The sequence below is a fragment of the Neltuma alba genome, unplaced genomic scaffold (assembly GCF_004799145.2).
Source record: "Neltuma alba isolate B1F8T4 unplaced genomic scaffold, ASM479914v2 tig00010903_pilon, whole genome shotgun sequence".
NCBI classification, from domain to species: Eukaryota; Viridiplantae; Streptophyta; class Magnoliopsida; order Fabales; family Fabaceae; genus Neltuma; species Neltuma alba.
The window spans coordinates 1-54,274 of record NW_021635686.1 but is presented as its reverse complement, the minus strand read 5'-3'; the positions used below and the strand labels follow the sequence as shown (position 1 = coordinate 54,274).

General features: G+C 32.0%; 3 protein-coding genes across 3 annotated transcripts; all 3 read right to left on the bottom strand.

The window, feature by feature from the left end:
* Positions 1-7,663: 7,663 nt before the first annotated feature.
* On the bottom strand, positions 7,664-10,755 carry LOC114759844 (salutaridinol 7-O-acetyltransferase-like). The gene is made up of 4 exons (XM_028949080.1): positions 10,640-10,755; positions 8,984-9,032; positions 7,804-8,363; positions 7,664-7,712 (listed from the first exon to the last, which is right to left on the bottom strand). The coding sequence occupies exons 1-4, from the start codon at positions 10,753-10,755 to the stop codon at positions 7,664-7,666; spliced, it is 774 nt and encodes a 257-aa protein (XP_028804913.1).
* Positions 10,756-15,656: 4,901 nt separating this feature from the next.
* Positions 15,657-27,634, bottom strand: LOC114759843 (deacetylvindoline O-acetyltransferase-like). The gene is made up of 4 exons (XM_028949079.1): positions 27,006-27,634; positions 23,420-23,942; positions 16,284-16,350; positions 15,657-15,742 (listed from the first exon to the last, which is right to left on the bottom strand). The coding sequence occupies exons 1-4, from the start codon at positions 27,632-27,634 to the stop codon at positions 15,657-15,659; spliced, it is 1,305 nt and encodes a 434-aa protein (XP_028804912.1).
* A 25,209-nt stretch (positions 27,635-52,843) lies between these two features.
* On the bottom strand, positions 52,844-53,233 carry LOC114759842 (BAHD acyltransferase At5g47980-like). The gene has a single exon (XM_028949078.1). It carries the CDS (start codon positions 53,231-53,233, stop codon positions 52,844-52,846), a length of 390 nt encoding a protein of 129 aa, XP_028804911.1.
* Positions 53,234-54,274: the final 1,041 nt, after the last annotated feature.

Here is a 54,274-nt window from a genome sequence, read left to right as displayed (position 1 = left end):
TGTGATTATTACCTGGAAAGGTTCAGACACTCGGGGCATCTGAAATCCGGCCGTGCCCATCATCATCATAACCTGTTGAAATTTGGCATCGAACTCCTCACGTATCTTTTGCATCTTTGTCTTGTGTTGTTCATTGAGTTTAGCTCGAACTCTCTTTGTTTTTTTCATGTAATCGCTGGTAGAGCTCCTCTTTAGATACCATGTTAGCAGAGGATGATTCAGTGGTTCTTCATGAACAAAAGCTAAAAAATTGTTTAATACCAATCCCTTTAGGGGGCCCCTTTGACTTTGCTAGGATAGTCAGCCTTTCCAATGGCAGTGGCTAAGATATCCATCCGTCCTTAAGGGACGAATGTACCTTGGGATAATTGCTCCTCAAATGTATCCTGTAACATTAAAACAACAAATTCAATTTAAGATAATTGAAAAAAGCAATTTGAAGCATAATGTATAAATATTACTTACAATTCTCTCAGCAACAGCAACAGACTCTTGAGTAATGTATTGACCCTTTTTAATCTTCGCCGTCTTCCATTTTTCTTGGCGAGAAGGATGCTCAATGGGTGGAATATAGCTAGTAGGATTTGAAGCAGTAGCCATCTGTGCATTCTTCATCCGCTCCTCCATCATACTTCTTTCCAACCCACCATACCCTGCATTAGACATGGTATGTGGGTACATATTCTGCTCAGATACTTGCCTATTCTTCTGACTCAATACCTATGACAATGAAACAAATTCAACAAAGTCAGTTTAGTTAAATAAAATATGAACTGATTAGAAACTAAGTTTGAAGAATCCAAAACCTAAAATGTAGGGTCTTCACGTTGCTTCACAAAATTCTCTCATGCCTTGTCGCTAATAAACTGGTATCGTTCCTTAGGATGCTCACCCTTTCTTTTTCTACGAATATAGTGTTTTGTAAGCGTGGACTTAAAATCCCTCTACCGTTCATCAAGTTGCTTAAACAAATGGTCTCTCATTTGCTTAGTGGTGGGAATATCAAATGTCAGCTACAATATAATAACATAGAGTTATAAGTAAATAAGCAATTATAATTGAAACAAATAGAGAAAAAAATTCATAATGTACCAAAATATCCTCCTAAATGTTTTTCTTCAAATCTTTGTCCATCTTCTTCCAATTAGGAATGTCAATCGCAATCTTACTGCGTGCGACATAACCCACATAATTAGTAAATTGAGCCCCAGTCTTTTCTATAGGCTTCAAATCATCATCAAACTCCACTGTAATCCTCATGGGTTGTGTAGTTTCATCACGTAAAGCCAAATGGCTCATACGGGTTAGCCCTCTACCTTTCTTTGGCTAGTAGTAAAGGAGTTATCGTCGCCAGAACCCTATTGACCGATCCATCCATTTCCTATTCAAAGAATAACCAATTAATAAATGTAAGAATAAGAAATATCAAGTTAATATAAAACATTAAGTATATATAACAAAAAAAATCATATTATGAATAATAAGAAATATGAAATGAATTTAATAAGAAACATCAAATAATTTATTTAGGCCTTACAACGATTATCCTCCCAAATTCCTTCATAATGATCATCTCTAACAGCATAGTCATCATCTACCAAATCTAATTCAACTGTTTTAGGACGAGTAGCTATGAAAGGCGGGGTGTCATCAAGATTCAAATCTGAGTCACCATCATCTCCACCAACCCCTTGCCTCTTACATTGAAGCACGATAGACAATTTCTTTTTTGCTAGATCGGGAACATAAAACACTTGTTTCACTTGACTAGCTAAAATAAATGGCTCATCTACATATCCAAACCTCTCAAGATCGACCGAAACAAATCCAAATTCTTCATTTGCTTGCACAGCATTACTATTAACCCACTTACATTTGAAGACGGGAACTTTAAGCTTGGTATAACTAACCTCTCATATCTCTTCTATTATTTCATAATAGGACATTGCCGCCAATGTTGGGTTTCTATCTTTAGAACTAGCAAAATGCATAGCTTCGGCTAGTACTATCACCCCACTGTTTTGCATAGTACTTTCATCATCTTGGGTTTTGTGTAAAATGAATAACCATTTATGTCATATTCACCCCAACACAAAACCTCAAAACAAGGCCCTACAACTACTCTCTATATTGTCTTAGAAGGATTGCCATCTTTTAACACTTCTTGCTTGAACCACTCTGCAAATGACTAATTATGTTCATTAGCTAGTTGCATATTGTTCTTTCTTGGATTCAAGTTCTTTAGCATATTCTTGTGAGCATTCAAGTAAGGCAAAACTTTATCCGTGTTGTTTAAAATGTATAGATGTGCCTGTATTACAACTTCTCTTGACATAGACCTCACTATGACGCCCTGTGTTCCCTTGCTTCTCCTCTGATCATGTCGAGATTGAGGAAGTCCAACTCCTTTTACCCTAGCAAGATATGCGTTACAAAACTCAACAACCTCATCAGCTACATATCTCTTAACAATTGATGCCTCAAGCTGATAAGGATTCTTAGAGTACCCTTTTAGGATTTTCATGTATCTTTCAAACGGTACATCCACCTTAAACATACAGGGCCGCAAAGTCTTATCTCTCACACAAGATGAGCTATCAAGTTCACCATAATGTCAAAAAATGATAGAGAAAAATGCATTTCCAATTGGGAGAGGATCACATAACCTTTATTTTCTAATTCATCTAACTCAATAGGATCAATAATTTTGGTGCAAATAGCAATGAAAAACATACAAAGTCTTGTAATAGTACTTCTCACATCGGTTTTCATAATGCCTCGAATAGTAAGTGGGAGTAATTGTTGCATCAACATGTGACAATTATGAGACTTCATCCCTGTTATCTTCAAATCTTGCATTGAAACAAGTTTGCTCAAATTAGAAGAATAACCTTGTGGTTCTTTAATGCTATTAACAAAACTACAAAAACTTCTTTTCTCTTCTTTTGATAATATGTGTGCAAGTGGATGTAAATAAGCCCTCTTATCATCTCTTTCTTGTGGGTGGAGGAGTTTTCTTATTCCAATTTCGACCAAGTCTCGTCTTGCATTAATTCCATTCTTAGTCTTTCCACTTATATGTAAAAGTGTACCAACGAGGCTCTCACACATATTCTTCTCTACATGCATTACATCTAGACTATGTCTCATATCAAGACTTTGCCAATATAGAAGATCAAAAAAGATAGATCTTTTCTTCTATATATTCCTCTCACCGGCCGTCTTCTTCTTCTTTCTACCAAAGACCACATTAATTCCCTTCACCCGTTGATAAACTTCTTCTCCAATTAATGGTATTGGAGCCATTTAATATTCTTGTGAGCCATTAAATGCCTTCTTCAACCTACGGTAAGGGTGGTGCCGACTAAGAAACCTTCTGTGACCAACGTAGACCGTCTTCCTACCATGTTTAAGTTGCATGTAGTGGGTGCTTCTTCGCATATCGGACATGCTTTATGTCCCTTAACATTATATCCTGATAAATTTCTATATGCCGGAAAGTCTTTTATCGTGGTGAAGATCGTGGCATGTAAATTGAAGATCTCTTGTTTATATGCATCAAACATATCAACACCTTCCCCCTATAATTTCTTTGGATTCTCAATCAAAGGTGCTAAATACACATCAATATCGTTTCCCAGTTGTTTGGCCCCGAGATCATCAAAAATAGCATGATATACTTTCTTTTCATACATAACCAAGGTGGCAAGTTATAAAGTACGAGGAGCATCGGCCAAGCACTGTGTGTGTTATTAAGATTACCATATGCATTAATTATGTTTGTGCAAAGCCCTAGCCGAAGGTTTCTTGGTTCGCTACCGAATTGAGAAAAATTTTTATCTATTGTTTTCCATTGAGGAGAATCTGCTGGGTGACAAAGCTTTCCATCACATAATTTCTCATCGAAATACCATCTCAAGTTCTTTGCTTCTGTGACATTAACAAATAGACACTTAAATCGTGATATTATTGGAAGATACCACAAAACCTTCAAAGGAGAACCCTTGGTCATCTCATTATAATCACCATTATCTTTCTTAACTTTGTATCTTGAAGTCCCACATTTAGGACACTTATTCAACCCTTCATATTCATTTCTGAATAATATACAGTCATTAGGGCACGCATGTATCTTCTCATATTCCAAACCTATCGAACACAAAATTTTCTTTGCCTCATACATTCATTTTGGAAGTGAATTCCCCTTTGGAAGAATATCACTCAGCAATTTAAGTAATTCCGTGAAACTAGCATCGATCCAACCATTTTTTGCCTTCAAGTTCATCAATTTCAATACTGTTGTCAACCTCGTGTAATCATCTTTACACCCTGGGTATAAAGGCATCTCTGTATCACTACACAGAGTTTCAAAAGTGGGAGAGAACAATGTAGAGGATTCAGACCTTATGTCACGAAACATATCCAAAATTTTATCACCAAAGTCTTCATTTACAACCTTCTCCTTCCCGGACAGTAAGTCTCTCTAATTTCTCCATACCATATCCAATTTGTATACCTCAAATTTATCCCATTATATATAAGATGATCTTTTATCTCAGAAATACTTCTCCGACTATTGTTTAAGCATTTGACACAACGACAATAATACAATCCATCTCTTTGACTAGGATATTTCTTTGAGCAAACTAAAGAAACCTTTCAACCCTATCCTCATATTTTTTGCTAATTCTCTTAGCTTTCATCCAACTACGATCCATTATTTTACAAAGTCAATGAACATAGTTGTCAAGCTCAATTCTAACTCCTTAATTCAAATATTGAAATAATAAAATAATTAAATGTTAGTCAATAAATTAAATTTGACTAACACTTAATTTACAAATTAAAGGGAATGTCTCTTTTTTAAAAATAAAAAATTTGATAGAATTTCCCTTTAAATATATAACAAAAGGAAAATTAGAGTGAAGGACCAAGAAAAAGTTATATTTATTACAAAAAATCTTAAAAATTATAATTATTTAAAAGAACCATAAATATATTAAATATATTATAATAAAAAAAATGAAATATATAATTACTTTTAAAAATTAGATTAAGTTATTTCTTAAAAATTGATATTTATAGTGAATGAGCGAAAATGTTGATAAAAGTATAAAATCAAACAAACATATATAAGTTTTGTAAAATATTTAAACAAAAATTATTTTAATCAAAATTAAAACTATTCTTCATGACATATTTCAACATGCATAAAGTTTTATAAAAATATAAAATTAATTTAATATAATTTTTTTCAAACACTTGTTTCTAATTTACAGTTATAGAAATAAATAAAAATAGATTTGTATATAAAATTTAGTTTTTTGTAAAAATAAATTTAAACATATATATACTTAAAGAAGTAAATTTTTATAAAAATATTATTCCCTTTAGATCCTCCATTCTAATTTTTCCTATAACAAATCCTAAATTTGTATAAAAAATAAACATATCAATCAATCAACCAAACCATTTTAACAGTGTAATAAACAAATTAAAGACATGATAAATTTAAAGAAATATAACAAATAAAACAAAAATAAGAATTCAATTTCTAACCAATTTAAAAGATTCTTAAAGCTAAAACTTCTGAATCCAAAATAGGAACACAAATGATTTCCATTTGCAATGAAATTTTAAACAACACTTTATCATCAATCAGTGTTCATAATGAAAAAAAAATTCACAAAACAAGTAATAGATTATTTATTACTAACTTATCAAATTTATTACAAAAAAATTACCGAAAATTCGAAATAAATATCAAAAAATTATTAAAAAAATAAAAACTTCAAAACTAGTCAACCTCAAACATTTAAACATGTTTCCAATACCGTATATAGGAAGGAATTGAGGTTTACTCACGTCAAATGCCACCAATCAACAACTCAAGCACATGAAAAATGAAAAATCCACAATGCAAACCAACCACAACGTAAAACTAAAAAACCCATTTGAAATACAACATATTTTTATGGTCAAAATATCCAAGAAACCAAAAAAAATTGAAAAGATTGAAAGAAGAGGACACTCACTCAATATGACGATTCAAAGGCGCGAAGTTGGGTGTTCGAACGGCGGTGGACGGCGGCAAGACACCACAAGCTAAATGAAAGAGTTTAAATGGTGGGAAAGGCTTGGGAATAGCCGGTAATGGAAGTTTGTTGGTAGTGAAACAGTGGGGGACCACGACATACTAATACGAAACTGTGAAAATGAGTAAAACTGAACCCTATTATTCGATTATTTTAAAACTTTCCACGACGATTATTAAGAAAACCGTCATGGAAAGTATTTTTAAGGACGGTTATTTATTTTTAAGGGTGGTTATTTAAAAATACTTTCCACAACAGTTTTCTTAATAACCACCGTGGAAAATCACTAGTCAAGAAACTTATTTACAAAAATACCACCGCTTTTTTTTTTTCCACAGTGTTTTTCTTCTTAACCGCCGTTATTTAGCAATGTTATATGTTTTTTTTCTAGTAGTGCGATCACATTTGCAAAAGAAGAATGGTTGAGGGGGTATTAATAGGGGGTTTAGGAGGAAAATGATAAATATAGGAGATAGGTCTTATATTTAGGATCGAGATTAACTCTTTAGTTAGGTCATACATTAAGAACCAGAGGAGTATAAATTAACTTAATTTGACCTACCAACATTTATAATTAAAATTGAAATGGTAATACATATATAAGAAAATAAGAACATGAAAACATACAAACATAAAATTATATGCCCTCCCTATTTATTCTAGGTTTGTCATTGTTAGCAGGGTTTAGCTTAAGATGAATATGGAAGCCCTTCTCCTAGTGAGTATTTTACAGAGAGCGGATTTTACACAGAGCCAGCAAAAAATTCCTTTAATAATTATCCATTTTCATGACCAGCTCAAAAAATTTAGTAGATTTATTTAGAAGTCTTTAATAATGACCCTAGATATAACCTATCTTGTTGGCCATGAAGAAAACATATCCCATTTTTAGGATATGATGGTTGGTTGTTCACAAAGTAGCACTACGAACTCATGTTTTCTTTTCTCTTGTTTTTTTGTTGTGAATATCAGCAATGCAATTCATCCAACAATAAACCTAGTCCAAATGATAGAATTAGGACACAAGCAAACCCAAAGAAACAAAATGTTTTATTTTCCAATTACTTCCTCAATTATATTGGAGGAATAATAAATACATATTAGGAGTTCTCATATCCCCTTCAGAAGGATGTGTGTGTGTGTATGGATGGATTATTTGAATACATCATAATTTTTGTCACTTGGTTCATACAGACACACACAGAACTCAAATATTGTACCATGTGGATTTCACAAGGATATATTTATTCATTATTTCTTTTCTTTTCTTTCTTCTTCTTCTGACTTGATATAAATACAGGGATCCAGCTACACTAAAGATCAATACTCTAGTTTATGTTTTTTATATTATAGAAGGATTCAGTAATGAAAACTCTAGCATTTCGAGGTTAGTCTCAACCAAGGCCATATCTTGTGGGCTCAAAAGTCACCCACGCTTCGATTCCCTTTCCTTCACTTGTATCCATCATATAATTTCTATTACTAAAGTCAATCTGGTTTCCAAAGGTACATTTTTTATTATCTATAGAAGATCCTTTGCCATGACAAAAAGAAGAAAGTTTTGCCTCTCAGGGTTCAAAAATATTCTGATTCAAGATTTGAACTTTCTCAACAAAACTTCAATATAAGTAGAAAAAACCATAAAGAATATTCGTATCATTCTTTTGTTAATTGAGAAAATAAGAGATGAAAGGTTCGCGTATGATACCTTTTTGGGATGCAATTGAAGTCCCCTGCCTCAAAAGGCGATAGAACAGTCAGAAAATCCATAGAAGGATAAAGAGATCCCAGACAATACTTCGGAATCGTTGACTCAGTGATACACCCAATAGATATAGAAGACCATGCTTTGATGAATGAAGCAATTGTTGAAGCATCAACAATTTTGTGAGATGAGGACACACCAATTACCAAACCTCTACAATCGAACAGATTCACTTGAACTTTCAACAAAAACCCATTTCCGAACTCAGCATCATCATCGTCGTCGTCGTCGTCGTCTGGCACAAACTGCTGTATAGTGTCATTGTCTGGTCGTTTAAGGATTTGTACGAGGAAGCCATGGACATGAGCCTCACAAAACTCAACACCTTCATCTTTACATTCAATTATTGCATTGTCTTTGACTCTCCCTGCTAGAGGGTAAAAGTAGGCCAGAGTCTCAGGCAGTGACGTCTTTAACCTCTCACACCTATTGTCAGCAACCTTACGTTCAGATTCAACATCGACAAAGAAAAATAGAATTCGAGTGTGCTTCGCAGTTGCAATCTGGTCGAAAAATGATAGCTTGAAAATTTTCAAGTTTTTGAGTTGTTGGAGATGATGGCTTTATGGTTTGTTTCTACACAAATTCAACCTTCATCCTGTGGCCTGATATATAGAAACTATAGTTAGCAAGTAAGAAGGACGAAGAATAATCCCGCAATGAAGATGAGAGAGATCAACCAGAAATGATGGTAATAGAGATTATAAGAATAAGAAAGAGTGGTTAATTAAGTAGAAGAAAAGAATAAGAAAAGTATTACTCATCTAACTAATTGATTAGATTAAAGAAGTAAAATAAGTTAATTAATTATTAATTATAAAAAATATAACATATTTTTTCTAAAATGCTATAATCATTTTCCTTAATATCATTTCTCCATCTCCTATTTGATTATGGTTGAAGAGTATCAATAGAGATAATTTTTTAAAAAAAAGATAAATATGAAAAATAAATTTTATATTTAAGACCAAAATTAACTCAATAATTAGCTTCTATATTATTAAATACAGGAGGAGTACCAAATTAAATCAATGAAGAATAAAGGAGGAGAGGACTAGCACTCATTAGCCGTTTGGCGATTTCTATCCTCCATTGTCAAATATTATCGTCCTAGTTGAAGAACCTTCTCCCCTTCGTTTTTTATTTCAGATCTGCAACAATAGAAAGACACTCTGATACAACAGGCAAAAGAAAGTGAAATCCCAATTATATCATGGCTAAGAAATAAAAAAGGAAAAATGACAGATAAAGAAGTTTGAAAATGTGAAATGCCAATTTGGGAAGCTAAGGAAATGTAATTACAGATAGGGAAGTCCTTCCCAAATTGGAATTTTGAAATTCAATGAAATGACAAAAATGCCCTTTGTCCTTTTTTTTTTTAAAAAAATCCCAGCCCCTCACCGGTGGTTGCCGACCGACTGGCCTTCGACGGCCGCCGACCGCCTCTGGCCAATGGCACCGGCCACTAGTGTGGTGGCTGCCGGTGAAGGATTTTTGTAACAACATTTTTTTTTTGGAATGGGATAATATGGGTTCAAAGTGGTAGGGTGGGATTTGATCCCACAACCCCTTGGCCACTTGGGCCAACAAAAGGGAAGATGGCTATTGGGCCATCAAAGATTTCTTAACCTTATAATGTAAACAAAAATATAAGTTAACTCTTTTACTGTGACTCCAGCGCGTGACAACAATTTATCTGAGGATGACAAGTCTTAATTGAGAAATAACAAGTCTAAATTTGATATTAACAAAGCAACTTTTTCTTATACATAACAAGTAGCAGCATGTACATTAACTAAAACTGACCATAATTGATTTAAAAACGACACGTCTTTACTGAAAAATGACAAGTCTAAACTTAATACTAACAAGGCAACTTTTTCTTATACATAACAAGAAATAGCATGTATGTTATTTAAAAATGACCATAATTTATTTGAAAATAACACGTCTTTACTGGAAAATGATAATTCTAAACTTGATATTAACAAGGCAACTTTTTCTTATACATAACAAGAAATACAAGACAACTTTTTCTTATACATAACAAGAAATACCGAAGATATTAACAAGGCAACTTTTTCTTATACATAACAAGAAATACAACGCAATTTTTTCTTATACATAACAAGAAATACCGAATAAATTGTTGTCATTTTTAGTAAAGACGTGTTATTTTCAAATAAAAAAATGACCATATTTTTATATTTGAAAATAACACGTCTTTACTGGAAAATGACAACAATTTATTCGGTATTTCTTGTTATGTATAAGAAAAAGTTGCCTTGTTAATATCAAGTTTAGACTTGTCATTTTCCAGTAAAGACGTGTTATTTTCAAATAAATTATGGTCATTTTTAATTAACGTACATGCTATTTCTTGTTATGTATAAGAAAAAGTTGCCTTGTTAGTATCAAGTTTAGACTTGTCATTTTTCAGTAAAGACGTGTCGTTTTTAAATCAATTATGGTCATTTTTAGTTAATGTACATGCTGCTACTTGTTATGTATAAGAAAAAGTTGCTTTGTTAATATCAAATTTAGACTTGTTATTTCTCAATTAAGACTTGTTATCCTCAGATAAATTGTTGTCACACGTTGGAGTCACAGTAAAAGATTTAACTTATATTTTTGTTTGCATTATAAGGTTAAGAAATCTTTGATGGCCCAATAGTCATCTTCCCTTTTGTTGACCCAAGTGGCCAAGGGGTTGTGGGATCAAATCCCACCCTGCCACTTTGAACCCATATTATCCCATTCCAAAAGAAAATGTTGTTACAAAAATCCTTCATCAGCAGCCACCACACCAGTGGCCGGTGCCGGTGGCCATAGGCGGTCGGCGGCTGCAGGAGGCCATAGGCGGTCGGCGGCTGCCGGAGGCCAGTCGCCGGCCATCAGTGAGGGGTTGGGATTTTTTTTTTAAAAAAGGACAAAGGGCATTTTTGTCATTTCACTGAATTTCAAAATTCCAATTTGGGAAGGACTTCCCTATCTGTAATTACATTTCTTTAGCTTCCCAGATTGGCATTTCACGTTTTCAAATTTTTTTATCTATCATTTTCCCAATAAAAAATGTAAAGTAAAATCAGTGGCCAATATTACTCGTGCTCAAATATATCAATGGTTGAGATTAGGGCTGCACATGGGCAGGGCTAGGCAGGGCAAACCCCTTGCCCGATGCCTAGTCCGAAAGATGAGCCCGGCCCTGCCCAGTAGAAGCCCTAACCATTTTGGGCAAGGCAAGGACGGGCTGGGTAGGGCGGGCTTTTCTGCCCAGCATAGTGACACCATGTCCTATATCATATGTAGAAAAAAAAAATTCAATTATCGTGTTTTGAGACAAGTGAGAGGAAAAAAATTATCACAAATGTGTCTATCACTCATATATATATATATATATATATATATATAAGGCCTATGTAGTCTTGTTCTTCAACTTTCAATTTCTTATGGGAGGTAAAAAAAAATATATTTAATAATTAGAACATTTAATAATCAAGCTAAATCAGTAGTTCAATTCCTTAGTTTATTTATATAGTTGGCAGATTCTTATAATCATGTGAAAGCACAAAATTTGAAAGGTGGTTTTATTTTTCTTTTTTTGTTTTAAAAAATTGGATGTAAGCGAAAAAGAAAGAAATTTGACTTGGAGTAATTTAGCATATTGAATCTTATATTTTGATATTTAGCTCTTTTATATAATTATAATTTTATGTTCCTTTCATTTTTTTCTAATTTTACCCAATTTTTTTGGCCAAAACAAAAGAGATAATTGCTTAAAATAATATTATCTTATATATATAATTATATATTTTTCGGGCAGGGCAGCATACCCTGCCACGGCCCTGCCCAGCCCATGAATCAGCCCAGCCCGAAGATGTCCATTTTTGCTTGGGCAGCTTTTTACTAGGCTGGGCTGGGCGCTTTTCTTGTAGGGTTGGACGGGCTTATTGGGCATACGGGCCTCATGCACACTCCTAGTTGAGATTGCTTGGTGTTTCACTTTTACCAACGCGCACATTTTTCCGTATGTATTTTCAGTTTTTCCCTTTTACATATGAGGTCGTACTTAAGCACGCACGTTATTTCCCACAAGCTGTCAAAAGCCTCATACTTTTTCCAACCTCCGATATTGACGCCAATGTAAATCCCGCAATATAAGTAGCTACCAATGGATATTAGTTGGAAACGGATAATTCTTCTTCAGATTCAAATTACATATTTTATATTACTGCTATTTTTGAATTATAAAAATGTATTTAAGTCATCAATATATATTAATATTAGTTTCTATGATGACTATATTAAAATTTTTTAAAGCTCCTTTATTATTATGTATTTGTTTTATTTATATTACATATAATATTATTTTTAATTTAATTATTACAGCACCAGTTGAACCAGACTGTTTGATTGATCAATTTAACTATTTAAAACCTGATTCACTAGCTTTTCTGGTTTAGCGTCTAGCTAGTCTGGCTTTTAAAACATTGTTTCTAATTAATTCATATACCCTTAAATTTTTATTGTTACTTTTAATATGCCTATCTTCTTTAGTGTTCCAATCAAATCATACATTTTATAATTTATTCTTTTATTTGACCTTTATCATTATTATTTCGATTTGATGTGTATATTTTAATTCTATAATTGGATCACGCATATTAATCTCTTATAACTTGTTCTTTTTTAGGAAAATTACACTTAGGTCCCAAGTAAAAGGATTTATCATCATAAAATCTCATGAAATCATCAAATAAATAAGAAGTCTTAGGAGATCTAGCTGTGATTAAATCTAAATATATAATTACTAATTTGACCTTGTTCATTAAAAAGAGAAGTAATCGATGGTATTAGTTGTCAATACATACTGCAATAATTATTAATTTAGTTATTTTAGTTGTCAATAACAAAGTTGTGGTGCATGTTAATATCGCGCATCAATTGCCAAGGCCATTAGGATCATTGAAAAGCTATTGACATCTCAGAACTACTCTTACATTCACTCCTTGACCTACCATTTCACCTTTTTATTCTTAGCTTTCAAAATTATTGTCTTAAACATTTCCACTCAATTTTCATAAGGAATCCATATATAAGTTTAGATTTAGGAGAATCACAAAGCTTCACCATGAACCATGCTTGACCAAGAGGTACTATTACTTTTTCAAATTGTTAATACAATCATTGGTTCCTTAAATTTGCATGAATTTTGATTTTAGTCCCTCAAGATTCAAATCATGAGTTTTGATCCTTCAAAGAACAAAATGATCCAAATTCTTACTAGCTACCTTTGGTTTTAATTATAAAATCTCATTTGTAATCTACAAACCAGGTCTTATAATTAAGACTAGAGGTAGTATTAAATTATAGAAAATAATATTTTAGATGAAAAAAAACTTGAGAGACCAAAACTTATGATTTGAAACTTGAAGAACTAAAATCAAAATGAAGATAAAATTAAGAACCAAAGATTATATTAGCCCTTTTAAAAAATTACTCTTTTGACCATAGCTTGGTTTCCAGGTTTCTTTGAGTGGCTTAATTAGCTTAAAACTTTGTTAAGAAAATATATATAGTTAAATCCTTAGCTAATCATGTGAATTTCATAAAATATTTGGCAGCATTTCCCCTAAGAAAATTTTTTAGAAAGGTTTATATCCAAGAGAGTGGTAATTGGGTGAACAGTATAAACCGAAATCTTTCTTGCATCATAGAAAAATAACAAGTAACATTGGGTATAAAGACAATGAACAAGGAATGTACAAATATGATATGTAAATTAGGTATGCTAAAAGTATAAAGAGGCAAGGGAAGACAAGACACAAACAATGATTTATCAAGGTTTGCTCTCTCATTGACCTATGTCTATTTCCTAAGCACCCTTGAGATTTTCAATCTACTAAATCTCTCAGGTTTAAACTGAGTGCTTGATAACCACTATAATTTTGCTAGTTTACTCGGGAATTAGTGAAGCCATATCTGCTCCGTCGTACTTGAGAACAGTACAATTCTATAAGTTTGATATAGACATTTGTGAAACCAGTACAATTTCTAAAGTTTCACACAAGTGCTTTAGAATCTAGACTCCCCTTTACTCCTTGTAATGTTACAAACCCTTCAAGATCTCACTACATTGAGTAATTCTTCAAATGCATGAAGGTCGATTATCGTCAATAAACTCTTTACTCAAAGAACTACGTTATGTTTATCATTACAAGATAATATGAATGTTGAACTTTGAATTTAGTACTTAGTCAAAATTCCAAAACAATATTCTTCTTTGTTTGATATCGACTTTGGATTTCACATTGGTGTCTCATTTCTTTTTCAACTTGAGTGCTTCTCCTTTTGTACATAGAGATTTGGTGATCATTCCAGAAGTCGAGTTATTTGTTAGAGATAATTGGTCCTCTTACTAGGGACTTCAAATGGCCGTTGGATGTATAAAATGCTTATGTCAGAAAAGCAGCTCTAGTAAGTGAGATAGTTGTTATAAATGCTTCCTGCATGTAAAACATGTTTTCTTTACAAGAAATAAGTTAATTATTTATAAGAAGCATTTATGATCAGTTCGTAAAATTTGATATTTGAAAGCAGAGCAACATGACTCGAGTGCGTGACTTGAGTTCTATAGAATTCATTTGGCATCTCTCCTTTCTCTAAGCACTCCTCCATCCATTTATCAAATCTACACACCTTCCTCTGAGCGAGTAAAACTAGTTTGATTTATAGAAGAAAAGGCTGCTCTATTATAGTGGTAGCAACCTCATGTGTCCACATAAAAGTGCTGATTGGGGCATGAATTTCCAAAGAAAATGATTTTATAATATTTAATAAGTTTATTTTACAATTTCTCAGGCCCAAATTTTTTAGTATAACCATCTAATATACTATATTACCGAATTAAATTTAAATACTAACGTTGCCAAGTAGAACTTGGTAATCTTAACGTGCTTTTTTTCATCCGTAAGTGTAAACCCCACAACTTTGGTTAAGTCTTAGTGGTCAAGATTTTATATGGAAAATTATATCAAAACAAAGTACTCATCTGGTCCTTAATATAGGATCTAATTGTTGAGTTAGTTTTGTTCCTAAATATAAGACCCATTTCTCATATTTATCAATTTTCTCTACATTACCCCTATAGATACTCCTTCAATGATAATCAAATAGAAGATGAAGATGGGGTATTAAGAAAGATGATTATGGTATTTTAGGAAAAACGTGTCATGTTTCTTATAATTAACTAACTTATCTATTTTCCTTAATCTAATCAAATTAGTTAAATAGGTCTTATATTAAAAACCGGAGGAGTATGTAATAAAAGGGATTCTCCTAGATTGTGGGATATTGATTCGCGTTTAACAAACGTGCACGCATGATACATCCATCAGCATAATTTAGTTAATTTTAGTGGTCATATGAATTTTAACGTTTTCGTTTCTTAAATAAAATGTTTTTAGACATTCTGCAATCAAATTTTAATCTTATATGCATATTATTTATCCAATATCTTGTTGACTGTTCTTTTGATTGTGCAAAGAAAACAAAAAAAAAATTTATCTTCATATTTTCGCTTAGTGCATTATTCTGGCATTCTTTTCCTCAACAAAATCATTCCTGTCAACCATCTATCCGCATATTTATAATAATAATAATTAAAAAAAAAGTACCTGCGATGACAATTTCATAAACCAACGTAACATACCATGAAAATTCAAATGTACCCAAAGCAGAAATCAGTAACATAAACGAGCAAGGACAAATTATATACAACTCAATAGTTTTATATTTTATATGATAGCTGGATTTAAGGATGCAAAATCAAGCAATTCTTGGTTTCTCTCCAAGAAGGCCATATTTTGTTCACTCAAAGTCACTGATAAAGCCCAATTTTTATACATTTTATTCCACATTAAATTAGAATTTAAATGATAATTTTGAGCTTAATTAGATTTTTTATGCATTATTGGATAAATTGGTTGATTTTTGGATTTTGCATAAAAATTGAGATTTTGGATTAAAAATATAGATATTTTGTGCTTTCCTATTTTTGACTTGGAATTAATTTTTCCTATTTCTTTGAAAACAAGTCTCATATTTTTGAAAAGACTATTTTTAGAAAATTTTGCACTTTCTTACCTAATTTTTGTGCATATCTAATATTTAATTTTTGATTATATTTGGATATAATCTACATTAATGGATGCACTTAAATTCTTGTAGGTCAAGAAAGAGCACATAGAAAATCCAATGGTGCAAGATTGTTCCTTGGGATTTAAGCACAATCCAATGGCTAACATCAAGCGGGTCAATTAATTACTAATGGGCTTGAGTTTTGAATCCACAAAAATTTCCTTTTCCCTCATTATACTATTTTCCTTATTTTTGAAGGAGGGAGGCACGCCTAAATAACACACTTCCATCTACATTCATGAACGGACAATTCAACACCCAAGGATATTTCTTTCCTTCTCCATTCGGCCGCTGGACAAAAAAACAATTGCAATAAAGATTCATCTCCTTTCCCTACGCAAAAAGCCATCTAGTTATCCATTCAACCAATTCCATTCCATAGTCACTAACTTCATGCGTCACATGGCCGTGCTCCGCGTCAACAAGCTTGGAGGGAAGATTGTTTTGATGGAAGCTTAAGCTTCTTTGGGAGGCAACTTGGGAGGAGCATAAAGGAGACTTGAGCCTTGGGCTAGCACTTGAAGACCACAAGGGAGTGATGTTCCATTCATCTTTTTAATTCAAGGACTTAAAATTATTTAGTTTTAAATGATTTTAAGTTGTATTTCTGTTGAGACAATTTAGTTCTAGATTGTCAATTTTATTCTTGGATTGAATTGATATTTGGATTTTATTTGTGTTGAGACACTTGTTGGAATATATGTTTGGAACCTTTGCATTGTTAATTGAATTTATAATTGAGTTTTCATTATGAGTTTAATTATCAATGTGGTTTGAATTGCAAAATTTGGGTTCTTTCACCTCTTAATTGTTTAATTAAGTTGGTTGATTATCTGATTGTTTAATTGGATAATTTGAAACATAATTTCCAAAATTAAATTGAGATATCTTCATTGGTTTTGATAAGCTTAATTGACCAACCTTATACTGTTATGAGTTCTCTAATGGTTTAAGGGTTTTTGAGATTAAGGGTTCCCTTTATTTCAAATAGGTGATTAAGTTTATTAATTCCACTCTCTTATCACTTTCCTTTGGTCTAATTAACCGATTAAGGTTATGAAAGTTAAATTCATGCGAATCCTGAGTTGTCCCCTCTACCGTACCTGAAGAGAAATATCTGAATTTCTACTTGTTAACTCTCTTTGCTTTCTGATTAATTTTCTTTATCCATTATTTTTATTTTCTTTCAAAAAACCCCCCAAAAATTACATTGCATTCATTTAGTTTAATTTAATTTTCATACATATTTTAGAGCATTTGCATCTTGCATTTAGAATTAGAATTTTGTATTTTAGTTTAGGTCCAATTTTTTTTTTTTTTATCACCTGAATTTTTACCTAAAGAAACCCATAACTTGCTCCTTGGAAGTAATGACCTAGGTCGACCCTAAACTACAAATTAATTGGGACCTAGTTTAATTGAGTGCTTTAACGACAAAAAGCATCATCAATTTTGGCGCCGTTGCCGGGGAGCAATGGTTAGACTTTAGGTTTGAGTTCTAGGTGATTTCTCTTGTTTTTCCTGCATTTCTTTTTCTTTACATTTTATTTTCTCTTTATTACTTGCGTCTTCTGTTTTCGGTTGATTTTGCTAAAACATCCTGTGATGAATTTTAACTTTTTGCTACCTAAATTTCCTTGAAATTCTGGTTGTTAAAGTTTTTGGGTGTGCTAATCGATTTTGAGTTGTTTTAGCCAAATTCAACCATTTTCATTGAGTTTTCTAATTTTCTTGTTTTTTTTTTCAAATTTTCTTTATTATTTTTTTTTTCAATTTTCCAGGTTTTTCTTCTTTAATTTTTTCTGATTATTATTATTATTTTTTAGCCTTCTTTTGCTAGTTTAGTTTTTCTTTTCCTTTTATCTGTGTTGATATTCTTGATCTTAAATTTGTGATGGCTTGGAATGCTTCTTCTTATGAAAATCATTCTTATATTTCTATGCCTTATCATTATGTCCATGATGTGACACAGGGATATGATCCATATTCAAGAATAGAGAGTATGTTGGAGACTATGACTAATGTTCCAATGTGGCAAAATTACTCAAATCTTGGATATGTCCATCAAGTTATGCCTATTCAAGAAGACTTAAAGTTAGAGAACAAGCTGGAGACTATGATGCAAATCCTACTAAACAAGTTTGAAGAAAGGGAATTGTGACACAATCAAGCGATTCAGACTCTACAAACTCAAATTCAGCAGTTGTCTAATGCAATTAGCGACTTGGAAAGTGGAGAATTGGAAACAAATGGTGAATTATCATATGATAGCACATTTTCACCCTCCAATGATCTATATCCTTTTACTCCTACCATCTCACATAATGATATGAATAGTACAGTAACTGAATATGCATGCACTGATGATGTTTCTAGATTGACTGGTTCTCTTGAGTCAAATAATGTGGCATCTTGCAATTCATGTGTTGATACTTCTTCCTATACCTCTGATTCAAATTCTGTTGATTTTGTTGGGACGAAAGAGAATTTTAAGCAAGATGATTCTGATGATGAAATTGATGAAGAGATTATTGTTGAGCCCCCATACACTGTTGAGTCCAAAGATAATGTATTATCTCTGAGTGCTGATGCTCCTTTGTGTATTGATGCTTTGCATGGTAAAAGTAGTATTTCTTTTGATTCTGCTGACATCACTTGTGATCTTAACATGACTGCTGTTAATGAGGATGTTGTCAAGGATAAGTGTGGGGGAAATCTTGAGTTGGATGTGCACTTAAACAGTAAGGACATGTTGCCTGATGAGACTTCACATGTAGAATTTGCTTTGTGCAATGACGATGATAAGCATGGGGAGACCATTTTGAGTAATCACCTTTCACTTCATTCTCTAACAAACTTGACTCTTACTGAGGAGAGTCATATTGATTTTGAGGGTTGTTCACAATATTTGGGAGTTCCAAGTCTTTGCTTTCATCAATTTATTTTGGGATCTTCCTTAATTGCTGAAAAGTTTGTTGAGTTTGTTGATTATATTTTTACGAGACAGGATATTGCTTGGAGTCATGGTTTTGTGCAGGTATATGAATTGATTCCTCCTATCCAGACACCTTCCATACTTGAATTAAAGCGTTTTTTGAGGATCTTAAAGAAGGAGATAATGTCTTTTGAACATCAAAAGCAAATACCAATGGTGCTTTCATGTGACTTGCCACCAGACAAAGGAGATATGCCAACTCTACTACTTCATTTGGGTCTTCAAACTTCTGCTCATCTGGTCGTATTCCTTCCTTCCTCTTTTACTTGCGTTACTTGTTGGTATTGGTTAAATGTGCATTTCACATTGAGGACAGTGTGTGGTCTAAGTGTGGGGGAGGGATTTTGTTCCTACTTTTGGTTTTTATTTTTTGTTTTTAAAATGAGGAAAAGAAAAATATTTTGGTTTTTACTTTGGTTTTTGTTTCTTATTTTCAAGAAAAGAAAGAAATCTTTTGTTAAAAATTTTTTTTTTTTGTTTTATTTTGAATGTGAAGATTGCAAGTTTGAAGTGATTCAAGTATGATGCATTCTTAATTTGAAAAGTGATTGATCATGTCTTGAGAAGATAAACTAAGTGGCAATGGATTTGACTTAGGTGAATTTAAGCTAGTAATCATATGCCTAGTGAGGTTTTGAGCCTGATGCATTTTTTCTTTTCATGTGTGTACATCCCTATCTCTTTCCTTGATCTAGAACTTGACTTGAATCTTATTTGAGACCATGTTTGTGCATTTGCATTCATAAAAATGATAAAGGCATTCATTTTAATTTTTCTAGCCAGATAAGCCAAAAGCCTACCCTTTTCTACATTTATCCTTTGCTTAATCCCTTTTGAGCCTTCATCATTTTTTCTCTCTTAACCCATAGCAAAAAAAAAAAAATCTTACCCTTTTTGAATGTCTTAGGAGTTGAAGAGTGTTATATTATATGTGCTTGGGATGGAGGAACACATTTGGAGTTATGGTTTGGGTCAATGTGAAAAAAAAGAGAAAAAGAGAAAAGAAAAAAAAATACTATAATAAGATTCCGCTCCTCTAGTTTAAGCTGTGCTTAGTAACCGGGGATCTTCATCACCAATGTCGAACTTCGCGTCAAACGGCCAGTAAAAGCTATGAGGAGCGGAATTCTTGTAGGTCAAGAAAGAGCACATAGAAAATCCAATGGTGCAAGATTGTTCCTTGGGATTTAAGCACAATCCAATGGCTAACATCAAGCGGGTCAATTAATTACTAATGGGCTTGAGTTTTGAATCCACAAAAATTTCCTTTTCCCTCATTATACTATTTTCCTTATTTTTGAAGGAGGGAGGCACGCCTAAATAACACACTTCCATCTCCATTAAGTGCATCTTCATCACCAATGTCGAACTTCGCGCCAAAATTGATGATGCTTTTTGTCGTTAAAGCACTCAATTAAACTAGGTCCCAATTAATTTGTAGTTTAGGGTCGACCTAGGTCATTACTTCCAAGGAGCAAGTTATGGGTTTCTTTAGGTAAAAATTCAGGTGATAAAAAAAAAAAAAATTGGACCTAAACTAAAATACAAAATTCTAATTCTAAATGCAAGATGCAAATGCTCTAAAATATGTATGAAAATTAAATTAAACTAAATGAATGCAATGTAATTTTTGGGGGGTTTTTTGAAAGAAAATAAAAATAATGGATAAAGAAAATTAATCAGAAAGCAAAGAGAGTTAACAAGTAGAAATTCAGATATTTCTCTTCAGGTACGGTAGAGGGGATTCCGCTCCTCTAGTTTAAGCTGTGCTTAGTAACCGGGGATCTTCATCACCAATGTCGAACTTCGCGTCAAACGGCCAGTAAAAGCTATGAGCGTGCTAGTAGCATCTTAGTGCCAATGAGTTATCCATGCTTGAGTAACCGGGCCTTTGTATCACCAATATGAAGGTTCGCGTCAAAAGAGCATATACATAACAGCCTAAGAAAGTTTAAAAAAAAAAGTGCTTGAAAAAAAAAAGAGAAGAAAAAAAAGAAAAGAAGAAGAAGAATGACCCAATCCAAGTTTAATTTAGTTTCTTGCATTCCATTATATTTTTTTTTCATTGGTTCTCTTTATTTCCTAAGATGTTCAACTTTGTTTTCCTAAACATTATATCCTTTTTTTCTTTACCTTAGCCCCATTACAACCTAATAAAAGTCCTTTTGATTTATGCTTGTAATTGCTTTATGATTGGTGGAGAATTTAGATTCTTGTCAAGCCTATGGAAAGAGGATTGAGTAGGATGATTTTGAGTGTAAACACAAGCCAATACACTTTTGAGTGATGAGTGACATACACATTAACCTTGGTAAAGGATTTCCGACTTAGATTTCCCTTTGTCAAGTAATTTGCCATGATGTTTGTTTTCTTAATTCATGAGAAGATTATCTGGATAAGAGAGATGTTGAATGCTTTGGCTTACTTCTTGCTTGTGATTGGAACATTCACTTTTGGTTGATTTTCTTTTGTTTTTCTTATTGCTCTTTGGTCTTCATTTGCTTTGCCCAGGAGTGCAAAGGCTAAGTGTGGGGGAATTGATAAAGCCCAATTTTTATACATTTTATTCCACATTAAATTAGAATTTAAATGATAATTTTGAGCTTAATTAGATTTTTTATGCATTATTGGATAAATTGGTTGATTTTTGGATTTTGCATAAAAATTGAGATTTTGGATTAAAAATATAGATATTTTGTGCTTTCCTATTTTTGACTTGGAATTAATTTTTCCTATTTCTTTGAAAACAAGTCTCATATTTTTGAAAAGACTATTTTTAGAAAATTTTGCACTTTCTTACCTAATTTTTGTGCATATCTAATATTTAATTTTTGATTATATTTGGATATAATCTACATTAATGGATGCACTTAAATTCTTGTAGGTCAAGAAAGAGCACATAGAAAATCCAATGGTGCAAGATTGTTCCTTGGGATTTAAGCACAATCCAATGGCTAACATCAAGCGGGTCAATTAATTACTAATGGGCTTGAGTTTTGAATCCACAAAAATTTCCTTTTCCCTCATTATACTATTTTCCTTATTTTTGAAGGAGGGAGGCACGCCTAAATAACACACTTCCATCTCCATTCATGAACGGACAATTCAACACCCAAGGATATTTCTTTCCTTCTCCATTCGGCCGCTGGACAAAAAAACAATTGCAATAAAGATTCATCTCCTTTCCCTACGCAAAAAGCCATCTAGTTATCCATTCAACCAATTCCATTCCATAGTCACTAACTTCATGCGTCACATGGCCGTGCTCCGCGTCAACAAGCTTGGAGGGAAGATTGTTTTGATGGAAGCTTAAGCTTCTTTGGGAGGCAACTTGGGAGGAGCATAAAGGAGACTTGAGCCTTGGGCTAGCACTTGAAGACCACAAGGGAGTGATGTTCCATTCATCTTTTTAATTCAAGGACTTAAAATTATTTAGTTTTAAATGATTTTAAGTTGTATTTCTGTTGAGACAATTTAGTTCTAGATTGTCAATTTTATTCTTGGATTGAATTGATATTTGGATTTTATTTGTGTTGAGACACTTGTTGGAATATATGTTTGGAACCTTTGCATTGTTAATTGAATTTATAATTGAGTTTTCATTATGAGTTTAATTATCAATGTGGTTTGAATTGCAAAATTTGGGTTCTTTCACCTCTTAATTGTTTAATTAAGTTGGTTGATTATCTGATTGTTTAATTGGATAATTTGAAACATAATTTCCAAAATTAAATTGAGATATCTTCATTGGTTTTGATAAGCTTAATTGACCAACCTTATACTGTTATGAGTTCTCTAATGGTTTAAGGGTTTTTGAGATTAAGGGTTCCCTTTATTTCAAATAGGTGATTAAGTTTATTAATTCCACTCTCTTATCACTTTCCTTTGGTCTAATTAACCGATTAAGGTTATGAAAGTTAAATTCATGCGAATCCTGAGTTGTCCCCTCTACCGTACCTGAAGAGAAATATCTGAATTTCTACTTGTTAACTCTCTTTGCTTTCTGATTAATTTTCTTTATCCATTATTTTTATTTTCTTTCAAAAAACCCCCCAAAAATTACATTGCATTCATTTAGTTTAATTTAATTTTCATACATATTTTAGAGCATTTGCATCTTGCATTTAGAATTAGAATTTTGTATTTTAGTTTAGGTCCAATTTTTTTTTTTTTTATCACCTGAATTTTTACCTAAAGAAACCCATAACTTGCTCTTTGGAAGTAATGACCTAGGTCGACCCTAAACTACAAATTAATTGGGACCTAGTTTAATTGAGTGCTTTAACGACAAAAAGCATCATCAGTCACCCATGCTTCTATTCCTTTTCCGTCACTCGTATCCATTAGAACAATAGAATTATTTACCTTCGTAGACGGGATACTCACCCACTTGGGTTTTCCCCACCCAAAATCTGCTTCATAAAACTCGAAACGGCACCAGCTCGAGCACATATAGAAATCTATGCCCTCCTTGTAAGCCAATTCTATGTTCTTCCATCCATCACTTAGTATTGACAAAGCATTATTTTTATCTTCAAGTTCATGAGCACGTTCCTTTGAAAATAATTCAAGAGCTTGCCTTAGCTGAACCACCGATGTTTGTAATAAGTCCATGTTTGTACTACTGTCATTAATCTCTTCTATTTCTGCTACGAAGAAGCAGTTCCCGACGGAGGTTTCTGGTAATGGTGGCTTTGTCCTTTTACGAACATTTATTGCTTGGAATACCTTTGAAGGTCTTTTGGTTATTTCTAGGTTTATTCTTGACGCCGTTGTCGCACATTTCCATATTAGTGCCAATACTGCCTCTACTCGGGTTGGTTGCTCCACCACTTTGCTTGATGCTCTGGCCTTCAGTTTTGTGATCTCTGATGATTCAAACACGTACCTACACCCAATTCAATTTTAGTTTCTTAGTTAGCAATATTTGTTTTACAGGATTACATCCAAAACTGATCAGTTGACCAGATAAATATAACAACTTGTGAGGGTAAATATTTTTTTTTCAGTTTTCTTAAATGAAACTGATTTTTTTAACATAGTGGATAAGCTATAATTGTAGTCGGAAATCCTATGCTCTAAGGTACCTACTTCCATTGTTTAATCTTTAAATTAATATTTAGTTGAAAGAAAGAATATACGGCTATTTAAACCAAATGCTACAAACAGTAAGATTAATTACCAGGATGCCATAGTAATCCTACAGTACTATGAAAATTATTTTCCAGAATATTACATCTAAAAGCTAAAAATACTTTGCAAGAACGAGTTCTGCACTTTTATTTTTTCAAATAAAGCTTCAATAAAAATGGGGTATGGCTTGACCGTACCTTCTCTCTGCACCCTATTCCACTCTCTTCAAACATTTTTCTTCTCCCCTCACTCTCATTCTCCCGTGTACACACACACATCACAAATTATTAAAATATTCAGTAATTTATATATAATATAATATATTACCTTTGGTTCTTAATATAAAAACTAGTTTAATATTTAATTTGTTTATAAATATAAAATCCTAATTTACTTTGTTACTCATATTCATCTATTTTTTTCAAGGTAGTAGTTGCACCTATTAAATGTTTCATCAAATATTAATTCTAACTAATACATATGATTTTCAAGGGTATTTTAAAAAAAAGTAATACCAATTTATTATAAATAACTAACTTAACTAATTTTCTTAGTCTACTCAAATTATTTAACTAGCTATTATATTAAGGACCGAGGTAGTGTGTAAAAGCTAAAATTAAATTAATTAATTTACAATTTGAAATTTTAATGTTTCAATAAATTTATAATAATTTAACTTTTGTTATAAAAAAAAACTTCAGGTACTAACATTTCATTAATGCAAAATGGTGGGTGCTATTAGAAAAACCTTTAGGTATTAAATATATTACTGCATGGTGGTAATTAGTTATATTAGCACTCATCATCCTAAAATAATTTTTATTTGACTTTATGTTTAAAATATTTTTCCAGGTAAAACCAATCATTTCAAACTTAAAATACTAAACGTTACTGAAAAACACCTAGTTTAAGGTACATAAGAATGCTATAAAAGATACTCGATATGCTACTCATCAAAAAAAAAAGATACTCGATATGCTTAGTATTTTCCACGATGCACTATTGCACTATCTTATATCACATTAAAAATTACTTTAAGATAATGGATGCTATTAAAAATATTAAGTACTAAATATAATAAAATTTAAATTATTATAAATTTATTAAAATAGTAAAATCTTAAATTGTAAAGTAATTTATTTAATTTTATTTTTTACATATATCGTATTATATATAAATTACCTAATATTTTAATAATTTGTGATGTGGGTGTATGTGTACACGGGAGCATGAGGGTGAGGGGAGAAGGAAAACATTTGAGGGGAGTGGCATAGAGTGCAGAGAGAAGGCACGGTCACGCCATAAGCGGATGGGCGGCAGGAGTAGCCTGCCACCAATTTTATATTTATACGGAACGAGTTCTTTATATTTTTAAAATCATACTTGCTAAGAACTACTAGAGATGTGGAATCCTATTAAATAATTTTCATAGTGTAACATCCTAGTAATTAATACTCTTTTTGTTTTTTTTATAAGCAACAACTACCATTCTCTTCTTGTCCCTAAATATAAGTAACATTTGCAAGTTGTTTTAAATTTTTGTGACAAATTTCCTATTTTACTCCTATTAATTACTTATTTTGATATTTAATATATTTATTGTCTCATTTTTCAAAACATCATCTTTCTCCATCACACATTCTCTCTCTTTCATAAATAAGGGTATTTTGGAGAAAGAATTTCTAATTTTTACCTATTTATTGTCTTTAACTAACTTGCTTATAATGAGGGATGGAGGGAGTATTACCTTTGGTCCTTAATACAAGAGCTAATTTGACTTTTAATTTGGTCTTAAATATAAGACCACAATCTATATTGTCTTTTATATCTATCCATTGTTCCTAAAATAGTCCTTATAATAGTTATATATGTTAAAGGTTTCATCGCATGGTAGTCCTAACAAATACATATGTTTTGCAAGGTTTTTGTTTTTTAAAAACACATATTTATTATAAATAATTAACTTAACTAATTTTCTTAATTTACTTAAATTAGTTAATTGGCTCTTATATTAAAAACCTGAAGTAGTATTATTGCTTATAGTATTTGACTCGAAAAGCCAAGAATATACCCAAATACATTTGCACACATACATGTAAATTATATTGCTGAAGCTAATCAAATATCTAATGATATACTCCCTGCAATCCTAATGTAGCATGTTGAGGAATTTACTTTGGTCTTAAATAATGAAAGATCTCAATCCAATTTTTTCTCATAAATTTATAATTTCTCCCTTAAATTATCTTTATTGATTACACATGTAAATAGGATTTTCATCAATGGAGATAGTTTTTCAGTGAAACAATTAGATATAATATTTCAAGAAAACCAACAAACATTTTTTTTTTATAAAGAACAAGCTTAAATAATTTTTTAAAGAAAATACTTAGATCAAGTTACTTATATCCATTATGTCAAATTCTCCAATTACATATAATTGTGTTTTATTTTTTTCATGTGAATTTATGGTTAAATGATATTAAATACTAATATTTCAAAAATAGAATATATATATATATATATAGCTGTGTTATTGGAGAATTTGAGATAATGAATATAATAAACTTAACCTAAATATTGTCCTCTCCTTAACATATGTAAATTAATTATTTAACTTTTATATTTAAAATTGAAAAGGAGTCCTAGTCTCCCAAATCACGATCTGTTTTATAACCAAAGCAAGATCCTTTGCCATGTCAAACACAAACAAATTTTATTTCTCAGGGTTGGAATATTCTAATTCATGCTTTGGACTTTTTCAACAAAAAACCCAAGTTAAAAGAACTGAAAAATAATAGAGTTGCTTGTAGAGTACCTTCTTGTGATGCAGTTAGAGGGTTTGAACTCTAAAGGTGGAAGATCATTTGAAAACTCCATGGAAGGGAAATGAGATTCCATAACGTATTTAGGAAGCATCGACTCAGTCATGCACCCAATAGCTGTACAAGACCATGCCTTAATGAACGAATCAATTGTTGAAGCATCGGCAATCTTGTGAGAAAAGGACACATCAATAGCCAAACCTCCACAATCAAACAAATTCACTTGAACTTTCATTAAAAACCCACTTCCTAAATGGGTATCATCGACGGGCACAAACTGGTGCACAAAGTCTGCGTCGGGTTGTTTAAGGATGTAGGAGAGGAAGCCATGGACACGAGTCTCGCAAAACTCGACACCTTCATCGTTACATTCAATCACTTTGTTGTCTTTGACTCTGCCTGCAAATGGATAGAAGTGGGTTAGAGTCTCAGATAATGAAGTCTTTAGCCTCTCACGCCCATCATTAGCAAACTTGTTTTCAATATTGGGATAGAAAAACAGCATTCGAGTGTGCAACATAAGAGCAAGCTGGTCAATGAAAGACAGCTTATAAGTTCTAAGGTTTTTGGGTGTTGGAGAAGATGGCTTTATGATTTGTTTGGACACCAACTCAACCTTCATCTTTTGTGGATTGATGAATCTGCTTTGAATTTTGCTGATAAGGCTCGAAATCTCATTACTCTATGCTTCTGCATGAAAAACTGATAAGTTTATATATATAGAAATCCTAGCCGGCTGGGGAATTAAATAGATGTATATTTCGTGGCATTGATGATTGCGCCAGTCAACAGACAAACACATTCGAATGGGAAAACACTGATTTAGGTAGGATAAAAATCAAATGAAAAGTCAGTCATCGGAGAACATTCTAACAGACAAAGACATTAATAAGAACAATATTAATATATAAAAGGGAAGCAACTGATTTACAAACGAAGAGTCCCAAGATATAAAAATGCCAAAGAATTAAGGGAAAAAGACAGAAAAATGCTACTTAAACTTCATAATCCCCAAATGATATATTAAATTTGAAAAATCCCAATTTGGTCTCAAATTGAGATTATTATGTGAAAGGAAAAGACCAAATTGCCATTCATTTTAAATATTATTTTAAAAATATCACAGCCCTTACTAGTCGGCCAGTCATCGGAGCTCCGGCGACCCGCCGACAATTGGTCATTGGAGCTCTGTTGGTCGGAAAATTTTTTTTTGAAAAGTTTTACAACTTCAATATAATGGTTAATAAGTTTTGTAATGCTATTAACAACTTCAGTATAGCAATTAACAACAGGTTTTCTAGGAAATTCAACAAACTCCAGTGACCGGAAACAATTTTTTTGAAAATTTTTACAACTTCAATATAACCGCTAACAACTTTTATAACGGTATTAACAACTTCAGTATAGTAATTAACAACAGGTTTTCTGGGAAATTCAACAAACTCCGGCGACCGGAAACAATTGTTTTGAAAATTTTTACAACTTCAATATAACCGTTAACAACTTTTGTAACGCTATTAACAACTTTAGTATATCAGTTAATAACATATTTTTCGAAAAATTCAACAATTGGTCGCCGGAGCTCCGGTGGAGGAAAAAAATTTTTTTTAAATTTTTTTACAATTTTAGTATAACGGTTAACAACTTTTGTAACTCTGTTAACAATTTAAGTATAGCAATTAACAACAAGTTTTCTGAGAAATTCAACAAACTCCGGTGACTGGAAAGAATTTTTTTGAAAATTTTTACAACTTTAATATAACCGTTAATAACTTTTGTAACGCTATTAACAACTTTATTATATCAGTTAACAACAGATTTGTTGAAAAATTCAACAATTAGTCGCCGGAGTTCTGGCGGAGGAAAACAATTTTTTTGAAAATTTTTACAATTTCAGTATAACGGTTAACAACTTTTGTAACCCTATTAACAACTTCAGTAAAGCGGTTAACAACAGGTTTTTGAGTTTGTTAAAGGCATTACTGAAGTTATAAAAATGCCACTTTTTGAATTTTTCGAAAAACTTGTTAACTGCTATATCGAAGTTGTTAACCGTTATATTTGAGTTGTAAAAATTTTCAAAAAAACGTAATTGTTAACGTTATACTAAAGTTGAAAATTTTTACAACTTCAGTATAAAGGTTAACAACTTTTATAATGCTATTAACAACTTTAATATAGCAATTAACAACAGGTTTTCTAAGAAATTCAACAAGCTCCAGCGACCGGAAATAAATTTTTTTGAAAATTTTTACAACTTCAGTATAACGGTTAACAACTTTTGTAACTCTATTAACAATTTTAGTATAGCAGTTAACAACAGGTTTTTCAAAAAAATTCAAAAAGTGGCATTTTTATAACTTCAGTAATGCCTTTAACAAACTCAAAAAACTGTTGTTAACCATTATACTAAAATTGTTAATAAGGTTATAAAAGTTGTTAATTGTTATACTGAAGTTGTAAAAATTTTCAAAAAAACTGTTTTCCTCCGCCAGAGCTCCGACGACCAATTGTTGAATTTTTCATAAAATCTGTTGTTAACTGATATAATAAAATTGTTAATAGCGTTATAAAAGTTGTTAACGGTTATATTGAAGTTGTAAAAATTTTCAAAAAAATTGTTTCCGGTCACCGGAGTTTGTTGAATTTCCCAAAAAACCTGTTGTTAATTGCTATACTGAAGTTGTTAATAGAGTTACAAAAGTTGTTAACCGTTATATTGAAATTGTAAAAAAATTTTTAAAAAATTATTTTCCTCCACTGGAGCTCCGGCGACCAATTGTTGAATTTTCCGAAAAATCTGTTGTTAACTGATATACTAAAGTTGTTAATAGCATTACAAAAGTTGTTAACGATTATATTGAAGTTATAAAAATTTTCAAAAAAATTGTTTCCGGTCACCAAAGTTTGTTGAATTTCCCAAAAAACCTATTGTTAATTACTATATGAAGTTGGTAATAGCGTTACAAAAGTTGTTAACGGTTATATTGAAGTTGTAAAAATTTTCAAAAAAACTGTTTCTGGTCGCCAGAGTTTGTTGAATTTCCCAGAAAACCTGTTGTTAATTGCTATACTGAAGTTGTTAATAGCGTTACAAAAGTTGTTAACGGTTATATTGAAGTTATAAAAATTTTCAAAAAAATTGTTTCTGGTCGTCGGAGTTTGTTGAATTTTCCAGAAAACCTGTTGTTAATCGCTATACTGAAGTTGTTAATAACATTACAAAAGTGGTTAACCATTATATTGAAGTTGTAAAAATTTTCAAAAAAAAATTTTCTGACCGATGGAGCTCTAGTGACCAATTGTCGGCTCCGGTGACCACCGCCGCCGGAGCTCCGGTGACTGGCCGGCCAATAGGGGCTGTGATGTTTTAAAAATAATATTTAAAATGAAGGGCAATTTGGTTTTTTCCTTTCACATAATAATCCCAATTTGGTCTCTTAAGACCAAATTGGGATTTTTCAAATTTAACATACCATTTGGGGATTATAAAGTTTAAGTACCATTTTTCTATCTTTTTCTCAAGAATTAATGTAATAAGTCAAGGGCATTCTTAATACTACTTCTCATCCTTAATATAAAATCTATTTAAATAATTTAAGTAGATTAAAAAAAGTATAAATTAGTTGTATGTTAAAAATATGCATTGATTTACTTAAAATATCGTTTTAAATCATTTGGATTGAAACTACCATTTAATGTGAATTTCTTATAATCAATAGGTTAGTTTAAATAAAGAAAAAAAATAAAATAGATTTGAGTCTTATATTTAAAATCAAATTTAATCATTCTATTACTTTTTATATTAAGAATAAGAGGTAATACTTACTCGCTTGAAGACTTTTTTTTCCGGTGACGTATTCTTAAAGACTTTTGATGCCTTTAATGATAACAGAAAAATACACTGCAGCTAATGCGTGAGACTGTTCTGTTATCTATTCAACATTCGCCTCCCATTCGGTCAACAAAGGAATACAAACCCAAAATCTTTTTGGCTTTTGACTTCCAGAGGTTTGGCAGAGAAAAGTCAAGAATAGAAATTTATTTCTTTTGAACATACCAGTCAGAATCATTATTCAGCTAAAATGAGAAGGTAAAATGAGAAACCTCTATTTTTTCCTTCCTTTACTTTTTATTTCAAATAAAACGATACTTATTCAATCTATCGTAAATGTTCCGTAAAGAAAAAATTATAAACACAAAGAAAGAAAGAAATACTGATGGTCGAAGTCCAAAATTAAATTACATTCATTCAATTGAATTTGATTATCTTTTTGTTTATTTAATTTCATTAAACTTCATTAAAACTAGACATGATTATTCATGTAGGAAACTAAAGCCTTATTACAAGAAATAGAAAAGGGAAAAAGCATTTAAATACCCTGAAAGTATCCATGAAGGAACACACAGCACTTGAAATTTTTTTGGCTCTTATATGATTTGAAATTTTTATTTCATAGCATTTCTGTTTTGAATGGCTATCTGCTGTTAAATTTGACTATTGAAGATGTCGGTCAAGCCACATAATTTAACAATCAAATTTAAAGGCGAATAATAGTTAAGGTACTTTTGCTACAAAAATAAACTTTCAAGGCATATAAGAGTCAAAAGAAAAAAAAAAAGAAGAAAACTTCTAGGTGCTGAGTGTTTCTTTGTTGATACTTCTAGAATATTTAAGCATCTTATCTCAATATAAAATGCATTAAACACCGTATAAATTTTTACATATTTTAATTAATTTAATTGATGGATAATATTCTTATTCTTATTAGGATAAAATAGCATTTAACATCTTGATGTTATTTCTCAATAGCATCTAACACCATAAGTTTATTTGTACATGCATCACATTGATGTTATTTTCTTAGTATATTCAGAATGCAATTGAAAAAAAAAGTTACTTTACGTACACTTCTTATTACATGAAATAAATTTTACAACCTTGAAGTGAGCAAACTAAAGGGGGAAAAAACTGAACCAGACCGGCTGGTTGAACCGGAAAACCGGCCAAATGTTTGATCTGGTTGAGCTGAAAAACCGGTTCCCAATCAAACCGGAATAAGTCGAGACAAACTGGTAAAAACCGTGCAAACCGTTGGCTTGGGTGAGTTGGCCGATTGTTGTTTTTCACTTCCTTCTTGTTCTTACCATTCGTCAGACATGGACGACTCGCTGGCCGAAGACCATGAACACTGCAATGGCAAAGCAGAGGAGATCATAGAGAGGAAGACAAAACTTTGTTTGGAAGTCTGTTGTGTGAGACTTTGAAGTATCAAACTTGTTTGCTCGTAGAGGATTAGAAGAGAAGGAGAAAGATAACAGATAGAGGAAGATGGATGAATGGGAAGTAAGGAACACACAAACCGATTTGATAGAAAATGAAGAGAGTGATGTGTGTTCAAGCTTCAAAGAGATATAAATCTGCTACTGCTCTGCTTGTTCATTGTCCAAGGAAGAAAGAGAAAAGAAAAGGCTGCTTTGCGTAGTATGAAGAAAGGCACTTAGTTGGGTCACGTGGGAGAGGAGAAAGAGGAAGCAAAAAAAGAGTAAGAAAATTAAAAAGCAAACAAAAAATTATTTGGTCATGGGAGAAAAGAAGGAAAGAAGAAAGGGAAAAAAATTCATATATATAAATTATTGAAAACATGACTACCAGTTCAAAAATTAAATATTTTTTTATCATTAAAATATGAATATTTACACTTATTTTAACTAAATTATATTATTTTAATTACTACCGGTTTAACCCCGATTTAACTATTGACTGTTGAACTAGTATCTAGACCGGTTCAATATCCGGTCCAATTTTTTGTTTCTCGGAGCAAGCTTCAATAGAGTGCATAAAATGTATTTTTATTGGAAAATGACATCTGTGGACCCTGTAAGACCAATAGTTATAGGCTCACAGCTAAGGACCACAATTCTTCAAAAAATTATATAATTCTTGGCTGAAATATTTGAGTTGACAAAAATTATCCCTTTTTATTTTTCTCAATATCAATTTTGGTTATTCCAGTCTAGTCCTAAAAGTTAGCTATTTAAATACTCATCTTAAATTTTTGAATTAAGTTGTATCTAATATTCTGGAATATTTTTCTAATGCACTCAATATGATATGTGATGCCATTTCACCGTTGAAATTATTTAAATGGAGCAAATTCATCCAAATATAACAGAGTTATGTTTTTTGGTTGAGTGAGCAAGAGTTTGACAAAACAAAATGAGGTGGCGTGTTACTAGGAGATACGATGGCATTTTTAATCTAAAATTTTGTATTTTGCTGAAGAAATAAAAAGAACAATCGAAGGGAGGTGGCTCAGAAGTGATTTTAACAAAAAGATGAAAAGAGGGCTTACCTCAGAAACATATAATGAAGCTGAGAAGTTCGTTGATCTCAGCCAGGAAAACGAAGGTCTCTGACACAGTGACTCTCTCCTATGCACGTCAGCCATCGGAAATCAGTTCACAAAGTAAACTCGGAGGCGAAGGCCTCAATTATCAGTGAATCACACCAGAAGAGTGAAGAGGAAGAGACAGGACTCCGGCGGCGCTATTTCCGTCGAATTCAAGTCGCAGAGGAGCCAGATCCCACTCTTCTTACAGGTTTTCGCAGCATACATGGGGTGGGAGTAGGATTTCGCATATCCTGCAACGTCGACGCCATTCTTGCTCCCTGCGATTGGTTATCCTTTTGTTAAAATGCCTTTTCAGCCAGATCCCTCTAAGCCAGATCCCTCTAAGCCAGATCCCTTTAGTTGTTGCTGTTTTTTTTTTTTCCCTTCCTAATAAATATTTTTTATAATTTCTTTAACAGAATGGGAAAAAAAATTAGATTAAAAATGGCACCTCATCTACCTAGTAACAAGCCATCACCGATTTTTTGAATCAAATTTTTGCTTACTCAGGAACTTACATTGTGTTTGGCTCGATAGAGAGAAGGGATTTTAATAGAGAGGAGGGGAGAGAAGAGGAGGGTAGTTACAGAGGGAAGGGGAGAGGAGCGGAGGGAAGAGATTTTAATGAAGGGAAGGGGTAGGAAAATTTTTTAATGATAACTTATTTGATTTGGAAGGGAAGAGGAGAGGAACTAATCAAAATTTAACTATTTTAAAACCTTATAAAATTAAAATGAAATTTCTCACTTTTTTATTTTGTCAAGATAGAAATATGTATAATATAATTTACTAACTTTGACTTGCCATAATACAATATTTATGAATACTTGTTATTTGAACAATAATTAAAAAAAATAACAAGAATTATAATATTTTTAATTGAACCAACCTTCTTAAAAAACAAATTAAAAAAATAGATTGAACTTGTCTACCAATATATATTGCAATCAAAATAAAAATCCACATTTTCAAAATAAAAAGATCCATGTGAAAAAAGATTCACGAGTAAATATATCATCCACATTAAAAAAGAATTCAAATACCAATAACATGATATAAGACTACTCTTAATGAGAATATGAAGAAGATCCAAACACCATATCCATGATTATTGCTTTACATGTTGGAGGTAGGTATTGAACAATTGATCTCAACTTATCAATATCACTCATAAGATAGTTATAAATCCAAGGCTTTTTGTCAGCATTAAATCCACATTCACTTATCAAATGCCAAATCTCTTCACCTCACATGGGAGGAATCTTGTGGATAAAACTCTTCTTTTTATAACATTTAACTCATGTAATAAATCATTTCTCTGGTTCAAAACATCATGAATTAAATCATGACCTCAAGCAAATGCTTCATTGCCTTCTCTAATTGCTGTAGCCATGTCAGATACAACGCTCTTCATTGTGTTAAGATCGGTCTCCTTATCTTGAGCATGCTCTTTCTTTCTCTTTTTACCATAATCACTAGTTTCTCCTTATGGCTATTTAGAAGGTAAGGGATTTTTTTTACTAGTATCACCATCACTTAAAATCTCAACACCATTTAATGTGTACTTCTTTTGTGAGATAAGTTGATCCAGGTCATTGATAGTTTCATAATCTGCTTCCATAGGAGATGAATGACGTCGTTTTCGCTTCTCCTTTGTTGTTAGAGACTCATCTCCACCAGTTCTATCAGCTCCATATAAGATTATCATCTTATTGTAATTAGGAAATGCAGTATTTTGCCAAATTGTAGCCTTCAGTTTAGACTGAGATGATACATATACATATTACAGAAACACAAGTTAAGTTCCACGTTAAAAAAAAAAAAAAGCAACCATATATAAAATGTAAAAATCATACTTGAATTAGAGCCTCCCAAACATGAGGCTCAACATCCCACAATTGAGTTGATGAGTCCCAAGCAAAACCACTTAGACCATTTTTAAATATATCATAAGCTTTTGAAAAGCTTCTTTTTAATGTCTTCTAACAATTTTTTATTTTGTCCTTGTCAATCTTCCTGCCAAATTGTGTACTCAACACTTGGACAATGTTTTCATAAGCTGTGGTGGTATATATTTCATTAACTTTTCGACCGTGTTCATACTCATACATAAAGGCATTAATAAGGGCATTATCCATAGCCCTTGTCCAATTGAGCAATTCCTTGCCACTGTTTGATTTTCTTGCCATTCTATAGGCTTGTTCATTATAGCATAATACAATTTGAATTGAAAAAAAAAAATAGAGATGAGTCTAGACTCAATCAAATTAATATCATAAATTGTTCCGACAATAACAAATATAAGTATTGAAAACAAAACTCAATCAAGTTAGAAATATAAATCATTCTAAAAATAATAAATACAAGTACTAAAAATGAATGTTGATTAAATGCGCCAATTAAGCAACGAGTTTGAGCTTGAGCTTGATAGGCAATCCACATTTTATTAGCTATATTTTTTCTAATAAGCTCGCCTTGAGTAGCCTCCACACCCTTATTATTTGGAGTACGACTATCATCATATTCATTTAAATTTGCAAGTTCCTCATCAACTTTCCTATAAGATCTTCATCAGGTTCTGTGGTATCAAGTAGTTATGAAGAATACAACATGCAAGTATTACCAATTTTAAGCTTTGACCCCATAAGTAGGCTCTGATGAACTAGATAAAATTTGAAATCATTTTTTCAATACTCCAAATGCTCTTTTAATTGCATTTCATATAATGATGCATGCCTTAGATTGAATAATTCCTTGTGATTTTGAGGGGGATTTCTTGAATATTCTTTTAAATGATATTGAACCCCTCTATAAGGTGTGATAAGTCCACTTGTTAACATTAAACCAGCATTGACAAGGTAATATTTTCCTATAATGAATGAAAATAATTGATATGAATGAGTGATAATAACTTGATTAATTGGATAAATTTTAAAAATTATTCAAGAAGTTACCTTGGGGATTTTAAGCCTATCTTCTTGAGTCAATGCATACTTTAAAATTCTTGAGTCAGATGCTGTGCCTTCCCACTTTGGGAGCACATAAGTGAACCTTAGATCAAATGAGGATGCTACTAAAACATTTTGTGTTGGATACTCTTTCCTACCACGATATCGAGGGGCATTTGCTAGAGATACTTTAACACGTATATATGTCCTATATATTACACCAACACAATCTTTAAAAAAAGGGAAGAATTTACCCTTATTATGAATCTCAGGAGGTACTAAAGAACCATTAGGTTGTACCAAAAAATTTTCTTCTAATTCATTAATACGTCTAATACTTTATAGAGATGACGACTAAATATCTCGCCAGACCTTTGAAAAATAAAGTTAAATACACGATTTCTTGCTTTATGTGCCAATATATGAAGAGTCTTAGCAACTTGTTCTTCCATACTTGCATATCGTGTGGCTCATAAGCCGCCCTCTCTTTCTAACATATAGGACCATCCTAATCATGTGTCGACCATTTCTACCTCTTCATGTACTCTTTCTCTTTTAGAACTCATATTATAACATATTTTTTTCTTATTCCACATATGAGTCACATAGTACCATACAATAGCACAAATGACTTGAATTATAGCTCTTCAACGCAATTCCAAGTATCGACGAACCAACATAAAACATTGAATGAGCATTTGGCAAATCAACATATACCGATGTCTTACCAATTCCATCTAGAAAAAAAATAAATAAAAAATACTTTGAATCAAATCATAGATACCGTAATGTTAATTAGTCGGATAAACACAAATAATTTTTTTTGCTAATTTTTATATTATGGGATGTCTAATTTAATATCAATAATAGCATATATGTGCAATAAAATGAATAGGAGTGGGAATGAGAACTACCTAGTAAATTATAATTTAACAAAATCTATATGTGATCAGGGGCCTCTTACTGCTACACTAGTGATAGTATCACATATATTAGTCAAATTTGAAGGGAAAACAAATTAAAAACTATATCTGAGTTAATATAAAGATGTCAGCTAGAACTTCTATTCTTCTAGGTGCTAAGTAGGACTCTGCAAAGGCTTAGAACTTAAAGCCATCTTGCGTCTAATATGCATCTGAAAAGATATTTTGTGAAACTATACCCATAATTAATATTGGAAAAAATTTAGAAATATGTGGGGTTTTTTCTTTCCTCTAATGTGAGAGATGATCCAAACATATAACAAGCTTAAAAGCATTGCTTCCTATAATAAGCTCGCAAAAACAAGAAGCATCTCTAAACAAATCTTCGAAATAAGTCCACAATTCCCCAAGCAAACGATTTAGCCAATGAATAAAACGGATAAATTCTATTAGTTTGCCTGATTTGATCCTTTTATCTTCTATAAGAAGCATGTCAAAATTTTTCAGCTACTTACACGAAGAGCGCAAACTCAGAGAGTAATAAAATCTTTCTAGACTTTTTTAACAATGGAATTCATGGCTTCAAAGAAAAGTCATATAGAAAAGTCATTATTTTCTTTCCTACTGCAGCTTATATATACAAATAGAAAAGTCAAAGAACACGTACCTGAAAAATAAGAGGGTTGAGTAATGAAGCTTAGAAGAAGACGATGATTGATAGACTCACAATTGGGTGGCGGCAACTTCTTGGGGTGTGAGTATAGGGCATAGAAAAATAAGAGGGTTGAAAACTCCAAAAGGCAAGAGAGGAATTAAAATATTTTACTTAGGTTAATTTGGGAAGATAAAATTTTATCTCTCATCTCCCCTCCAAAAAACCCTACTTTTAGAGGGGAGGCCAGAAGGGAAAAGGAGGGGAGAAGAGCCCCTCCCCTCTTTAAAAAATATCTTAACTAAACAAGGGGAGGGGAGCAACTCCCCTCCCCTCCTAAAAAATTACACCAACCAAACAAGGGGAGGGGAGCAATTTCCCTCCCCTCCCCTCCGAAAACCCCGTACCAAACATAATGTTAAGGATCAAAGATAACTTGCTATTATATTAAGATGAATTTGCACCATTTAAAGAACTTCAAACATAAAATTGTCTCACAAATAATTTTAAGACATTGAGTACATTTTGAAAAATACTTTCATAATGCTAAGTGTCCCTTAATAAGTATTCTGTTATCTTTTTTCCAATACTTATCTTACGACTTTTTATTGTTGAAATTTTATCTTGTTTTCAATACTTCATTAATTAGGAAAATGATAAAAAAAATCTCAAAATTACTATATTTTGTAGGAATTTTTGACTTAGGATTATACAATTGTTTTTTTGGTTGTTTTACCAACTGAATTTTGATTTTTCTATCCTCGTCATTAACTTTTTTAATTTTTTAGTAGTCAAATTTAATTTTTTATACTAAAATAATTAATAATTAGTATTAAAAAATAATAAAAAGGTGAATATTAAAAAAATTAAACTGAAATATTCAAAAAGGGGAAAATGGCATTTAAAGACCTTGGAAAATATGAAATTTTGATCTAAGTTCTTGAATTTATATAATTCCTAACAGAGAGTGAAACCATAGAAATTATGAAATCATGGATAATAGACCAAAATACTCTTCGATCCTCCTAAGCTATGTGAGACAAGTATCACTTGTTTTTTGCCATTGGAAGCACTTGGCTTTTCAATCAAATGCTTGAAATATTCCAGGAACTTGGAACCTGAAAAGACCTCTTCTTAATACAAAATTATAAAACCATTTTTAAAATGACAACCATAGTAGAAAAAGAATTGAGTTAGAGCGTTAAAATACTATCATGGTTATAAAGAGTTTATCTTATTTCGAAAACATCCCAAGAGGCTTTGGATACATAAAACACCCATGAGTTTAACAACACGTATAGAACAAAGATTTAGGGCACAGTAACCACCCACAAGCCCAACATAAACATTCATCTCACAAAGACTTAGGACACAAGAAACACAGGGTGCTCAACCCAGCCCACAAGTCATACACATAAGAGCAATACAAACAACAGAGTCTTATGGCCTCCAGCCATTCTAACGGCACTCTATCAAATACAGTCATCCAACAACCCAACAAAGAAAAGTATATGTCAACAAAATCATGGGCCCTAAGATGGCAATATACATAACATTACATGCCCAAACTAAAAGAGGACTACTAGGCTATACTTGCCTATGCCTCTAGTTGCTTCCCTTCGCACTGAGCCAAACTAGATGGCTCTCCTGAAAAGCATTAGTGAATAGTGGGATGAGACATAAAGTCTCAGTAACCAAGCATTAATTTATAATATATACAAGTAGGATGGCAAGTTGGTGAAGTAGTGCTCAAATATAATTTAAGTAATAAATGATATTTTAATAGATACAATCACATGAAAGGAGTATATCTCACCATCCACCACAATTTATACAAAATACACATATGCAACAACATAATGAAATATGTCCTCCCATCACCATACTCCTCCTTATGACTCCTTGACAAAGGACTAGGACTTTCTGTGCTGAGTAACCCGGTCAAAGGTCACCCTACTCACATCAAGCAATAGGCCCCCTCCTGTACCTGCACTACCCAAGAATGGATTGTGGTGTAAGAGGTGTCTACCCAAGAGTTCGTTCTCAATTCCGGGCCAAGGAAAAGGAAGAACTATAAGGGTCTAACAAAAAGGCCAAACACTAAGATCCGTAGTGTAGGCATGCTGCATGGGTTTTAAGAACAATTATCCTCCACATAACAAAATCCCATCCTCCACATATGAACCCCATGCATAGTCACAATATAAATTAAAGATATCATAGTTCTTCAAAGTAAGTTGATATAATTTCAAACAAAGTACAACACATTTTCATTTTATTTAATAACATAGTATTAGTATATTAAATTCAACACCACAAGAAAACATAATTTTCAATAAAACACAACTCAGGCATAATTAAATCAATATACTTCTCACTTCACCAAAATTTGTTATATAAGAAAATATATATTTTATTCACAGGTATACTTTCACAAATTAATTTGAGAAAATAAAAACATAATAAACACCTAACAATCTAAAGCATGTATATAAAATAAATTAACCCCGGTTACCTGTACTCCAATTTGATTTGAGGTAACATACTCTTACAAAATCATCCCTTGTATGCTATGTTTGACTCAGGGGCAACCCACTCTTTTGTGTCCTTTGATTATGTTGAAAAATTAAGACTGTGTATGGACAATTTGTCTTATGTTCTATGTGTGACTACTCTGGCAGGAGCAACCATGAGAATTGTTAAAGTCTGCAAAGGTTTGACCTTTGTATTTAAGGTCGGGAAATGACCATTGACTTGATTTGTTTGCCCCTTCGAGGCATAGATTTTATTGTGGGTATGCATTAGTTGTCAGCTAATAGAGCTACCTTAGATTGCAAGAAGAAGTCTGTTATGTTGCACTCAATCTCGACATCTGTAGACGTACCAGAGGTTCTTGTTTTATTGACAGCAGCTCGAGTAGAGAAATATGTTAAGAAGGGGTGCCAAGCTTTTGTAGTCTTTTTCTTTATGCAAGCTGAAAAGGAAGGGAACATAGACCAAATTGAAGTAGTAAGTGAGTTTCTCGATGTGTTTCCTAAAGAAATATTTGGGTTACCTCCAGTACAAAAGGTGGAGTTGTCTATTGAGTTAGCTCCAGGAACCGAATCTATCTCTAAAGCTCCCTATAGAATGTCACTCTCTGAGTTAGTAGAATTAAAGAAACAGATTGAGGACCTATTGGAAAAAGGTTTTATTAGACCGAGTGTTTCTCCATGGGGTTCACTTGTGTTGTTCAAGAAAAAGAAAGATGGCAGTTTGAGGTTGTGCATAGGTTATTGTTAGTTGAATAAGGTCACAATTAAGAGTAAGTATCCCCTTCCAAGAATTGATGACTTACTTAACCAGCTTATGGGTTCGTTTGTGTTCTCTAAAATTGATTTAAGATCTGGCTATCATCAGTTAAGGGTCAGGGCAGAGTACATTCCCAAGACCGCTTTCAAACTCGTTATGGTCAGTACGAGTTTTTGGTGATGCCTTTTGGATTAACAAATGCTCTAGTAGTGTTTATGGACTATATGAATAGGATCTTCATGGCTTACTTGGATCAATTTGTTGTAGTCTTCATTGATGATACTCGAAGAGCAAAGAGGAGCATCATAAACACCTTCACATTGTATTACAAATATTAAGAGAGAACAAGTTTTATGCCAAATTGAGCAAGTGTAAGTTTTAGTTGAAGGAGGTAAAGTTTTTAGGTCATGTGGTATCTGTCGAAGGTGTGGCCGTGGATTTGAGCAAAGTAGAGGCAGTGTTAAAATGGGAGACTGCCAAGTCTGTGACTGAAGTGAGAAGCTTTGTCGGTTGGCCAGGTATTACTGCCATTTTATTAAAGGCTTTTCTCATATAGCTATGCTATTAGCTAACCTGATAAAGAAGGACAAACCTTTTATATGGACAGAAAAGTGGAAAGCTACATTTCAAGGGTTGAAAACAAAGCTAACCACGGTACCTGTCCTCACTATACCTAAACCATCACGACCATACATAACATACATAAATGCATCTTTGAAAGGTTTGGGCTATATATTGATGCAAGATAACAAGGTGATAGCTTATGCATCCAGACAATTGAGACCTCACGAGGAGAATTAGCCCACCTATGATTTGCATCTAGACAATTGACACTATCTATATGGTGCCCAGTTTGAGATTTTCAGTGACCACAAAAGCTTAAAGTACCCTGGTAGATCAAAAAGAGTTAAATAATCATTAGCGAAGATGGATAGAATTCTTAGCAGATTATGATTTTGAGTTGAAGTATCATCTAGAGAAGGCATATGTGGTGGCTGATGCATTGAGTCAAAAGACAGTGCATGTTTTCTACATGAGTGTGACAGAGTATCACTTGCTGGATGAGCTAACTAAAATACCAGTTATAGGTAAGATAATAGAAACGACTATTACTTTAAATGGAGTACTTGGGGATTTTAACTTCTTTAAAGAGTTGAAGATAGCCCTGATAGAGGATGATGAATTAATGAGGATAAGAGAAGAAGTAGAAAATGGAGCAGTATCAGACTATGACATTAGAGATGAAGGAATCTTAAGGTATAAGAAAAGAATTTGCATTCTAGATAATGAAGAAATGAAAAAGACAATTTTGAAGGAGGTATATAGAACTAAGTACACCATTCACTCTAGAATAACCAAGATGTACCATGATTTGAAGCAAGAGTATTGGTGGCTAGGGATGAGGTGTGATATGACTAATTTTGTACTCAAGTGCTTGACTTGTGAGAAAATCAAAATTGAACACCAAAAGCCACCGGCTTTAATCCAAAACCTAGAAATTTCAATGGACTTCATCATGGGTTTGCCTAGAAATCTAGGGGGTTATGATGCAATCTAGGTCATTGTAGATAGATTGACAAAGTCAGCCCACTTTCTCCCAATCAAGTCTACTTATTCTGTGGAAAAACTTGCTCAATTGTATGTAGATGAGATTGTGAGATTGCATGGGATACCAAAAGATATCATATCAGACTAAGATCCAAGGTTCAACTTGAACTTCTGGAAGGCAATGCAAAGAGCCTTTGGCACAAAGTTGAAGTTCAGTATGGCGTATAATTTCCAGACTGATGGTCAAACTGAGAGGACCATACAAACTCTCGAGGATATGTTGAGGGCTTGTGCCATTGAACATTCGGGTAGTTGGGACTTAGGATTGCCATCCTCCATCAGCAGAATTCACCTACAATAATAGTTATCATATGAGCATCTAGATAGCACCTTATGAAGCATTGTATGGAAAAAAGTGTAGATCAGCACTATGTTAGACTAAATTGAGTGAAAGAACTATTGTTGGCCCCGACATTGTGGATGCAACCACAGAGAAAATTGAATTAATCAAATAAAGGTTGATGACCGCTTAGAGTTTCCAGAAGAGTTACGCAGATCGATGGTGGAGGCCTTTGGAATTTGAAGGGGGTGACCATGTGTTTTTGAAAGTTTCACTAGTGACTGGCATTGGTAGATCCATCAAGGCCAAAAAGCTGACTCCTCGATATCTTGAACCTTATGAGATTTTCGAGCGGATTGGACTGGTTGCTTATCGAATTACTTTACCACTGCATCTCTTTAATGTGCACAATGTCTTTCATGTGTCACAACTCAAGAAGTATCATCTAGATCCATCTTATGTGATTGAGCCTGAGGAGATTGAGTTACAAGAGAATCTTACCTTTTGAGCTAAGCCCGAACGCATCCTAGATGTCAAGGATAAGTAACTTCGAAATAAAATAATCTGGTTACTTAAGGTTTTCTGAAAAGGTATGTTTCCTGGTGATGCCACCTGGGAAACTGAGGAGCGAATGCGGCATGATTTTCCACATTTGTTTTCTTAGGTATGTGTTGATGTGCTGATTGTGTACTATTTTATGTGATGACAGTATGTGTGTCGTGATATTATCTGTTTCTTCAATGTTATTGTGTTGTTATATTTCCTATACGTGTTGCAAATTTTGAGGACAAAATTCTTTTTAGGTGGGGAGAACTATAACATCCTAAATATATCTTAATATAAAAAGAAATTATTATTATTTCAAAAAAAATAAAATAATAATATTTTATTAAAAAAAACAAAGACCCAGCTTTTCCATTGAATTCGGTGAAAAAGCTGGGGGTAATTTAAGAAGAAGGAAGAAAATGGGGTGGTCCATTTAAGAAAAAGAAGAAAATGGGGGAGGTTAGTAAATGAAGAAGGAAAAATGGGATGAGATGGTTGAGGGAGATGGATAATAAAAGGAGGGAGTGTTATGCAGAGAAGAGAAAGAGAGAGTGAGAGGCGTAGAAAGAGAAATCAAGAGAAAAGCAGAGAAGTGTTAACATTATGAAGAATAATACAAGTTTTGAGGATCATTTAGGTATATAAAAACACTTCTTTCTATTAAATTTTCTTTATAAATATTTTCTATATATTTAGAGCTTTATATAAGTAGTATCATTATAATGTTTAGAGAAAATTTTGTGATTTTGATATGGAATAAGTATTGAGTTTTGAAATTTTGACTATAGAAATTCAAAGATACATTATTAAGAAATTTTAACTGGTTTAGATTTGTCTATTTGTTACTTTTGATATTTAAAATCAAATTTATTTTGTTGAAAAATCTATCATTTATGATATACAATATATTTGTACCAATTAAAATTAAGTCAAATAATTTGTTTAGATTGTTTGATATATTATTGAAATTTTAATCAGTTTATATTTATTCATTGATTGTTTTGAAAATTTTAAACTAAGATTTTAGTTGAAAAATATATTATTCAAGACATATAGAATGTTTTTACTGATTAAATTTAAATTAAATAACTTATCTGTGTTATTTAATATATTATTCAGATTTTAATCAGTTTAAAAATGTAAAATAGGTTAAGGATATATTATTAGAAAAATTTTGAAGCTGAAAACTTAAATTATAAATTGAGATTTTTACAATGTTAGATAAAAAGAATATTTTTATAAATATATATAATTTGAATGAGTTATTTGGGTAGGGGAAAAATGTTATGTGAAGTAAGAATTTTTGAGTAGTAAATATATGTACAAATTAATAATAATAATAAATCCTATGCAATTTAAGTTATTTATTTGTATGTATATTAAATTATATCTACATTATTTGTAGATTATCTTGTACTTCGGAGTTTGTAATTTATGCTCTCATTTCTCAAGCTATGAGGTTAAGCTTAGGGTAGAGGTAACCAGGGTTAATTTATTTTATATACATGCTTTGAATTGTAAGGTGTTTATTATGTTTATATTTTCCCAAATTAATTTGTGAAAGTATGCCTATGAATAAAATATATATTTCCTTATATAACAAATTTTGGTGAAGTGGGAAGTATGTTGTTTTAATTATGCCTGAGTAGTGTTTTATTGAAAATTATGTTTTCTTGCGGTGTTGAATTTAATATACTAATATTATGTTATTAAATAAAATGAAAATGTGTTGTATTTTGTTTGAAATTATATCATCTTACTTTGAAGAACTATGATATTTTTAATTTATATTGTGACTATGCATGGGGTTCATATGTGGAGGATGGGATTTTGTTATGTGAAGGATAATTGTTCTTGAAGCTCGCGCAGCATGCCTGCACTACGGATCCTAGTATTGGCTTTTTTGTTAGACCTATGTAGTTCTTCCTTTTCCTTGGTTTAAAATTGAGAACGAACTCTTGGATAGACATCTCTTACACCTCTTACACCATAATCCATTTTTGGGTAGTGTAAGCACAGGAGGGGCACCCGCTCCTTATGTGACTGAGGTGACCTTTGGTCGGGTTACTTAGCACAGAAAGCCCTGGTCCTTGTCAAGGAGTCATAAGGAGGAGTATGGTGATGGGAGGACATATTTCATTATGTTGTTGCATATGTGTATTTTGTATGAATTATGGTGGATGGTGAAATGTATTCTGTTCATGTGATTGTATCTATTAAAATATCATTTATTACTTAAATTATATTTGAGCACTACTTCACCAACTTGTCATCCTACTTGTATATATGTCATAAATGACAGAACTTTCAACAAAATAAATTTGATTTTAAATATCAAAAGTAACAAATAGACAAATCTAAAATGATTAGAATTTCTTAATAATGTATTTTTGAATTTCTACGATCAAATATGGTCAAAACTCAATACTTATTCCATATCAAAATCACAAAATTTTCTCTAAACATTATAATGATACTACTAATATAAAGCTCTAAATATATAGAAAATATTCATAAAAAAATTTAATAGAAAGAAGTGTTTTTATATACCTAAATGATTCCTAAAGTTTGAATTATTCTTCAGAATGCTTACATTTCTCTGCTTTTCTCTCGATTTCTCTTTTTGTGCCTCTCACTCTCTCTTTCTCTTCTTTGCATAACACTCCCTCCTTTTATTATCCATCCCCCTCAACCATCTCATCCCATTTTTCCTTCTTCATTTACTTACCTCCCCCATTTTCTTCTTCTTCTTAAATGCACCACCCCCATTTTCTTCCTTCTTCTTAAATTACCTCTAGCTTTTTTCCATCAGTGGAAAAGCTGGGTCTTTTTTTTTTTTATAAAAATTATTATTTTATAATAATAAAATATTATTAGTTTATTTTATTTTGTGAAATAATAATAATTTCTTTTTATATTAAGATATATTTAGGATGTTACAAAACCCACATGAGACAAATGACCTTTCGCAGCAAGACCATATTGGAAATCATAGGGTGCTCCAAACAGAGTTTCACCCTCCACATATACAACCTCTTCAAGCGAATCCACCAATGGTGCCTTGTAGGCCAAAGCATGTTACAGTCACAATATGCCTCAGAAGTTGAAGACGATACTCGATTGCAAAACATCGACTCACTTGAGATGAGGGTCAAGATAAAGAAGCGATCGTGTTGAACCAAATTGAGGGACCCGAGTTCGAACCCCATGGGCATTAAAACAACCTTCAAGATGTGGTTCAAAGTGAAGCGTCATGCGCTGAGCGAAGAGCGAGGTGAAGGGAGGAAGGAGAATATAGGGGTCGAACCACATTCTGAGCCAACCATCATGGTCCTTGACAAGTGGGTACCCTTGGTCACAGAGGAGGCTCGTGGTTTTGTAATCACCGTGAGCCTGGGAAAACTGAGGATGAGGAAGGTGAAGAGTGTTATTATGATGACTACGGTGAGGAGTTTGTTAGTATGGCAGTACACCCAAGAAGAAGAGGGTGAATTGGGTTGTAATAAGATTTCTAACTTTAAATCAACAAGAAAAGAGATTGAGCACTAAGAATATCACCAAAAGAGGAAGAAGGGAGTCAAAAAAGCACACAATAGTTTATACTAGTTTGGTTTCAACTACTTGACCTACGTCCAGTTTCAGAGCCTATGAATGTTTCGTTATAACTCAAGATTTGTAACAAGCTCTTGGCACCATAGTATAGCAATTGATGACTCTCAATTGCTCCCTCTTAGTTCCCATAAGGTTACAACCCACTCAAGATTCCCACAACCTTGAGCAACTTATAGATGAGTATTGAATGTTTAAATCTATCTGTCTCACAGAATAATAAATGAACACTGAAGCACAATTGATGAACTTAATGAAATAGAGTAATAAGCAGTAGATTTGAGACCGTAATTGTTCGTTTCCTTCTCCTGTTGTTTCATTGAATGCTTCGTCTATTTATAGTTTTTATAGTTGAGCTTCATTAACTATTCGTTAGACTTGAGATGAAGTTACCATTGTAGAAGTAGTTGGAGACGTTAGTGGCTTGTGAAGATTGCGTTAGCATTTAATGCTGTTAGAGTCCTTTGCTTTTTCAATGTCATTTTTCCATTAAAACTTTTAACCTTCAATCATCTTTTGAAACGTCTTTGCTTGTATTATTTGTGAGCTTGAGATACTCAAAGAAAGAAGTGTGAGATAGTTATATAACAATTGTAAATGAGAAGTAAAATGAAATTAAATAAGTTCATCTTCAAAAAGGTTAGAGAATATTTGATATGTTCTTCGAGAGATAGCTTTCTTAAAGATGTATTTGAGAAATTTTATGGGATGAGATATTTAGGAAATGTTATTTTCTTGAATGTATTATTGAGAAAGTTCTTTTGTCCCCAAAACTTTAAATTTAAATTCTTGAGCATATTTTCTATAAAGTCCTTGTAAACACATTATATGGATGTTTTGGTAAGAAATCTTTAGTTGATAGAAAGAGTTTCTTGAATATGTATTTAAGAAAATTGTTCAGAGTAGTTTAACAAAAAATAGAAAGCTTCTTGAATATGTATTTGAAAATACTAATTTTTGAATATGCATTCGACAAAACCAATTCTTGAATATATATTTGAGAAAACCAATTCTTGAATATATATTTGAGAAAACTATTTAAGGATTTGTGAGTTCTTCTGATAAGATGTTGTAAAATGAAGCAAGTTTCTTGAATACGTATTCAAAAAGTCCAATTCTCGGCCATGTATTAGAGAAAGCTATTCAAAAAAAAAAAGTTTAACAAAACATAGAAAACTTCTCAAATATATATTCGAGAAGATTAATTCTCAAATACATAATAGGAAAAACTAATCAACGAAGATTCCTACACCATAGTTTTGGTTTTGCCAGAAATTATAAATCTAGAAAATGAATTTATCATAATCAAAACATAAATTTTAGTAGATTTTGTTTTTGCAAATGATAGTGAAGAGTATTATTATGAAGGTAAGGATAATAGTGATGAAGAAGAATATTTTGTTGAGAGTTGTTATACTAGCAATGAAGAATATTTTGTTTGTATTGCAAAAATATTTGTTGTCATGGCCATGCTAGTTTTGGTTATTGGTCATAAGAATATTGGTATTTCCAATGTAAGTGTTGATATTGATACTATGTTCATATGATGATGTGAAAATTAGATGGCGTTGTGGCAATGCTAGTATTTTGTTAATAGCTATAACAACATTGTTACCATTTGACAGTCGTTAATAGTTATATATTGATAACAATGTTAATGTGTAACATGTTATTAATCTCTACTTTAGTCATTTTACATTCAAACTTGTTATTATCAGATGAATTATAAAAATAATATCATTGTTATACTAAAATTTTTTTATTAATATTCTCAACTTTAAACTTGTGTTTTAACCATCAAGAATTATTATTCCATCTAAATTGTATTCTTTGTGTGAAAAAAAGGGAAAAATCAGTGATGAAAACGTCCAGTGGAGGGCATTTTTATCGGCTCAAAATTTTTTAATTTCAATCAAGGATATCGTTTCCTTCTAATTACCAAAATTTGTTGTCCTTAATTATAATTAATGTTGTTCGAAGACATTTAAATATCATTACCTCTAATTTTAATTATAAGATCTTGTTTGTAAACTATAAATTCCGGAAATAGTATTTGATTATGGTGCAAACCTAAAAGGCCGAGAAGGACTTAAAAATGCCCAACCCAAGAGGTGGATTTAGCACAAGGGAGTCCAATGGCAAGAGGGAGGCGTTTTATCTTAAAAGAATCTAATTGGACTATATTTCAATGGATTACAGGCCCACGGCAATTATGAACACATGGAAGGAGAAACTTGGGCCTGAGTCTTCATTGATTGGGCCGAACTTCATGCTGTAATGAGCTGACGGGTTGAGAATGTGATGCTCGCAAAATTGTTCCATAGGTGTAGTCTAAGTAGGAAGCCCAAATTCAAGATTTCTTGCAAGAAACTTCAGGCACAGGGAATGATAATTCACATATTTAAGATTTAAACTATCAATGGTCATTGAGTTTAGTAGAATAGGTTATTCTCCTATAACATAGTGAACTGAGATTCATATCCCTGATGGGAGATGTGTCCAAATTTAATATCTGACGGTACGTCAATCAGGATTGCATTAAATAGGAGGATATTTGTGCATAACAAAAAAGAAAAAAGAAAGGAGAATTAATAAGCTTAGTGAAAAGTCTTGATTAATGTCATATTTAAGGGGTGTTTGGCATACCATGTAAGCACTTAAATCGAGTCAAAACTCTTTCCACATACTTACCTAGAAATCTATAAAATTACTTTGAAAAAGCTCATCCAAACCCCATAATTTAGGAGTAAATTTTTTTTTTTCTATATGTACATATCGTTTCTTTAAATAAGGCGTTCTTCGTCAATGATGTTTTTATGAAGATCAATTTTTGATTTAATTATATAAGTAGGATACTTTAAAGTTTATGCAATAATTTTCGTGTCTTTTACGTAGTAAATGGTGCCTCCCAAGAATTAAACTAAAATGCAATCCAACAACATTTACTAATTGGCATTTTTAATACTCATCTTATGATGAAACCAATTTGCAACAGTCATCAAAATCATCAAATTTTCAATATTTCATATCACAATCAATAATTAAAAATTTAAAAATAAAATGTCCATGCAGAATCAGAATCAGTTTTTCAATATTTAAGATGGTATTTCAACAATATGCCATAAAGGGCAAGATTGGAGTAAAGAACAAGATTAAAGCAAGTAGACATTACCAACAAAGAGTAAATTAGTGATGAAATTGAGTGACAAAATTTCTGTCACTAATCAAAAATAATGACAAAATTTAATTAGCAATGGAATTTTTTTGGTCGCTAATTTCACTGTCACTAATTATTTAGTGATAGAATTCAAAATTAATTGGTGACAGATTACTAACGGATTAGTGATGAAAATTGGCGATGGAAATTTTTTGTCAGTAATTCGTTACCAATTAGTGATAGATATCTGAAAAAAATTCTTTCACAAAATAATGACGGATTTGTAATGAAAATTCTGTCGCAAATTAGTGATGGAATTTTCGTCACTCATTGTTTGCTAAATTTTTTTGTTATGTAAATTTAAAATACCATGTGACAATCACCACCTCATCACCAACTGCCACCTTGCCACCTCCTCTCTCTCCCATTCCGCCATGTCATTTTCTCGTCCACGTCATCGCCACATATCCATTATTATGAGCTGCTACATCATCATTTGTCCATGTCATCGCCACGTCACAAATTAAGCAAATTTTGTGAAGGAGTGGTGATTTGAACCCAAGACATCTTGCATGCATTTTGAAGGCACTTTTGCCAATTGAGTTGTAAAACACCTACAAATTTTTATGCAAAAATAAATAAATATATAATATTTCTGATGACAAATACAAATGTATATAATAATATTACATAAGTCAATGTATTAATTATTTATTTCAATTTATTTTTTTGTATGTTATTAAAGTATAACTAATTATTAATATTTTTATTCTAATATTTAATAAAACAATAAGTATATTATATTTTTTATTTATATAACATGTTTTTGAAAAATTATTACATATCACATTTTATTTTAATAATAAATATTAAAAAATAATTGTTCTATTTTTATATTGTCATTTTTTTTGTAATGGATTAGTGATGAAAGAGCAACAAAAATGAGTGATAGAATTTCTCCGTCACTGATTTTGTCACAAAATATTTTGTGTTGGGAGTTAGTGATGGACTAGTCCCGAAAATTAGTAACGGAAGTAATAGAATTTAGTAATAGAATAAAGTTATATCACTAATCTATCGCTAATTTAGTAATAAAATTTTTTCGTCATTAAATTTTGTTGCTAATTTTAGCAACAAAATTTATTTCTAATTAGTGTGGTGACAAGAATCGTTAGTGTGAACATGTCTTTATCTGAGCAAATGAAGTGATGAGGAGGCACGAAGTGAAAAGTTGGCGTTATTTAGAAATTTTTGAAGGCTTGTTTATGTTGATTACTATTTAACGCTGGGCGTAAAGAGCCTAAATAAATTTACCTTCATTTTTTTAAATTCAAAATAATCTTTCTACATTATATTTTAAGCTAATCACGGTAGAATATCCTATGACGGTCCACGTTAGTTAGACTTGAAATCGATATAGATTGGCTAGTAACTTTTTAAATTAATTACAAAATTACAACTGCTTTTTTAAATTAGTTTTAAAGATAGATTAGCATACTAGTTACAATTTTTTGTAGTTGTGTTAGTGTTTTTCTTACTTATAATCTTAATATCAAAGCGTTCTATGTTACTTCAGCAATGCAGTGCTTGGTACCCGAACATTGGCGTGGGGTTTCTCCCCCCCCCCCCCCCCGCCCCCAAAAAAAATCCTCAAAAAACCGACCCCCCGGGGGGGGGGGGGGTTGCCTTTTTTTTTATTTTAAGGAAAGTGAAGTACCTATGTGGCTATACCGAAGAGATTAATAACTATGGCTATAGATTAATAAATATTTACATAAAAAAGACGATAAAAAGGGACATATTGCTTACTGTTATTGCTAATTTGGTATAGTTTTGGTCTTTGGCCATTAATTTACTTTATTGTAGTCATTTAGTTGATTTATTGTTTTTTTAAAAACAAATTAGAAGACCCGGATAAATAAGACGAGAAAAGAAATGACTATGAGTATATATGGCTTTTGCATGGATTAACTAAAAGGCCTTGCGCACTTTATAGGAAGTGTACCAAATCCTCTACTAATATTTTTATTAAATTGAATTTAGTTTTTCCTTTGTTAACGTTTGCGATGGAAAAATTAGAAGTATAGTTTCTTATGCAAGGTCTTGTAGTTACGTTTATATCACTAGTCTCTAACTATACATTGTTTGCTTAGTTTATTAATATTGAATAATATCGAGAAATATGTTGACCAACATTATTAACAAAACAAATTATGACATTGAAAGTTTAAATGTCGACAAAATATTCTCAAATGCTATAACATTAAGTTTAATTTTCTAATGAGATAATGATTAGCACAAAAAAATTATCATTTGAGACTAATAATATTATGATTAAAAGACTGGAAAGATACAGTATATAATAAATGGATCAATGAAACTTCATGTAAAATTAGATGAGTAAAAATGTATGTTACTTTTTCTATATGATAGTTGGGTTCAAAGACGCAAATTCGAGCAATTCATGGTTACTCTCCATCAACTTCATATCTTGTTCAGTCAAAGTTACCCATCCTTCTATTCCTTTTCCATCACTCGTATCCATTAGAATAATAGAATTGTTTATCTTCAAAGAAGGAATACTCGCCCACTTGGGCTTTCCCCACCCAAAATCTGCTTCATAAAACTCAAAATGACACCAACTCGTGCACATATAGAAATCTATGTCCTCTTTGTATGCCAAATCTATATCCTTCAATCCCTCACTTAATATTGAGGAAGCATTATTTTTATCTTCAAGTTTTGGAGCACGTTCCTTTGAAAATAGTTCAAGAGCTTTCCTTAAGTGAACCACCAATGTCTGTAAGTCCATATCTGTACTACCCTGCTCTCTTCCATCTCTGCTACGAAGTTACTCAAGCAATTTCCCAGAGAGGTCTCAGGCAAAGGTGGGTTTGTCCTTTTACGAATATTTATTACTTGGCCTACCTTGGAGGGTCTTTTGGTTATTCCTAGGTTCGTTCTTGATGCCATTGTAGCACATTTCCATATTAGTGCTAATATGGCCTCCACCCGAGTTGGTTGCTCCACCAGTTGCTTGAAGATTTGGCCTTCAGTTTGTAATCTCGGAGGATTCAAACACGAATCTACACCCAGTTCAATTTTCTCAGTTAGAAATTTTTTTTTTTTTGGTTTGCTTAGACATCCTGAACTTATCAATTGAGTAGAGAAGATAAATAGTTGTGAAGGTTAGTTTTTTTTTTAGTTATCTCTAATGAAACCTTTTCGGAAATCCTATGCTCAAAAGTATGTACTTCTATCATTTTATCTTTAAATTATTACTCATTTGGATCCTAAATATAAAAGCTAGATAATTAATTTAGAAAATGAAAAAAATGACTAGGTTAGTTATTTATAATATATATGAGTTGGTTTTCTTAAAGTAGTTTCTTTTCAATTATTCGTATTGGGAAACTACTTCATTGATGAAAAACCTCCTGGATTTATGCAATCAACAAGGAATTAAGTTTATTAAAAAATTATAAATTTTAAAAAATAAAGTGGAATGAAATTTTATATTATGATAAAAAACAAATTCATCTGTTAACTTTTACATTTAGGATTAGAGGGAGTAGTTAGTTGACATAAAGATCAAACCCAAAATTTTACTTGACAAATACATTTGCACACATGTAAATTATACTCCTCCAGTCCTAAATAAGACTCATGTTAAAGTGTAAATTACACTACAAAATGGGTCTTATATTTAAGACTGGAGGAGTATTTACTACATAGTTAATCTAATACTAAAGTTATATTTCTTGGCCATGTCAAACCGAACCAAACAAATTATAATTCTCGGGGGTTCAAATTTTCTAATTCAGATATGAACTTTTTCAACAAAACCTCAAGG

Excerpts from the sequence above, each read along its gene's own strand:
- LOC114759844 (XM_028949080.1), bottom strand. The coding sequence starts at position 10,755 with ATGGCCGGCGACTGGCCTCCGGCAGCCGCCGACCGCCTATGGCCTCCT. Across the intron at positions 9,033-10,639 it reads GCTGCTGATGAAGGATTTTT|AGTGTCTTTCTATTGTTGCA; the intron begins GTAACAACATTT and ends CTGTTGTATCAG. Across the intron at positions 8,364-8,983 it reads TAAAAAACGAAGGGGAGAAG|ATTGCAACTGCGAAGCACAC; the intron begins GTTCTTCAACTA and ends TTTTTCGACCAG.
- LOC114759843 (XM_028949079.1), bottom strand. The coding sequence starts at position 27,634 with ATGAAGGTTGAGTTGGTGTCCAAACAAATCATAAAGCCATCTTCTCCA. Across the intron at positions 23,943-27,005 it reads TCTAACTGCATCACAAGAAG|GTACGTGTTTGAATCATCAG; the intron begins GTACTCTACAAG and ends AATTGGGTGTAG. Across the intron at positions 16,351-23,419 it reads TGAGTATCCCGTCTACGAAG|CGGCCGAATGGAGAAGGAAA; the intron begins GTAAATAATTCT and ends TTTTTTGTCCAG.
- LOC114759842 (XM_028949078.1), bottom strand. The coding sequence starts at position 53,233 with ATGGACTTACAGACATTGGTGGTTCACTTAAGGAAAGCTCTTGAACTA.